This window comes from Argopecten irradians, chromosome 13 (genome assembly GCF_041381155.1).
Source record: "Argopecten irradians isolate NY chromosome 13, Ai_NY, whole genome shotgun sequence".
In the NCBI taxonomy this organism is placed as follows: domain Eukaryota; kingdom Metazoa; phylum Mollusca; class Bivalvia; order Pectinida; family Pectinidae; genus Argopecten; species Argopecten irradians.
Genome location: NC_091146.1, coordinates 22,575,009 through 22,635,777, shown reverse-complemented (window position 1 = coordinate 22,635,777; position 60,769 = coordinate 22,575,009). Strand labels below are relative to the sequence as shown.

Sequence of the window (60,769 nt, the reverse complement as noted above, 5' to 3'; positions counted from 1 at the left end):
TAATGTCATGTTTATTTATTTTGTTTTAAAATAAGGAGACATTAACATGCCAATTAAACTTTACGGAAAAATGAAGTATCCCCTGAACATCTATACTTACAAGTGTTTGGTTTATTAAGCTTAATATATTCTTATAACAGGCACGTTCATTGTGCAATGTGTTGTGTGTGGAAATATTTTTGTTTTGGAATGCTGCAGTATATTCGGTCTCATAGCGGAACTCTGGTCCAGGTTATAAAGTTACACATGTATCTCACTGAACATGTGAAGCCGTTGGCTGTTACTCATTCTCGATACTCCAGGGGTTACTATAACTGACGTTATATCCATTCCTGGACTGTCTTATAGTAAGACTGAGGCAGTTTAAGACAAAAAATGACCAATCACAGGTCTGCAAAGACTTCCCTTTGCAGACTATATAAAGAGAGAGAGAGACAGAGACAGAGAGAGACAGACAGACAGACAGAGAGAGAGAGACAGACAGAGACAGAGAGAGAGAGACAGACAGACAGAGAGAGAGAGACAGACAGAGAGAGAGAGAGAGAGAGAGAGAGAGAGAGAGACAGAGAGAGAGACAGACAGAGAGTCAAATTTCAAAGCCACACAGTCAATCACAGTGTACCGTTATACTATTCTTTTGATGTATATCAAAGGACTAAATAACATGTTCTGTTGCCTCCAGTTTTTCTTTTTTTACTATGAGATAATCCGGGGTGGATATAACGACAGTAATACTCACCCTGGAGTATCGAGGATGGTTGTTATTAAGACATTAAACCTAGTGAACAAACCCTCTCTGTCGCGTTATACTGACATCGGGCAACCCATGATAATATTTCTTTTTTTAGTTTTTAAGGCACATGTAAATGGTGTAATTTTATCATAAACCTCTTTTATTCAGCTGTTGTTAACGTCATAAATATACACGATAGTTATTTTCCGCTGACCATATTGTAAAATATTCTACTCCTTTTTTTACAAACGATGTAAACACGAGAGTCATTTAGAATGAAATCTGTATCATTAACTCATTCATTCTTTGGGACACATTGAGACTATAGAACAGTTCATTGTCAAATCTCAGAGGTGAATGAGTTAAGCCGGGACATTTATTAAGAACATTAAAAAGTAAAAAAAATAATCCTAGTCACTGATCTCACCAATCATGTAAACACTTCAAATTAAGAAATATGTATAAATTGTAAGTTAAAATTAATACGTTTTTTTAGAGTAAAGTGTTATTCAAAGGATACATCAGGTAGAAATTCGTGTTCAATTGCTTATAATCAATATTCTTAACCATGGTGCATTGAATTAATCGTGGGCCTGTTTTTTTCTTTTTATTTTATTTTTTTTAACAATTTTGTGCATAAAGTTATAAAACATTAAATTAATCTTCGTTTTTAACCTGAAATGTACACTATGTAAGTTGATCATGAATAGCCTGATAAGCCAATCAAATTACCCAGTGTATTGATATGATAATTAAATGGATTTGATATACATGTCATTAAAGACTCAATCAGGAAGTAAATTACATTGGTAGATTATTAATAGATATTAATAATGTGTGTATCAAATCATACTCCATGTCTTTTCTTAACAAAGATACGAGATATGTGTATTAGATTTCCAGACTGTACAACGAAGTAAATCAGGTAGTCCAAATTACTCTGCCGTTTTATCGTTAGGAGTTCATTGGCTCATACACTTAACAATAGGTCGTTAGAACGCTAAATAACAAACACATAAAACTTCAGCCCACTTCTTTATAGTTCTTGATATTAAACATGTCATCTTCCCTCATGTTAACTAGAATTCTCGGTCAGAACTACGGAGGGTCCGCTAAATGACTGACCCACCAATTGCCAGGTATCAGACTCGACCGCAAAGCTGCTCCCATATGTATTGGTCAGCTATAGGTACAAAATATTTTTGTTGTTGTTAAAATCTCTGATGACTATTAAGCAGTCATATAACAGTCATATTGAATCTGGTTTGCCCAAAAAAGGCAGATTTAGATAGCATGGGGTATCATGCTACAAAATTTTAGAACAATACCTCACTTCCTTCCATTGTAATTTTGCCCAAAAAACTATGAACAAGCTGATTACGGTAAGATCGTCCTCAATAATCCAGCGGTTAGTATCACTGCTTTTGTATCTACCCCAGGAATATCTCCGTCACTCAATTCCTTTAAATAGTGTACATCAAAATATAAAATTTACCTTACGATAAGTTTCCTCAACCACAGGAATCAGAGAATCAGTTAGTTTTATGCAATTATGCACTCTCCAGAGTGCCCTAAAACAATTTAAGACGTTTTAGAGGTCTGGATAAAAAACGGTAAAAATCATACTCAAGGTTGTACTATATACGTAATGGTGATAGAGCACTTTGGTCGATCCACAATTATACAAGAGGCCCATGGAACTAAACGGTTATCTGACTTAGCACAATACAACACCTCGAGGAATATAATAGTGGCAAATAATTAAAGCAATACAAAGGACCTCTTTTAATATAAGAAGTTCAGGTTATGATATATTCGATGAATAAGACCTTGAATCAATTCAAGGTCATTCATTTTAATAAACATGGTGTCCTTTGATCCCCACCATGCTGCAAGTCCAATATCAGGTCTCTAGGTATCTTAGTTATTTACAAGAAGTTGTTCAAAGATTTCAGCCTATTTGATCCTTGTGACCTTGAATTAAAGTCAAGGTCAATCATTTGAACAAGCTTGGTAGCCCTCATCCCAGGATGTCACATATCAAATATATCTGGTTTCTAGGCCTCTTAGCTATTCACAAGAAATCATTTACAGGTTTTAGCCTATTTGACCAATGTGACCTTGAATGAAGATCCAGGTCATTCATTTAAATAAACTTGGTAGCCATTTATCCCAGCATGCCACAGGGCCAGCCAATATCTGATCTCTAGACATCTTGGTTATTTACAAGAAGGTGTTTAAAGATTTCAGCCTATTTGACCCCTGTGACCTTGAATGAATATAAAGGTCAATTATTTAAACAAATTTGGTAGTCCTTCATTCCAGCATGCCGTAGGCTTAAATTGAGTACCCTGGGCATTTCAGTTCTTGAGAAGAATTCGGCTTAATGAAAAGTTTATGGCAATGCATAGCAGACGACGACAGACACAAAATGACGATTATAGGTCATCCTGACCCTTTGGGTCAGATGACCTAAAAATAGGATTGTCCTTCCCCAATGATGTGTCACACCAAATATGGTTGAAATCCACTAAAGAGTTAAGGAGGATTAGGATTTTAAAGCTGAAATTAAAAACGAATCCCCTTTTGGACCCCTGCCCTTTCACAACAATGTTTCAAACGAAATTTGGTTGCCATCCATCGAAGGGTTAAAGTGGAATAGGATTTTAAAGCAAAAATTCTGAAAATTTCCCCTTGTGGGCTCCGGCCCCTCAGTCCTTAGGGGTCAGACTAGGCTCATATATGCAAATATGATTTTCCTTTGCCAATGATGTTTCAACCAACTATGGCTAAAATCCGCATTTCTGTTAAAGAGGAGTAGCGTTTTAAATGCAAAAGTTTACGCGTGACCGAGAGCGTACGACGACGGAGGAAGTATGATGACTATAGGTCATCCTGACCCTTTGGGCCAGATGACCTAAATATTAAATATTTGTAATTCATGGCTTAAGTTATTTATAACAACAATCGTTTCAGAATGAGCCAGTGAATTCACTCTAGATCAAAAGGCATGCATGATTATGTATATTATAGGAATGTCACCCTTTATCTAATGTAAGCAAAAAGAAAATACAGGTAGCAAGCAGTAATATATCTTATTTTATTTGACAAAAACTTCAAATAATTATAGTTTTGATTCACAGGTTCGTTTTCTTATGGTTTTGGAAGAGGTTACAGCAATGTCAAATTTACAATGCCTATATTGTCACATTGTAATGTCTATACCGTTACATTGTAATATCTTTAACATTACATTGTAAACATTCAATGCTTATCAGCAAAGTTTGTACTGTAATAATAATACACTGGAAATCTTAACCATATACCAAGTTTACAGTTAAACTCACTATGTGATCGATAAACAGAACTAACTACACCTTTGTAGACTAACTCTAACCTGGTAAATTACTTATAAAACATGGTTACCATGACTAACTAGTTTAAAACTGTGGTCAACATACTCTAACCATGTGAACACTACTTTCACTATAGTTACCTTGTAAATAGTGACATACCTAACAACTGTGTGAAGTATTCAGACTTTACTCTGGGTAACAGTTTTAATTTAACTAAAATACCCTATCTTTAACTTGTGATGTATTCAGACTTTACTCTGGGTAACAGTTTAAATTTAACTAATCTTAAAATACCCTATCTTTAACTTCAAACTTATAACATAGATAAGCGGAATTCACATTTACATTAAAACGGTACCCGAACTATGCATATTTTATATCTTTCATACTTATCTTTTAACCCAGCTTAACAGCTTCTATATTGTTACTTCAGATACAGGTTGGAAAATGAAAAGATGACATTTTGTCAAGAGCCATAGAAATATATCCTATGTCTGGAAAATTTTGTTTCATTTTTCTGTTGACAAACAAAATAATATTTCACATAATTTATTTACTAATTTAAAAATTGCCCATTTATTTATATGTTGTAATCATGCCTCACGCCCTTACATTATTATTGATTTTTTTTTTTCAATTCTAAAAATATTTTGATTAAAACTGGAACACATGGAGCAGAAAGGCAGTGAATTATTTTTGATGTATTTGTCACCGGCAGACATATTAATGTACCATTGCACAAAGTTACAAGCATTCATACTAACCTGATGAAGAAATAAACACAGAAAATAACAATGCCTTATAAATGTATCATTCATGACAAAAAACTGTGCCTGTGTTTGATACAGTGTTTAATGAATGCATTCTTCCTTTTACCACAAATCTTATGTACACTATGTAGGTACATGACATTATTTTATGAGAAGTAATTCTCACTGAGCTTCACTCATTAGGTGATGATATAAAAATGACATGGTGATAATGTAAATATATAACGATAAATAGTAAACATGAATAATGCTAAAAATTTCATATACAACATATTTAGGAATTTGCATATCTTAAACAAGTACATAAAATGTACTCAGTTTGCTAGGATTATGCAAATTCCTCAATAAATATGCATGCTTATTAGGTATGAAATGGGGTAAATTTCAATGAAATACTATGATATCAACAGGCCAAAGAAAAGTAATCTTCAGTTTCACAGGAATCACATGCAATCATTTTTTTTTTAAATTTTTGATATGTCATCGCAATGAAATAAAATTTGAAATTCATAAATTACAGGTTCAAAATGTTTGATCAATTTTAGGTAACAAAGTACATCACAAAACATATGTATTATTTTTTCTGGACTTTTTTTAATGTATCCAAAAGAGTCAATGAGACAATAAACTTTGTTTGTTAATTAATAATCATAACAGATATGAAGATAATTAAGGTGGTCAAATAACTGTCATACAGGTACAGTAGTAATTTTCTAAATTTGCAATTGACATATACTCCTTTATCATTCCTATCCAATTTTATTAATCGGTAACTGAAAAACTGAAGATTTTGGCCATAGTATAAATACATGAGTACGATTTGACGGCTTGAAAATTGACAAATACAAAATAAAAAACAAGTTAATCCTCAATGAAACAAGCGAGACTTTTCCTTGAGCCAAAGAATTAACTACTTGATAAATATTTACACCATATATCACCTCTAAAAACGATGTCTTAAAGAATCTGTGCTTAGTTAAGTTTGAACAATTATCATTCACACTTATCTGTACAGCCATTAAAGGGAGATAATTTGCAATAAATATTGGTTTTTTTTCTATAATCTTTTTTTTTGTCACATCAAATGACTTCACAAAATGGTTCTTCATACTCTTCAAATAATCTTTCTGCATTCAATTTCAAAAGATCAGGTCCCTGAAAAGTCACACTAATTTTTATCTCTTTACAAAACTTATAATTAGATTCCACAAGTTTTTTTTTATTAAAATGCACATAAAACTGTCAATCACCAACCACTTGACCAATCTTTTTATAATTTTACATCAAGTTCTTGACAGAAACGTCTTAATAATTGAATGAATACATGGTATGCTACAGATGGTGTCATTACAATACATCACTGTCGCTTCAAAGAGTTAATTTGATTTACATAATTCTTATGAGCTCGAATTGGTTCTTTAATACATGATTTTTATATGAGAAAATTACATGTACATCATTTCCATGCCCAATGGTGACAATGTTTACAATCAAACGCTTTAACGATGTAATAGTCAACACCAATAACAAGAGCAGATAACTCAGTATTACCAAAGGCTGTCTCACTTGAAATCTTCCAGGATTATACTTACAGATGATTTCATGCGTATGAATATATAAATATTAAGTAGATCTAAAAATTACAGACTTCACAACATGACTGACATGTAAAAGACAATGGAAAAGGTTATAGATCAATAAACATTCTTTTCTTAAATCAACAGGTTTGAATTCCCACAGGGACAAAACACAAACAATAACAAAACAATGCTCATGGAAACAATAGATTTGGTTGGATGAAATTAATGAAATTTATGATTTTTTGTGATAATTTAACAAATATTTCATCAAAGGTGGTTTTAATAAAGTTATTTTAAATTGTTCTGTATATTTTCAATATTTTCAGGTCAAAGTTAATTTCCAGGCCACCAATAGAGTTTAAATCATGATAATTGTACATCAGTATTAACCTAATGTATTTTTTTTCCTTTGGAAGATATGCATTAACTCATAAACATGTATATATATATAAACCTTTAAAATCTACACTCTGCACTTACTACATTGTATTTCTACTCCTTTTATTATCATAATAAAAATTCTTAAAAATTTACTATAAAATTTCATTTTCCTTTAGACTCTAAGTTCACCTGTACTTGAGTAATACACATTCATGCTTTGTTCATGATTATTGCATGTGTTCATTTAAAAAGATCAATTTAATTCGCCTACATATTTTGTACCAATTGCCATGCTTAAACAGCACAAAACTTGATATCTATCCTGCAACCATCATATGCACTGTTGGAATACACCTTCCACTTACAATTTTGCTGTATTTGGCACTGATGGAAAACAGCTGTACTTTTTCATGTGTGCTGATTCCATCAACCTCCTATTGGTTGATCCATTGTTTGAAAGTCGGACATGTTTGTTGAACATTGTAATACGAATATGTTAATAAATGTAGCACTGCTAAATATGAAAATCATTTGCATTTTAATGATGTTGCAGGATAAAAAGAATACATGGTCAGTGTCCTAAAAATATAAGCTGTATTTTGACTCAGGACAGAAAGACAAGACAAAAGCGGCTCACCATTTTTGTCTTTCTTAACCCTCACCAAAATACAACTGATATTTACAGAAAGACACAGACCATGTGCTCTCTATATAGCCAGTACTTTTTGCAGAGTTTTTGACAGAACATTCGTGAGGTTGCAAAAATTTAACAGCAAATATATAATATATCAATAAATTTTGCATATGACTACCCATATCATAAAATTTTAATTCAAACGAAACATTTGAAAGTGAAAATTTTACGGCCACGAACAAAGATTAGAAGATTAGCTACTTTTTAATGAATTGCCATGGTAACAATGGATGAATAGTCACTATCATGATACATGAATTTGATGGACACTATAAAATATTTTAACTACAACAACTATAAATGAGTCGTTACTATGGTAACCAAGGATGATTACTGAGTTAGAAGTCATGGCGACGATACAGTGATGGTATATACACTATAGTCACCGGTTTGCACACTGAACAAAAGTGTATTCTTTTGTTTTTCGAAAACCTTAACAACAAAACAAGATATACATATGCACCAAGAGTAAACATCGGAATCTTACAAAACTTCACACAGTCCCAACTCAACTGTAGACTGCAGTAAAATCATTTTGATAAGAATGTTTTCCCCATAACAATATTAACCATACAGTTGCTTTAGTCATGTTGTCCTACAAACATGTTTTAATATCTTTGTCACAATCGTGGAATATAATCTTTCTAAGTCCAATGTTCCTGATGTTGGAAATAGTCTGCTGGAACCATTTAAACACTATGCCATTGAATTAATTTTGGAAATGTCATTCCATTAATGCCATTTAAGCATTTATGGGAGAAGTTGTTGACTCCATACAAACTCAGCAGCACTGCAAGAGTTGACAGTTAACAGATCAACTCAACAACGAGTCTAGAGTGTACACATATAGACCATATTTAGCCTCTGCTTCTGCCGATAGTCAGGCCATTTTGAGAATATTCCTTATCAGTAACTCTAAGATATGAACTTAAAATTCATAATTCATTCTTTGTCACAAAATGAAATTGATGAACTGGAAAGCTTCACATGAGAGAATTTTCTTTCATTCGCAAACACCTGTCTTCATGCAATGCATTTGACTATGCAATAACACCTATCTTTAATAATCTTTCAACTTCAGAAAAAACTTCCATAATGCTGTAGTTATTCTGTGATTTTCTTATCAGGCATGCTTTTGCACAACAATCTCTTGCTAGAAACACATTTGTTTACTGGTATCTTTCTATAAGTCTAAGGAGAAATCTCCCGATCTCCAGAAAACCTTTTGCTTCAACATACACATCTTTACCATCAATATATACTATACCAAATCCTTATGTTTGATATTCTTTGGGAAATGTCACATTCTGATGCTTCAGTTGAACACTTAAGCTAGGCTATATTACTCTCCCAGCGAGTTATGGCAGTGAGTTTTGTTCAAATTAATGCTCAACTCTCATTAAAGAGTCTACATCCATTATGGCAATGTGGCCATCCAAATTTTTAGCCTAAAAAGAAGCCGCGTGGTCGCACTTCACTGCTCAGTGGCATGGTCTGTAGGACCTCGTCTAGGAGCTGAAGTGGTCGGTGAAGCTGAACTTCTATCCAGCACGGTGTCTCTTTAATACTGTGGCGAGGATAGTCAGGTCCCCAACCCTTTACAAAACTTAGACGTAGAATACACAGCCGTCGTAAGTCATCCACTCCAATACCAGCCGCAGCACTCAGACCTATAAATATAAGAACATAGGTAAAGAAAATCTTTTAATGCTTTTTCTTTTTAAAAGTTTCTCTTAAACACTTGTTGAATTTTATTTTCAATGAAGTTTATATGCAGTCATCGGCCAATGTGAGATGGTATTGAGGAATTTATATATTTGTAAAAGTAATTGAAGTAATTAAAAAGCATCACAATTTTCTCAAGTAAGCTATTGAGTTTGTCAGTCTTTGGTGGCATTTTGAGAAGGAAAGTTAACTATTATATGTTGATGTGCAATTTCTCGAAAAGAATCCCAATTCTTGCTTGAGAATACGTTTGATGCAATGAGATCCACAAACTTACCCACAGCAGGAGCTATACCTCCAACAGAGGCTGGTCCAGGGACATTCCCAGCCACAGCGGCAGCTTGAGCGGCCGCCGCAGCTTGTGCTGTTGCCGCTTGTTGCTGCATCTGTCGATGACATTGTCTGATGTCAAATACCTGTAAATGCCAGAGAATAAGTCAATTTTGATATGGGCCAAGATTAGACTAATCACAGTTTAACAACAATTCTCATATCAAGATAAAATAATTTCTTGAAAAACTAACTTGACAAAAGTTTATGAAACCCTGAAATAATCTACCCTTTACCTACTTACTAATTTTAGAGAAGACATAATCAGAGAATTTGCAGCAAATGATAATTTAAAAAGTTAAGCTAATCATGTTTTGAACAACTTGACCCTAGCATATCATTAGCTCACTTTGGTATGTTGCATTTGAAGAACCATTACAACTTAATTTTAACAATACAGTACAGAGGATTCCGCTTATTTGAATAAGTCATTTTCCAGAAGAAAATATTCAAATAACTGGAGTATTCAATAAGGCGGAGATGACATTTTGCGCCTTCGTTTGACCTCACACATACATGTGAAGAGGCAAATAGATATTGTTTCGTTTACTTGATAAATACGTAAATTATTTACACTTAAAACGAACAACAAGTAATTATTTTCAAAGTTGTAAATCGATTTTAATTGTTTAATAACAAAAAATATTCCAATATTAGATTCTTGTTTACGTTAGATTGACACGTGAATCTTTGAGAAACAGCTGAACGATCGATATCAAATGCAATAACTAAACAGGATTGAATTTGTGTCTGCAATTCTGAACCTAAATGATAAACAAATTTATGTACATTCGCTTGATACGCACATGTCTGGCGTAGTCAACAAGACTCAGGTTGAATGAGACTACTCATGAATGGCGATTGTTGTAAGGAAGCATGGTTTCTCCAACCGATCGCGAACTACTACTGGTAATGATCTACCACTGCTGATGTAAATCGTAACAGCGTAGAATACCTTTGCAGATTCGTGCATAAAATAACAAGCCATACGATAACATTAATCTGTCACCATGATGACTTCTAGCAAAAGCGAAGTATCTTGAAACATATATCGGCGAATTTCGCTAAAAATGTATTGCAAAATTGAAAAATATTCAATTTTATTTTTAGAATTTCTTAAATATTTTATTCGAATAACCGAAGGTCATGGAAAAGTCTATTAAAATACACAGAGTTGAAAAACAAAGATAAAGAAGGAAAAAATCAGGACCGCACAATTTTATACAAATAACCGAAATATTCAAATAACCGTTATTCGATTATGTGGAGCCCTCTGTACTATACTTGTATCACCTACCTTTATGTAAGCGCTGGGGTATATTTTGTGTACAGCGTCCCCTGGAGCTCGTCCAGCCTCACGATCGAGGTAATAACTTTGGACGAAGACGCTATGGTCACTGACGCAGCGTATCCAAACATCGCCTTCTCCACGGTAGTCTAGCTGTACTCCTTTACCGATATGTAATCTGTAATAGAAGTAATTAGGATATTTGTGTTCCAAAATAAAGAGACAAATTTTCTCATAAAATATTTCAATTGGTGCTAAATAAGGAATTCCAGCCTCACATCCAAGTGGAACAGTAACACTATATGAAGGGAGCATAAAAATTTCAACTTGAATCATTTACATAGTATTTTAGAAACTCCTGATGATAGGTGAAAAGATTATACCCGCAGTTTAATATGCTCTTTATCTATCTATGTTTTTCTTTATATCTTGTTATTTTTAAATGTAGATTTGGTAACTCACCTAGCTCGTTCACTGGCCTCTGTTCGGTGTACGTTTGATAACTGACCAAGACAGAAGCGGTCAAGACTGGAAGGGTCAGTGTAGCCATCAACAGTCACTGTAGAGCAGCTGTAAGGAACCTTAAAAGTCTCACCGACTTGTTGGTCAAGCTCAAAATATGTAATGGTGCACCAGAATTCAGGAGCTGGAACAAGGATAAGAGGTAGATTCATAGCAGATAATATGGAAAATTAATTGCAGGTTATCTTTGTTACATAACTTCAAATACAAATCTATTGATTCATTTGTGAGGGTGGAGGCACAACTTCCTAGAATTTGAAATCATAGACATTCTCAATAGAACCGGTCATGGATCCAGGCGAATACAGAGGCATCACCAAGAATCCATGTATAAAATGTACAGGAGTGAGTCCAACACGACGGCTCTTTTCAAAAGTCTCTTGTTTTCTATATTCCTACAGCGAAATGAATGATTACACACAAACAAATTCCTTTTGGCATAATTTTTATTTACCAATATTTACAGTCAGTGGTGAATTGGTAGTATAAACTCCGTTGATTTCAACCAAAGGCTACTCAACTTTATTTCTCGATAGATTGAGTATGTCACGCGCAATTTGGAGCCACGCGGATGAATTTATGATGGTCCAAATCCGAAACTTGGTGTTTTCAGTACCGGTTTGAACACATATACATGTACGTGTGTAAATACAAATGTAGACAAGAGCTGTTGGAGAACAGCAAAGCTCGCCTATTCAGAAGAAGTTGATGTTCAAGTATTTACTATTTAAACATGGAAATATGACAAATTAACAGACTCAAAAACCCCTAAAGGGCCCCAAATTGGTTGTATTATCACGTTCAGCATCCATACACATTAGGAAAAAAAATCATAAACATTTATGATGACTTATGCTTAAACAATTGACAAAATAGAAACTTGCTCAAAAACTTTAACATGGAAATATGACAAATTAACAGACTCAAAAAAAACCTAAAGGGCCCCAAATTGGTTGTATTATCACGTTCAGCATCCATACACATTAGGAAAATAAAATCATAAACATTTATGATGACTTAAGCTTAAACAATAGACAAAATAGAAACTTGCTCAAAAACTTTAACATGGAAATATGACAAATTAACAGACTCAAAAACCCCCTAAAGGGCCCCAAATTGGTTGTATTATCACGTTCAGTATCCATACACATTAGGAAAATAAAATCATAAACATTTATGATGACTTAAGCTTAAACAATTGACGAAACAGAAACTTGCTCAAAAACTTTAACGTGAAATGGGACGCCAACGCTGACGCCGACGTGACAACATTAGCTCCCCCTATTCTTCGAATAGGCGAGCTAAAAAGCTACATTGTTCATGTTACTACCATACCTCTTTGAGCAATGCTTCCGTGCATATGGTAAATAAACAATGTTGTACAATGTACAGTTTTGCACATTCTGATGACGTCGCAATGTTTACATGTTGTGTGTCGGTGAGTCTGTGTTGTTCGCTACAACATGTAGATCTACATCCTATTTGTATTTTTTATAACTTTGGTTGTACGGAAATGGATAAGATATGTCAGGACAACATCAGTCTGAGTTGCATAAGTTTAACCAAAACGACCTAGCACGATAATGCATTTTTGTTCGCCTCGGGGGACAGATAAGTCCTGTACGTTATCTACTGTGAATCGGCGATAGTAGGCCCTCCTTACTTATACCTACACAATGTACGTTTGGGTGTTTCAAAATACTGTATCAATGAAACGGAGTCCTACAATTGTAGCTTTACAATACTTGTAATAGATATCTCTAACATTTATTGAAGTGTTTGAAACAACAATATAAATATAGCTAACATTTTGAGAGCTGTAAACGTTTATAGTAGTGGGCCTACCTGTGTTTGTACATGTTCCTCGAAACGACGCCCGATACATTTGAAAATCTCCAAAATCCGGAAATAATGAGATTGAACTATCTAAACATCTGTGTATTCAAGTCATTTCAAACGTGAACTGTTAAGTAAAACTCACATGATCTCAAAATTGAAGAAACTCTCTGTTTGTCCCACCTCCTTGACACAGGCGGTTTGAATCGGACGCCGCTTAACAACTACTTAAATATCCTGCCATGTTATGAATTGTGTAAGCGTGTGTAAATATACGAAGTAATAGATTAAAACCAAACGGCTTTGCACCATGGTGTTTTTAACAACAGATAAATAAAACGATTTATAGTTCCATACCGGGAAAACCTCAGATATATGCTTCATCAGACGGAACTCATTTTATTTGTATGTTCATTGATAAATTGGCGGGAATTTCCACCACTTCGAGTGGCTGTTCCAAATGCCTGTCGGAACCAAATGATATAATTCAAGTTTAGTCTTATAAATGCCATAAACACTATTAAGGGTAAATTTTGAGCTATGAAAATAATAGTTAAGACTGTAAATTTAAGGATTAAAGTCTCTTTCTGGTGGTTCTATCGAAGGATAAAGTTGAGTAGGGTATCAATATTTGTTTCATGGACCGCTTTGCGGTCCATTCTAAATTTCGATATTTTGGTTTGTTTAGTTTTATGTCCTATTAACAGCCAGGGTCATGTAAGGACGTGCCAGGTTTGTTGGTGGAGGAAAGCCGGAGTACCCGGAGAAAAACCACCGGCCAGCGGTCAGTACCTGGCAACTGCCCCACATAGGATTCGAACCCGCATCCCAGAGGTGGAGGGCTTGTGGTAATATGTCGGGACATCTTAACCACTCGGCCACCGCGGCCCCAAATTTCGATACCCTACTCAACTTTATCCTTCGATAGAACCACCAGAAAGAGACTTTAATCCTTAAATAACAAGAAACGGTATGATTATTGATGCAAAAACCTCAAAGTTCTTGTTGCATGACCAGATACATCAAACTTTAAGAGCAAAATTAGATGTATTTATGAAAATTGAAAATTTATTTCTATTAATGGATAAGTCTGTTGATTAAGTGCGATATTTGCTGAGGCATGACTGGTATTGGTCTAGAACATCTGAAGAATTTTTTCATTAATAAAGGCAGTCTTACTAAAGTTACACCATTTTGATTAATTTCGTTGTTGATTGCTTAAGACTTCTTACTTACGTTGTTGATTGGTTAAGGGAGGAAGAGGTATGTTGTCAGACGTCTGTAAATGGTTGTTGTTCCCTGAAAAATAGAAAGTGTGGATGATTGTTAATCGTAAATACATTAATTCACTGTCAGTGATAATTGTTTGAGAAAATAAGTTTTAAATGAAATTGAATTATGCAGTAAATTACCGGTAATACAATGAGCAAATGAATGCAACATATGATGTGGGGCACTGATTAGGAAAAATTCAGTATGCATAAATTGCATAAAACATGAGGAATTTCTGATTGAAGGAAGAAAATCTAAAGAACATGGTATATTGTGCTTTTTATGATGCTCTGCTGGTTGGCCAATGAAATCTTAACACATCATGAAAGTTTACTTTACATTCTTAATTAGAGTAAACCCCTGATGTTTTTTAAATTCAATTTTCAGTGTTTTATTCAGTGTTTTACATTATTTTACTGTACCAGCATTTTAATTGTGATTAAATTTCGTGCTTTATAAACAAATCTAATCACAAATTTAAACAAGTTAGTTTACAGTCATCTTTTTTTCTACTTTTCCACAAAATATTTATATCTCTCTTACAGAACTGTGGGTCCTGTGTCTGTGTATAGGTAGCTGTACTACTGCCAGCCCAAGTCGCACTGGAAGAGTCTGAAATCACAATGAAGAAGATTTTTGCTATTTTGTCAATGTGGACCATGGAAATCTCTCAATACTTACAAAAGAAATTGGGTTCAAGAATTTTTCATAGTGTCTCATTTGCTATGTAGAAAGGATTCAGAAAATTTGTGAAAACAATTTGAATCATGTACTGTGTAAACTAGAACTGTTGCCAGAGTGGCCGGCTAATACACCCCTCCCCTAATGGTATTAACAGGGGATGTTGCAGACCCCTATATAATTTACTGAACTCCCTTATGTCAGGATTCTGTGTACCAAATTTTATCAAAATCTGTTAGGTAGCTTAGGAGGAGTTCGTGGGACAAAGTTGTGTCTACAGACGGATGGACAGACAGACAAACCAATTTCAGTATACCCCCCCTCCTTAACTTCATTGAAGGAAGGGTATATTTTACAATATATAGCATATTTTACAAGACATTTCTTAGTAACTTTACACAAAGTAAGTCTGAAATTAACCTCTGCAGGGTACAATATATTTCTGATAGATAAGAGTGGCAGAGATGACAGATTTATGTGCCTTTGTATATCATAGCAGTTATCCAATTTCTTTGTTATTATAATTTTATTGTTTATAGTTTGGTTTGGTTTCATTAGGACATGCTAGGATTATTGTGTGGAAAAAAGCCAGAATACGCAGAGAAAACCACCAACCAGCGGTCAGTACCTGGCAGCTATCACAACCCAGTGGTGAAAAGCTTGTGATGATATGTCAAGACATCCATCATTACCTTTCTGCCACAACAGTCCCACAGATTGCTAGCTATTGTATTATTTGTTTGAGATTCTGCCATGATCTTTACCTGCCCACAAGACCATATATCTCTATATCAAGAGAGGGTAACTTGTATCAAGAGTGGATAACTCTGTTTCAAGAGCAAACAACTCTGTACAATGAGATACACACAGAGAGGAAAAGGAAACACTTACTTCTTGGAAACGGGCTTAGATTGGCCTGGCTAGAATGAGGTATTTGTGGGTAGTTTTCAGTAAGTGGAGATGACAATCCAATGCTACTGGAAGCTGAAATGTTGTAAAAAAAATCAACATGTTAGACAAATTAACCAGAAAATATCAGTAGCTATATGAGATCAAATAGTTTCCTATAAATAACTACTCTCTGGACAAGCTATCATAATTTGCTCCAATAAAGTACTTTTTTTCAATCAGGATAAAAAATAGCAAAAAAAAGAAAGATTGATGTTTTAATAAGACAACTGTTTAAAAAATATAAATTGCAACTTTATTTCTTTTTGTTCTATTACGTATTTTTTTTAATATAGAAATTATCATTTAAATCTCAATCTTACCAACGGAAACACAAAAGAAAATAATACTTAGTATCAATGTCTTCAATACTGATGCTGTAAATAGATTGCTTAGAGTAGCTAGTCAAGCTGTTAGAAGCCCGAGATTAGTCAGTCTAGATAAGCAGACAGTCAAACACTCCATTAGTTATTCTAGTTTATCACTAAGGAAATGATCCACAAACGCAATTTAAAACTTCCATGATAAACAGAAATAAATATGAGGGAAAAATAGAAACTGAAGGGAAGTTTGATGAGAAATGATGCAGTTGAGAACCCCTTAAAGCACTGTAATTGAGGATTTGTTCCGAATAGCTTATAACAACTATACATATATATATATAGCACCAGGAATCTAGCAGTCAATAAGAACTACATATCATTCAGATGAGTAAAAACTCTAAGTTTAGCATACAAAGTATCTTTGACATAGACATTTCCTTTAAACTGAAGTCTGGTTGTTGATTCTGTCAGTCATAATATATCATCATTTTTATTATATATCATCATTTTTATTATATTTTTTTTTTTTTCAAAATGATTTTTTTTTTCCTATCTAGTTTAAGGTTATTTATCAAAATACTGAAAGGTTATTGGTTTTTTGTAAAGCAAATATAAATGTAGAGGTTTTTTCATCTGGAAACGAGGCAATCATGGGAAAAATAAAAGTTTGGAATGCAACAGTTTTCAGGTCAGCAACTCAATTCCATCGATCCCAGCAGATTTGATGTAAAGGCTGTCAATAAAACTAGACATTATAGATATTCAAGAAGCAATAAAGATTAGGGCAGCCCCTTTGAATCTGAAGTCAATCTGAATAAAAATAAATTGAGGGGCGGGGTATTGTCCAATAATACAAAGTTCAACCAACTGAGGATTAGAAGCAGACCACTGCAGTAAAATATTAAAGCTGAAAGCAAAAGTCTTTGATCAAGTGCAGCTAGCATGGAAGCGTGTCAGTAAATAACTACACGAAATGCCACACACAAGTACAGGTGAGATTACACAAACACCAAAAGCTTCGGGACACAATGTTCTATGAGTTTGTTGAGTTATCTGCCTTTGTGTATGAAGGTATGAATTTGCTAGTACACAATTTCTATGTCAAAATAAATGGTGTTTATTAGTCACAAAATGTGTGAAGTTCCCTTCACAAACTAATGACCTAATAAAGCTTGGTCAAGGGCAGATAACTGCTTACTACAGGATATATGGACCACTAGGCTAGCTAGTACACATCTCCCAGAACATTACCTAGGTAGTATACAGTGAAGGGGTCTTAAATATGCATCTATCATCATCATTTACAGGGATAAGAGGAATATGGTATACCCGGTTATTTCAGCAGGTCAACATTTTGTGGTTAACAAATAAAACATTTTTTTTTTAATATGATTTTCGTGATTAACTATAAAACATTTTTTAAACAAAATTTGAAATTCATAATCTTGCATTATTAATTTGTATTGTTAACCTATTACTATCTTTTGCAATTAAAAATAATCTGGAAATCATGAAAAATGCCAAAAAATTACCTGGTATACACCTACTTTTCAATCTCTATTAATAAAACATTCATCTCCCAAGTCATATCACTAGAGGTATATGTATACAACATTTAGAGGATGGGCCTTCTATCAATAAAACATTTATCTTCAAAGTCATATCACTAGAGGTACATGTATACAACATTTAGAGGATGCCCCCTTCTATTAATAAAACATTCATCTCCCAAGTCATATCACTAGAGGTATATGTATACAACATTTAGAGGATGGGCCTTCTATCAATAAAACATTCATCTTCAAAGTCATATCACTAGAGGTACATGTATACAACATTTAGAGGATGGGCTTCTATCAATAAAACATTTATCTTCAAAGTCATATCACTAGAGGTACATGTATACAACATTTAGAGGATGGGGCTTCTATCAATAAAACATTCATCTTCAAAGTCATATCACTAGAGGTACATGTATACAACATTTAGAGGATGGGGCCTATAAAAAAACCATTCATCCCCTAAGTCATATCACTAGCAGTAGGTACATGTATACAACATTATAGTGGATGGATCTTAAGTAATAATTCCATTAATACATATCTATTGGCAGGTATATTTGGTTTATCAAAAGATTTTCATCAGCACTCAACAGAAAATAATATCCAATTTTGTTCATAAATTAGTTATGTACAGTAGTGATATACAGCATCAATTTTGAGTAAGGAATATATGCCTATCATTTATACCAACTATGATTGAAAGAAATTTGTGAAACCTGAAGTTTCAGAAATAATGGAGCTTTTAAAATTGCTTTCCCTTTTTTCCATTAACTTTGTTCAGACACTGTATATTTTTCTACAAATGGAATAGACAATATCTAATAGAGGTTTGGGTTTATTCAATGCCCAAACAACAAATAGCAAACTCATTTCAGAGAAAACCAGTTAAACTTATAAAAAAATCAAACAATATTTATTTTTCCCCTAAATATTATGACATGGGTTGGTAACATTCCATTAAACCATATCTATTTGAGGATGACATGGGTTGGTAACATTCCATTAAACCATATCTATTTGAGGAAAATATCTGTTTGTTTGTTTTGATTGTTTGTCATATAAACAGCCAGGGTCATTTCAGGCTGTGCAAGGCTGAGTGTTGGAGGAAAGCTATAGTACCAAGAGACAAACCATCGACCTACAGTTTGAGTCAGTGCATGGTAGTAGTTTTAGCTTGCTACAAACATGTACTCTAGAAGTGAATCGAGGGCTAAAGTTAAAATTATTGAAACATCATTACCACTGATCAGCCACTGCCTAGAAATATATATACAGGTAATATACCGTAATTTAATGGCATAAACAGATGAGGATATTACCATAGGCTAAATAATTGTTTATATACATGTACCATAGGTTAATTAACCATACCAGTTAGCCTAGTAAGCATGCAATATTGAAAGTTTCTTTTCTACTAATTGCAGTCCAGTGAACATACATAAAGATATTGCTTATTCAGTGCAAGCATAATCTTTTTTTCTTTTTAATTTCATGTAAAATATATTTCATCGTAATTTCTTTTCTCTCTCTAAACGTCAATGCTGCTTTCAGATCATTTACAAATATTCTATATATATATTTTACTAAAGCGTCAAAATGGATTTTACATTGCTGATTTTTGATTCCATGTACCTGAGGATGGCTAATAGGTCAGAGATTTAAAAAAGAAGAGACCTTTGCACTGGCTATATTAAAATCCTATAGTCTTTTGCACAAACATACAGAAACAAATCTCAATATATACATAACTTGGAAGATATCTTTATAATTTGAAAATTAGAGTGTTTGAATATAAACATTCAGCTTTTCCTTTCACAAATAATTTCTGTATACTTGTGTAAGTAATCTTTCAAATTTTCAAACTTAACATGTTTACTAACTAAAGCCAATAAGAAAAAAAAAAAAGATACAGAAATTTCCTGAATATATTGATTAATTTGCTTGAAATTTTACTGGGGAATCCTATGAAATTGATAGAAGAGGAACTTAGTAGATGATTTAGTACAGTTTGTACATAGCTTAGTTAGCTTAGGTCCTGTACCCCGACTGGCAGAGATAGGGCAACAAAGCAGGCAGCACAAAACAGCAACAAAGCTACACAAACAGAAAACACCGACACAAAAAATAAAACCTGAGGGTTGAGGCGATAGGGCCTGAGGGGACAAAGGAGTGTGCTGGATTGGGACAGAGACCGAGCCCGTGGGCCCCTGGGAGGGCCCGCCTCGCCCCCCTATGGTGTTAGAGTGCTGAGGAACGGTCTGATGGTGTGGCTGGTGCTGCCCACTGGACTGTGGGCTCGGTGAACCCTGACCTAGATATAAATAACCAATCAAATTAACACATGGCCACTTTGTGCAGTACTGTACAACATCCGACCAATCAAATAGAAGCAAATAAATTGCTGCAGAGATTAGAAAAAAACGAAGTTATGCTAAATATAATTTCTGAAAAATGAATTATATATATATATATCACAAAAGTGATAATGAATTATAATTGGATAAGAAAATTTTACAAAACTTCATATGTAACAAAATTGTATAAGCTCAATATAAACAAATATATATTTTATATTGTGCAAAACATTTAATATTCATAGCATCAACATATAGCAAAAAGTAAAAAACATTGACAGCATTTCAAACAATCCTCTGCTCAAATTGTCACAATGCAATAATATAGGATAAAACTTCATATGTAAGAAAATATGTAGAAAATGTGAACAACAATTACATCGCAAAGCCTCCCTTTGAAATTAAAATCAATAAGGAAAGAAAATGGGAAAGCAAAGTGCCACATATAACACATCGGTTGCTTAAACGAAACAAAAATCATTATTCGAAAAGAAACAAAATCATTATTCGAAAAGTTTAAAAGGAAATATTGTTTGTGCCCAAAATTAGATGATGACATGCTGGAACTGAAAAAAAAAAAAACTTGATTAGCCCTTTGCAACAACACAAGTTGATTGCAAACAGGGCCAATTCAGAAAATTGTAGTCCTACATTATTATGTATATTGGATTAAGGATAATGAAATAAACCGCCAGCACCCTAAAAAATTGTCACCAAGGTTAAAAGTTATAGGTGATGTGACATTTGCCTAAAGCTTACAAAGACTTATCACACCAGATGGTCAGAGGAAAGTTATTTTGAAACAACTGAAAGATTCTTTAGCAAGATCATATCGAGACATATATATAGGAGAGATATTTGCTCAGAGTCCACAAATTTAAATAAACCAAAATCATTTTTAGAAGATTTCTTAGAAATCTATATATAGAATAAGACATCTACATGTTTTTGACATGGCGTTTAAGAAATGCTATTAACTATCGAGGAAATCGTTATAGATATTTCATCAGTTAGGTGTAGTAATTATATATGTATAATAAACAAATTGAAATTCAATGCTGAAGTCTGTAGCCAACAATTTAAGTGAAAGTACCCCACCAACAGTGAGAGAAGAAGGGTTATCATACCGAGCGCTGAAGATGGAAGTCCTCGACTACTGAAGCTGTCCGAAGGAGGGTGTTGAATAGTCTGACAGTTGTCGCCCGCCTCGATGGCCGGGTGTTGATTACCTCCCTGGTATTCATCCTTCACTAGTCTGCTAGGGGGCGCTGTAATAATCGGCACTGTGGCATTGTTAATAGCAACAAGTGTATGCACCGGCATCTTTTATTTATTTGACTTTAAATTAAACTTAAAATGCTATTACTGGACACATGTCTTCACATGTTAAAATTTACTATGAACACATTCCGCCTCAGGCACATATACCTGCACATGTCACAAAACAGGCCATTCATAGTAGCACTCTAATGATATTTGATTTATTTCAAAAGAATTGGAACAATCTACAATATCATACTGTTTTTATCTTTCTATAGTACATTTCCTTTTCCATAGGAAATATTTTGTATTACCGGTACTGAATGTAAAGCTCATTATTTTTCTATTCAGCACAATTGTTTTAGTGACCATGTACCTGTTCATATCATAGAGAAAAGGTATCATTTTAAGTTCAAAATAATGATATGTAATGAAATTAATTTTAGCTTTTTTTTTTTTTTTGAAGAAAAGAATACAATAAGCAGCCTTTGATTTCTTTCTCCAATGGACTTGTTCAAAAAAATGGGGGATAATAATCTGACACTGGATTATCCTACAATTGAACTCAATTCTAATTGTGAAATAAAGATTGAGTTGAAAACTGAAATTAATATCATTTCCGGCTTATTGTCAAGTCTCAGAATGAAAATGAAATGAAATATAACAAAATTCATTATTATTACAAAGACATTCTTTACACCCAAACGTTCAATACATCATTATCACTGACAACATGATTACTGAAAGATATGTTCTTTTTTATTAAATGGGGAAAAATATTACCACTGCATCTACTTGGTTGACAACAGCAAAATTTAAATCAACATATTAATTATCACTTATAAAGATATTCTTATAAATAAGTCAATTCAAAAACACTTAAAGCTCAAACTCTTGCAAACTATATCAACCACAACAATCATTACATAGTACTGCTGTATGCAAACAAAAAGTGCAGGAAAGTGCAAAAAATAAAATCCAATGTTTCCCAGGAAAATAGTACATCAGATTATCATTCAAATTTTGTCTCTGAATTGGGAGTGAACTTTTGAATTTAACGCAACAAATTGCATGGATTTGAAAAACAAAAATATCTTTATCAGCGTCATTTCATTTGTTATCCTACTAATTTAGAAATTAACTTAATTACTTACGCACTTCAGGATATGCTACTATTATTTTTTCAGCAGAGAAGATGATACATGAAGAAATACATTGTTTGATCAAAACCAGTGAAAATCTAATAATGAAATTGCAGTTGGAAAACTTGGAACATTCCCTATATACTCATCATCTCCCCAAAAAACTGTAAAAAAAAAATCCCTTCAATTAACATATTGGAAGCACTGTCATTGCATATGTTTACACCTGATTTATACTTACGTGCATGCTGTATTGTCAGTCCTGATAAATCTACAAAAGAATCAACACTTCATTTTTAAACCTTTCGTTATAATAAGAACTATTCCAGAGTTATGTTTGGGAAATAAAATGCAGATGACGGTCGCACAGTGTTTAAGATGAGTCCCACAAGCCCTCCGCATTTGGGTCACAAGTTCGAATTCCATTAACCAACTTGCCAGGTAATGACTGCTGGTCTGACTTTCTTTCTCTCTCTCTGGGTTCCTGTAACTGCCTTAAATGACCTGAACCATTCATAGCATATTAAACTAATCAGACCAAAATTAAACAAGAATACATGAAATGGATAAAATAGTCTTGAAGAAAACCTTCATGCAAGTACTAGCCATCTCTGACATTCTAAAGATGTTGTGGATTGTGACAAATAAATATACTTTCAACCTCTTTTACATTAACACTGTCGACAACAGAGAATTTGAAGAGGGAGGGTAGATCCTGTCAGATCTGGTCAACAATAGTAGAGAAAGAGTCAGAGTATAATATATATTATGAAACATGTTTTATGGTGGGACAACTCTACTCTCTTAAATGTACCTATGCCAGGGGAGACAACTCTCTCATAATGGTAGGGGTTGACACAAACACTGTCCTGCTTCAGGTCAAATGCGTACTGGCAGAATTTAGCATGCTTCAACTCGTTCTTGTGTAGATCTGGCCATCTCCATATACGAGCGTAAATCACATGTGGAAACCCTTTCCTTCCAGCAACCTGAAACCGAATTTCAGATATAAGATACACAATCAAATTTTAAAGATGCTCCACCTTTAAATATGTACATATATACAACTATCCCATCCAGAATTATTGCTAACATACAATCTGATTTATATACAGATATTTATAACCACTCTGTTCAATAGAGGATCAGACAACATCCCAAAAGAGGTCTTGTTCGGAAGAACTTTATACCAAGTGCACTCCTGATCATGCATTTTTCTACACATTGCTACATCAATGGACAACACCATTTCACCCCAATATACATATACTATTTGCTTTGACGTGCTCTTTCGGCGCAATGACTATGTACACGAAAATAATTCTGACAGCATTTTCAAACAATTTCATCCCCTGAAATTTACTTTCAAAATTTTGCAGGCAACATTTGATTAGCCATTTCCAAAGGTCACCAGGACGTGACCCCTAATGGGATGTTGTCAGATCCTCTAATCCAACGTAGTGATAATAATGATCTGTATTTTAATCAGATTGTGCTAACATTGGGAGTATTTTAAGTAATCTTAAACAGAAAGAATTAAAAAGAAAAAAAATGAAGAGGTTTGATTTCCTCCAAACTATGATATTTGAAAAAGAATGTTCATCTGTTTTTATTAGATAAAATATTTTAGTTATCATAATTTACTTTAATCTGTCCTATGTAATGTAAAAAATAGTTAAGTGTTTCATTTTTCTATTCTCCTGCTACAGAAGATGTATTTTCTACCTGTAAACGTCCATCTAGTGTTCTTTGAATGGTAACACATTTAGTAGGATGAGCTCCATTCGTTGTAATGGCTGTAATCAAACTATCTAACTCATCCCTTTTTTCCTTCAGCTTTTTCACCAGACTCTCAATCGCTCGTTTTCCGAAACTCTCGCTCTCTCCTCCCTGTCTGTGACACATGAGACTGTGGACAATGCTCAGGCAGGCATCCGCCGACGTCGGGGCCTGAGACGACATGATCAAGCTCCTTGGTGACCCAGATCAAGAGATCTTTTGATGTCTACCAGAAAACTCTTAATCATAGAAACTGCAAGTAGATCAAGGCATAACAACAAACATAAACAGAAAATAATAAAATTTAATATATTATATATTTCATATTCTAACATATACATAGGACAGTTTCAAGGGACTATTTTCTTATTATTAATATACCCTGGATTTTGCATAACCTGTTTCACAGGTATATAGTAAACATATTATATGTAAAGATATTTTCAAATCTCAACAGAAAAGTTTCTTCACTGTCCATTCATGGATGTACTGACAATTCTTTATCTTATTAATGTAGATAGAAAATACCTGCCCGTTACCCTGATTAGGTGATTACTTATTAGTAAAGCTATAAAAGAAGCATGCTAGCTTAGCTGATAGACTGTACATGTAAAATTTTGTATCAACACTATTTACAACTAGGCTTCCATCAATGGACAGCATAGTATGATTTAGCATTGATCATAGTCTCTCACCGTCTGATGATTATGGCATCATGTTTAACTCTATTTTTTACGTCACTATCTAGCCCGAGATACTCTGGCCCAGACACCAGACATACACATGACATATATATGTCTGGTCTAGAGCCAGAGCATACTGCTACATGTATTTCATAACGCAGAATTCCATCGACACAACCCGTTTTGTATCAGGTCAGGTTATTTCCAATTCAGACTGCTTACAAAAATTGCCACTAAGAGAAGCACTATATATATATCCACATGTACAGCAATCCATTGTAATTTAATCACACATACATGTTATATTATATATTATGTCAATATAGTAGTTACTTTTCCGTAATTTCTCTCCTCGTTGTCAGCATTTTCTCATAGTATGCAAATTGTTTTTAATTGACGGATTGCTATATTTGAGTAGATAAATTATTAATTTGTTGGAAAGACCAAGCTAAGGTCAGTGTCGCTTTTTGGTGATCAGTCTGAATAGGAGATGACTCTGAATAAGAGATGACATGGCCCGATACCAAACGATGTCGGTGAATTCCACCCAGGTTTTGATATAGCAGTGCGCTCTGGTCCTACCCCAGACATCTATCTGTCATAATATCTAAGTCTGCATGGTGTAACGGAGAGAGTATCTTGAACTAGTATATCACTATCATCACATGATGGGACTTATCAACAATAAATCATACTTAATCTACGTTGTTTTGGTATGCAACATTGCATCCAAAAAAATATTTTGTAAAGTTGAACTTTTAACCAGGGTTGCCATCCTCCAGAGATGTCAAAGTGGGAGATCTCCCACCAAAGCATTGTTCAAAGTGGGAGATTTTGCACGGCGTCATTTTATCGACATTTATATGTTTGCACCACAATTAAAATATAACAAAACAACACTTGTTGTCTTCTGCTTATTTATCTTCCAAGCTGGTTTTGTAAGTATTTCAGTGCATTGAACAAATTCTTAAAAAAAAACTAGGATACCCTTTTAAAGTCATGGCTGACCATAACTTTCTTCTTTTAGCAAATTTCGGTACTTGTCATTCTTTCTTGGCCTTCTGAGTCAAATAATGACACCTCCCTTACAAAAAAATGCAAATACAGACCCCTCCCCAGAATCTAAGCATCCTTGTGACCATGATAGTTACTCTGTCTCTGAGAAAATGGCTGCAAAAGGTAGAAAAGTTACTGTTCCAGAGGTTGATTTTGAGGCTCTTTATCATAAATGTGGGTCTTGCCTACTATCTGTAATTGGTATCAGTTGATAAAGTGAGATTTTATGTATCCAAACATGTCCTTGGTGTTATGATTACGTTTTTATAAAGAGATATTACGAATTAAGAAATCCACTAATATGACTACTTTTTATAAAAAAGTTATGATTTACCATAACTTTTGGATTAGAAAAGTTATGGTTTTACATAACTTTTGTAAGTTGTGAATTTCCATAAACTTTTGCTATCAGGGAGCATTAATTGTAAGGTTCTTGTTACACAGAGAAATGTTTATTTTAAACCACTACTTGCTGACCATGGATCACTTGTATAGCTGTAAGGGGTGTAAGCCATTGCATGAATGAAGCATAGTTAGCATGCACAAAGATAATATGACGTACATCATTGCATCATTCTGACTTTGTTAATATCATAACATATTTTTTTCAAAGCAAGTAAGCTTTATTTATTTAGATTTTTTTTAAAAGGAGCAAGATTTTGGTGATAATACCGTATTTAATTTTCTATTCTGATTTAATTATATACATTGGAAGCATATGTAGGAAAATTGTTTTTCACTTTTATCAAACTCATGTAGTCAATACATATAGTAAGGTTATGATCAAAATTAGAATTGAAATGATTTATCAACAAGAGATCCCAGATGGATCTTGGCGCCCACCAAAGAATTATTTATGTCTGACAATGGAAAGAGAATCTTCTCTCTACTTTTCAAACTTTTACTACACATAACTACACACGAAATTTGAGAAAGATCCTTTGAGATATTTCACAATAACAATGAAAATTATCAAAATCCAAGAAGGCCATCTTGGTTGACCGATCGGTCCCAATATGCAATATGCACAACTAGGGCTCTAGGGGAAACTACAGATAAAATTTGAGAAGTATCCCTTCCGCCCGTTCTGAAAAATAGCGGTAACAAGGATGAAAAGCGATTTAAATAGCCCATCTGATGATGGTGGGCTAAAAAAGGAAATTATTTTACAAACACTCTCAAAATGTATTCAGATTTAATGCATCTCTTTTGTACATATACAATGTACCTTGCATCAACAGGCTGGAATGAATCCTTTTCAACGTCAATGGAAATTACAGAATTTATGCCACATAAGCAAAATGACTGTTCATATTGTCAACCTGATACCGAAAATTATCATGGCAAACATTCAAAGGTTTACTTAACCAACACCAGTTTGTGAACATATACAAAGAAAAAGTTATTTGGATTCATTGATGGAAATATCTGAAAACTTGTCTGAATATATTAGCTGTACTCGGTGATACCCCGACTCACAAAACAAAAGAAGATCCATATCACGGAAACAAAAACAAAAACGAACTTACGATATATACTAACATTCATAAAGACAATGAAAGGAATCAAAAGCAATTTTCAAACATTTTAGAACTTACACACTGTGATATTTCGAAGTACTTGCATGAACAAAATGAGCCACTTGTTACTTTAATTCATTCGCAAAATCTACAAATTAATTTGACATTTTTAGAGTGATATAACATTTCCGACAAGCGATACTACTGGAAAGTTTGTACCGACTGACGGAATTCTCATTTTGTAGGACTTGTAAGTTTACTCATGAATCTGACAATTCTTTCTTTGACAAACGGTAAGAATACTTTAGACATAATTGGAAGTTCAGATAAAAATCCTTCATCATCAGAAATGCCATTACCACCATCAGGGGATGTATTGTTTGTCTTTGACAATGCAAAAATGATCGGCAAAATCTGGAGTATCAAACCACTAGACAAAATCAAATCATATGTGATCACTGCTGTTGCAGCAATGGAGTTGGATGCAGAGATGAAGTTTGAATGTAAAATTTATCATCCAGCAGAATGGTTCACAACAGCAAAAGGTTCACAAACTGGTGGTGGGTTTGATTGAAGGTGAAGGAAGTATGAATGATGACTTAAAGACAATCCAATAGACCATATACGGTATATGTGACGGCAATCTTCGAACAGCTAACAGAGGAAAAAGATGGTACAATCAGATACAATTGACAAATTACTTGCCACAATTCAACAATCCAGAGATTTTAAGATCTGCTTGGACTGCAGTATTCTCCTTCCAAAATTTACTGTATTCACTGTAATTAGTGCCCAGGGCGCTTAAAAATTGTAACAAAGGGAGTGCTTATTAGTAAACCAAAATGTAAGTTGTGGACGAAAAATGTCAGCCATAAATTAACTCTCTCTGTATTAATGACTCATTATCTGTTACCGTTAATATACATATGCCTTTTTACCTTTGAGTTGCATTATTATGTCATTATTTACATGTAAACCGCTCGCAAGTTCCTGTGATATGGGATATAATTCTGATGTCAGAGGCATCACATGGTGTAAAACATAATTAAATCCATGGGATGGGGACGTTTATACAACTTCAACTCCTTCTCCAGAAAAGGGATGGACGCTTATAGGGGAGGGGCGCTAACTACGATGAATTCAGTAACTAAGACTAACATTGAAGATGGAAACAACGAGACCGTGAACAATAAATCTATTTCCTCATTCACACAAAAGAGACGGTCAACTTGGCTACTTTATCTACTAGATATGACCATGTGACAAACAATCATGAGGTGCAAGATATATGCATATGAAAATGATTTATGCTGTGCAGAGAACACTGATCCCAGATGACCTGAAAAGTTCATAAAAGTCATGAATCAATGAAGATAACAGACTAGAAAGGATAAGGCTTTGAGTTGATTTTGAAGAAGTCAACAAGACATCAAGTCTTGACTCTATTGTAGACCATTAGGATGTGGTGGGCACCAAGATCCCTCTGGAATCTCTTGTGATAATTGAAAGTACTGAAAGGATCTTTCTCAAATTTCATATGTAGTAATATGTAGTAAAGTTTGAAAAGAAGAGAAAAGATCTCTCTTTCCAATGTCAGACGTAGATCATTCTTTGGTGGGCGCCAAGATCCCTCTTGGATCTCTTGTTGAGAAATGATGGAGTCCATGATTTGTTTGTTTGATTACTTTAACGTCCTATTAACATCAAGGGTCATGTAAGGACGGCCTCCCATGTATGCAGTGTGTAGCTTGTGTGAAGTGCGTGTTTTGGGAGACTGCGGTATGTTTGTGTTGTGTCTTCTTGTATAGTGGAACTGTTGCCCTTTTTATAGTGCTACATCACTGAAGCATGCCGCCGAAGACACCAAGCAACACACCCCACCCGGTCACATTATACTGACAACGGGCGAACCAGTCGTCCCACTCCCTGTATGCTGAGCGCTAAGCAGGAACAGAAACTACCACTTTTTATAGACTTTGGTGTGTCTCGGCCAGGGGACAGAACCCAAAGCCTTCCTCACAGGGGCGAACACTCATCTCAAGGCCAAAAGTGAGGCGGTGCCAAGGGAGGCATTAGGAAAGATAAAGTCAGTTAGGAAGAAGAGAAAAGATAATATCCTAAATCTAGTCGCCTTTTACGATCATGCAATAGGGGCAGCAGGTACAATTATAACGCCCTACCTGCATGCAGGGCCATGGTCAGTCCATGAATGAAATATGTGATACACTTTGATAGTGCATTCAAATCAGATTTAAGAAACGATTCCAAATCATATATATAACCCAAACCACATTTTTTAAAATTCCAATCTCAACTGTAAAATCCAGCTATGATTATTTTCTTCCGTTTCTAATTTTCCTGATAATAGATCAAGTTAGAAGAAAAACACTACTAATGCTATGGTATATATTGAAGAAACTCTTCAAAATTAAATATATACCATAGTATTAGTAGTGTTTTCTCCACAACAAGTACTCTTAAGTTTTTTGTGAAGCTGATGTGTACCTTTTCAATTTCAGGAGCTTTATGAAATCCCTATATTTCACATCTATAACTCAAAACACTAATAACCTAAGAACATACTATTTCGATTAATTAATCACAACAACACTTAAATGTATCTCATATTAGGAAAACATGCACCATTATTGGGCAAACCGCCTAATTCCCCATGATAAAATAACATTGACAGTAATTAATGCAAACAACATCTAATTATTTTTATACGTACCAGTTCTATAGACGTGCTATCAAGCAATATCATACTCAACAGAAGACACCAAATCAAAATTGGAAATCATTAATTCTATTTGTTTTCTTTTCTAAATTGATCATTTTGTAAAAAAAGTAGAGATTTACCATCTTGAAATGAAGGTTCCGTTATTGATAATATAAAAAAAGTTTTAATGGAATTATTATATATATTCTATATTTTTACCTGAAAATGTAAGTTTTCAAGCTAAAACTTTCCTACACAAATCCATTTTAATCTTCAACTTATTTTTTTCATTAATATTTCCTATCATAGAAAGTAAGAACAGACTATAACTCACTCAGGTGTAAAACTTGACATGTTGGCCAGGTAATACAGGTAAATTTCAGAATGTTGGCTAAGTGAGAATGAATCTTATAGTGTACCTATAAAGTGGTCGTATCTGATAATCAATGATAACCGCACCATTGAACAAGGGTCAAGAGTTTCATTTTATATTGATTTTTATAACATATAGAGTACAGAGAATGATTGCATGTACATCACTCTTAACTATATTGATAATCAAGATGACTGGCTAAACTACCACAAATGTATAATGAATTCAACATATATGTATAGCAATATACATGCAACATGTGCAACACAAGACCAATATCCATCTAGGTTATAATATGCGTATCACAAATGATTTGAGAATTTTATCCTAAAAGTTTTTTAAAAACCACAATTTGTATGAAGGAATGAATAAGCATAACTTTCTAAAATAAAAGTTATGTAAAACCATAACTTCTGTATGAAGGTATGGAAAATCATAACTTTTTCTATAAAAAAAAGTTATGAAAAACCATAACTTAGTTGAAAGAATATAAATAATGACTGCTCCCCGATAGTGTGTTTGTTAAAAGATATGGATAATCATTACTTTTGTCAAAGTGACGATAAACCATAACTTTACCTATATGATAAAAGTTATTGTTAGCCGTATCTTTTATAAAGGTATGGTTTACCATAAAACCCCAGACTGTTGAACAAATTCTTAAAAAAAAACCTAGGATTATAATTAAATTAATTAAACATGTTTCACAATTATGGATAATAAAGCAATGCACTTAATTTTCATAACATAAGTACTAATTTCAAAAAATAGTTTCAGACCTGTTTACAGTAATAATAATCAAAATGTAACTTAAAAATCTAATCTGAGAGAAAAGAAAGGTAAAATTTTATTGAAATTTGATTTATTCAAATTTAGAATTTACTATTATTTTATTTCATTACTTGATCAATATTTCGTCTAAAATTTAACCAAATTTCTGGTAAAGTACTACCCTTCCTATTTTTTTTATAAACGTGATAATTAGTGAAATCCTGATAATTTGTACTATTCCGGATCTATAGCTATTACAATTATAATTACCCAAAATGGCGGCCATTACGATTGCAAAGTTATTTACATTGGATAGTAAGCCTTGGCCTATCAAACATTCAAATCGTGAGTAAATCATTTACAGTTATCAGCAGTGTTTGTTTTTGAAGTAATAATCATTATCTATAATACACAACATTCCTTGATAGGCTAAATGATTGTTTTTCAAGCAACTGGTTGACCTCCTACGTAACACGAGTGAATGTGACACCAAGACAAGCAGGCTGCTAATTAGGGTCGCTGAGGTGTTAGCCAGGGAGTGTTCTCACCTCTTTTGTTTACTTATCTATCAAGCCAGTGCCCCACTGCCTGGTGGTTTGTAGTTATGCCTAGGGCTGACGAATTCAAGATTTAAAAGTATGAAGAAAAATCAGGACTTGCTGATAGTTTTGGTTGGTGGGAGGAATTATCATAGAACGTGAGTTGGTGGGAAGGAATTATCGTAAAACGTGAGTTGTCGTCTCACGTCGCGTGGCATAAGTCTTCGTGGGAGAAATTGTTCAATATCGTAAGTCAATCTCCCACTGAAAACGTGAGAGGTGGCAACCCTGTTTTAACACTGAATTGTTTCGTCTTTTGTATAAAAATTCATGATCTAATCACCAGTAGATCCAAGTAAAACTGATATTCCATCTCTTACCATTAACAGGTGGAAAAATATTTGTGTCCAAGCATTCACTTGCTAAGTTCTGTGCTATAATTTTTTAAGTTATCACTGCATTGGTTGCAATTATAGAGTGGTGCTTTCTATTAAAGTACTTCACAACTATTAAGCCATGTTTCATGATAAATAAAAGCGTGTACGTCTAATGATTGGTGTAAGTTTATTTGAAACGCATGCTCAACATTAGTTGAATTAGCAAAACAAGTCATATCATATGTTTTCTTTGGGATACCGGCAGAGTGTACACATTTAACAAATATCTTCGGTGGCATACAAAACATAAATTATACGATTAAGTTCCTCAGAATATTTACGACCTATCTGTCGTGTAATTTATGATAATTCTTTTAAAATAAATCATGCACCATCTTCATGCCGCTTCACTGTAGTAAACGCCAGACTTTCTGGCACCAACCAAAACAAAACTTGCGACGTATGTATCGGAGCACTATCGCAAGTGTTTCCGACAGATCAACTTTCACCTTCACTCCAGATTAGACTTATATGACGCGATAAGCATGTTCTACACACCGTAGTAGGTGCGTGAACTTACCTGATCCAAATATATTGCACCATTTACAAGAAAATTGTACCGTCTTGTCACATTTTCATGGCGCGAGTGAAACCAAAATAACAAGTGCGCATGCGTCGAAGACAGAAATCTAATATAATTTGCACTTCCGGTTTATATTTTAGAGGCCAACGGAAGGGAATTCTTTAAACGATTAAAATAACTTTAAAATGATCAATAATAATAAACATTTTGAAGGCTCTTTTAGGGATTTCTGCATCGATATTTTAAATTACACATTTATCAAGCTATATAATTGTAAGTTGTAAAAACGCTTCATGGAAAAATGCTAAAGAAAAATATAATTAAAAAAATATAACACTAAATGATGCTGGTTTCCCCTGGGGCCACAATATAGGTAACTGACCGGTACGCATTGTTATGGGTTTGACGAACGGAAGTGATTCACTGGACATGAGACACTCCTCTTCGGAATATCAGTTTATATCGTTTGCATTTCAGCCACAAATATTCCTAAAGTCAGAGAATTACAGTACTAGTAGCTCTAGTTTCTATTCTCTATTTTAAGAAATTTAGTTTAACAAAATACGAATATTTCAAATTGCTTTACAGTATCAATTTTACCATAACGTTACAGTAGACTATTAATAATAAAAAAACGATAAAATTTCGCTTAGGGATTGAACATTTTTGCAAAATGTAAGAAAGAACATTTATTTTAACTATCTTATAATCAATGACTAGATTTTCAATTTCTTGTATGTTGTGGGAGAATGAAATGCAAAACCTAACTCAACATTATTCCGGATCAACGATGATCATGTTTCGACATTAGAATTTCCCTAAATTGAAGAGTTACTCCCCTTTGGATTCAGCCTATCACTAGGATAACCACATCAATCGATCGAAGAGGAAGATGAGGTATTCGAGACTATTTCGATTATAAATTGATAACGAGTGATTTGTATTATCTTCTGTAGTATAAGTACGAACAGTTTTGCTTGATTCTTGTAAACAATTGATCGATCAGCAACTGCACGTGCCCGTCCAAAATCACAGCAAATACGTATACAATGTACGTGCAATGGTTTACCTACATGTAGGTCTAGTAACATTACATTAATAGATATGGATTTGAAATTCTACTAAAAATAAAAATAGTGACATTGGCCTTAAGCTTGAAGACTATACCTGACATAAATGAAACATCAATGTATCCAAGATATTTGGATTAAAAAATGCAATTTGGGAAAAAATCCATCAAGTAATAAATAATGTGTAGTGTAGCCTACTACCCGAAGGGTGATTTGGGACTTGATAGCTCCGTGAGCGACGAGCGACACTCGAGCGAGCTCGCCCGGAACCCGCTGCGGATCTGCGTAAGGGAGATCGCTCCCGCGGCAGTTCCGCTCCACAAGCGTTTTAACGCTCCCTCCAGCAGTGATCCCGCTTCCACAGTGATATGATATGCTTCTGCAGTGATTTGATACACTTCCGCAATGATTTGTCTCCTGGTGATCTGTTGCTAGATATTGTCATCCTTTCGCAATGATTACTTAGCATGACACAATCTAAAACTAAATTTGGGACGAGTATTAGTTAGCTAACAAACTTATAATTACCTACTTAAACTTGCTCATCGGAAACTCTGAAGAAATTGCTTAATAGAATGATTCGTTAACACATGCTTTATGAATCATTCTGATTCAGTATTTAACAAAAATATACAATTGATATTATATACAGTATATGCGTCCACGTGTTGTCTTTCCAAAATTTGACATTAAGTCAATATTCAGTGTTCATATATACTGAGCCATTAGTAGATATGTATTTGTATAGTTTCGTCCTTTCTATCAAATGCCCTGTTACTGGCATACAACTGGTCGTTAAAACAAATAGATTATGAATATGAAAAACGAAAATGATATTATTTATGTTATAAGACATACCATGCCATCATTTTTCAAAACTGCTGAAAAGTTGTAACCCTCCCGCTCCGAGAGCAATAGGATCGGCGGGCGATTCCGCTCTGAGAGCGAGTGGTCTCACTCTGTGAGCAGGCGAATCCGCACTACGAACGAGTGGGTTTACGCTCTAGGAGCGGGCAAACCCACTCGACAAACGGGGGGGCAGGGCAGATCCGCCCTCTGAGCGAGGGTACATCATCCCGGCCTACCGCGATCCTGCTCCTACCCGTGGCTATCCTGCTCAAATTCCAAGCGAAAGCTCGAGCGATTTTCACTCGCAGAACGATTTAGTCCCAAATCACAGTGACCTTGGCATTGGCCCAACCATTCTCCTGAAACTCTTGTAAAACATTATCTATGCTTAACACAGGATTTATAAATGAGTCTCATATATGTATTTGATTTGACATTAACTGGGCTTCCTTAGAAGAAATTTAAAAATAGGTTCAACATCCTTGAAAGAAAATGCCTTCAAAGCTCTAGTAAGACCATCTTTAGAATTTGCCTGTTGTGATTTGACCCCTTAGCTTACACAAAGTCTGACATACATGGGATAGTGATGGTCTAACATTGGGCAGCTCGCTTTAAATTTGTCACTAACAGATACAGGAACATGTCCAGTGTCAGCTCAATGCTGAGCAGTCTGGGTTGGCCAGCCTTGGAAAGCAACGCAAGTATATTCACATTTGCACTTTATTCAAGATAGTGCATGATGAAATCGCCCTATCCAAGGACGCACTTGTATCTCCTACATGTCTCACCAGGCATTCCCATGCTCACTCCTTCCAGGTCACTTCATGTAAAACCCAAGTCAGAAAACAATCATTCTTCCCACGCACTATATCAGATTGGAGTTTACCTCCAGACATTTGTAAAATCACCAAACACAAGGCTTTCAAAACAGCCCTCACAACCCAACCATATATATATTTTGTTCAAATATCTTTTATAATCAATACTTGGTATTTAGCACACCACCATATGACATTATCTTCATCCTGTTGATGGTGGTCATTATGAAGTCGAAGTAAACAATTAGATTTTTTGAATTCAAATTAGTAGGTCTGTAACATAGCAATTTTTAGGTCACCTGACCTTAAAATTAAATTGTGAAAGCTGGGAATTATTCAATGCTTGTAATATACTTCATTTAATAATTATAAGTTCTTTTGCCAATATTACTGCAGTTTTTAAATTGGCACCTATGACGATCAACATTGCAATTTAAGCCTTGAATTAAAGAAAGAAAGGCATTAATGCCTGCATCCTGCCGTCTGACTTAAATTATGACAAATTTAGTCTTCACATCAGACATTCTAGCTTCTATATTTTTCATGATTTCCCATAGGTCAGTTAAAATAATTAGTAAGTGTAAGGCATTTAACCCCATATATTGGTCAACCGGTATGAGTAATACAGTAATTAGCAATCAGGGCGCTTAAATAATTGTTGTAAAACATTGCAACTCCATGGGATGGGGGCGTTCATACAACTTCAACTCTTCTCCTGAAAAGGCTAGGGGTGCTTACATGTATAGATGAAGGAAGGCTAATTATGGTGATTGTTATATATGGTATATACATATTTTGCCTTTAAATAGGTCTTAATTTACACCACAATTAAGGTGTTAAAGAAAGAAACAGCACTTTGAATGAAGTTTCAGCAAAATTTTATCAGTTTTTTATCAGAATTTACCGAAATAATGACACAACTGGCATTGATTTCTACAATGGTTTTGGATTATAATTTGTGTGTTGGGTATGGACAAATTAAAGGAACCAATTGCTGGATTTTTAGAAGTTCAAGAGGCCCAATGGGCCGAAATAGCAATGTTAAGGTTTTATTGCAGGTGTTGTAATACTGTTATATATTATCTGTCACAAATGATGTGGATTTTTGCACTGATTTTGAATTATAATTGTTGTGATGGGTATGGACAATCACTTAAAGGGGCCATATGGACAATTACTTAAAGTGGCCAAATGCTGAATTTTGGAATGAAAAATTAAGTTAAGTAACAACATGGCTATATTTTATAATCCTGGTAAGTTATAAGGAACCTGAATTAAATCAACAGAATTCCAGAGGTGAACCTTGCAGTTCTCAAACAGCTCTTGTTTCAAGAATCATTTCAAGAAAATAGCATGCATACGAAAAAGATTGTTTTAAGTTAATTAGATAATGTAGATATGTAATTATTTTACTCCACTAGTGCAAGTTTAAGTTTATAAGCAGACTACAATAAGACCTAGTTATTGCAATGAAATTTTCTATATGTGTGTACATGTACATATATTGATGTGAATGTTGCATTTATACTTATTCATAAAAACTTTAATGTAAGGGAATGGGGGCATACTTGAGGATGTAAACAGTGTACAGTGTATATAAATTCAGCACTTAAATTCTACAAGTATATTATGTGAATAGAATAATATACAGTTTTAAGCAGATTAATCAATTTACAATTGTAGACTTGCAGTAAAGTTATAGTAAATATGCTATGTTTTTAAGTACTATGTACATTTGAAAATTTGTCAAATTGTCAAGCATTTTGACATATTATTTGTTTATTTGTTCAGATTGGTCAGTTCTGGAGCAGTTGATTTCCCTGTCCACTGTATGCAGTGTCTATGCATGAGGAGACATGACCGGCCATGATATAAGGGTACCAGGACTCTGCGATGAAAACACGTACCATCAGAACATGTGTAATTTTATTTGTTCTCCTATTCAGCACAGTCTTGTATGTCTGGCTATCACTGACACACACAGTCCCATCATTATTTCATATACATTCAATACGCAAGATCTGGGATGACGGATACTCTAATTGTGTTAAATATCGTGAAAAAGAGGCACTCCTATCACATCATTCCCCTCTCTACATTACATTCTCTCTCCACGGTCGCCTTGGTAACTGGATGTTTGCCTATGCTTCTCTTATTGGTATCGCTAGGAAAAATAACCGTATACCGTTTATCAGTAAATATACCACCAGTCTTTCATCAATTTTCAAATTACAACATACAATGACATGGAAACCGGTGTGTATGGAGGAGTTTGTGGAGCGATATCCCTGTAAATATGACCGCCGCATAGAAAACTTCCCTAACACAAACCTTTCTCTACAGCAGTATTTTCAGTCATGGAAATATTTTGAAGGCTATGAATCAGAAATTCGAAAAGAATTCACATTCTGGCCAAACATATATGATGACGCAAGACAGATTTTCCTTAAATTCAAGGGTAGTAACTCTTACAATTCATCATTATTTATAAGTGTACATGTCCGAAGGACTGATATGATGATTCCTAGTTCTACAAAGCTTGGTTTTAAATCGGCACCTCTAGAGTACATAAACAATGCTATGGATTATATGCGGAACAAGTTCTCTGATAAAATTATAAAATTTCTAGTCGTATCGGACGATTATGTTTGGTGCTCAACTTATTTGACTAAAACTGATACTGTTGTCATACCGAGAAATCACCAGACCAGTTTGTAGATATGGCCATACTGAGCATGTGCAATCATTCCATTATCACTACGGGAACATATGGTTGGTGGGGAGCATGGCTGGCCGGGGGACATACAGTGTTTTATAAAAACTTCCCTGAACATGGTAGCCATCTTGATTGGGAGTTTGATCCAGTTGATTTCTACCCGCCGGCCTGGGTTGCTATGGATACAGGAACTCAGAATTTCTATAATATGGATCTTTTGATCTGCTTGTTGTTATTGACTGTGATAATGATATTGTAATATTATTCTACATGGTTGTTTACACATCGCAACTTCCAAGCAGTCAAGGTCACATACAAAATGTATACCTTAAGCTTTTATGTTAGTAACTGTGTAATACTTTGCATATTGAAGATTTATTTAAGGTGTGTATTACCCCAAAAGCTGTCATTGATAACAGTTTAGTATTTTATGATATTAATTTGATTACATAATTATTCATTGACATTTTTTTGTGATAGACATAGATCAATCTGCATTGGCAGCCCCAATATACATGTATATGATATGAAGTTTAAAGATGCTCCACTGCCGACAGAGCATATATGATATTCATCATTTGAACAATAATTGGTTTTTAATCGTGTATATATATGCCTAATTAACACAAAAAATACCATAAAATAATTTATTTTGCCTTTGGTGCATGCGCAAGCACTTGTTCATTCCATATAAGATATAGTGCCACGGAATTTTTTCGGGATGCAATTAATTATTTTTCATATTTTTAACTTGAAGTAAAATTAGAAGCTCAAACTTTATAATGGTGGTAATGGTGTAAAGTAAGTAACTTTTGTAACTGAAGAAAAATACTAATTTGTCTGCTCCTGTTTTTGATAGTGAGAAATTACCATTTGTCAGCGGTGGAGCATCTTTAACGAAGACTTACCAATGCTAATAGCAAATGAATACAAGAAATATGTGTTTATGATATTTTGAAAATAAACAGTCGTTTCTTAGTTTTACATTTCAGGGGTTTTTTACCATAAAATGTTAAATTGCATTTAAATTTGATTAAAACTTATAAAAGTTAATATAAATATTTTTAATAGAAAAAAAATTGTCATGATAACTGTATACGGGGGGATTATTTTTCTAGAATTTTGGTGTAAATTTTAGAAACAAATATTTGTATTTTTTCTTGCATAAATCAGAAGAAAATAAGTCCAGTCCAGTATGTATTATATAATATTAAAAAAAGTGAAAAAAAATAGACAAAATGTATATTTAAAAAAGATGATAAATAACATTGAAATAAAAGTATACAATATATTAATTGGCATTAAAAAAATGCAAAATGACCCACAAAGGCCTATGGTAATAATCAAAGTTAAAACATAATTTGTTAACAATATATGTTTTTGTAATGATTTTTCATATTATTGATATTTATATATTTATTTCTGACGCGCCGCGAAAAAATGCCGCGTGTAATGCTACCGCTTTTGAGTCAATAATCTACCTCTTTTTGGTCACCAAAGGTTCACATCTCTGGTATACGTTAATTGCTAGGCTTTGATATTGCTTATTTTATTATACTCTTATTATATTTAAAAAAAATACTAATGTAGTTGAAAAGTTATAAGCAATGATTGATGTTTCTGTATCTATCAATGATTTAACAAGAAAATGTTAGGAATATCCCCTGAAGATGGCCTGAAGGCGTTAGTACAGCAACGTACACGTACCTTTAAAATAGATTAATTGTTGGTTATTATATCTAATTTTACTAAGGATGCCCAAAGTATTTTTATTTTATGTATTTGACAGGATATGGACACATACATACAAACACTTTTATGTACAATGTTTATTGATCACATCTATTGCAGATTTGTTGTTGATGATGTTTACATTTGCTATTATTGGTTTGTAACTTTATATTGTTTGTTTTTACGTTATATATTACCTACGCATTATTTAACCAAGAGATGTATTTAAAGTTTGACCAGTAACCAGGATGACCTTTGATGAGGTACAATGTATTTACACTTTCTAAAATGGTGGCATTTGTATGTCTGCATGCTTTTTGTGCAGAGTAATTAAAAATAAGTTGTAAATGTGGATATTTAATTTTACATTATTCTCTTGGTTATTTAACCAAGAGATGTATCTAAAGTTTGACAAGTAACCAGGATGACTTTTGAGGTACAATATATTTGCACTTTCTAAAATGGTGGCATTTGTATGTCTGCATGCTTTTTGTGCATAGTAATTAAAATAAGTTGTAAATGTGGATATTTAATATTAACCGTACCTCTTCTTAGTAGTTAGCTGGTTAAAGCTAATTGTGGAGCATTTAGTTCGTTAACTAGATTTTTGTTATGCAGTTGTGCCATATAAGAACTGGGGTCAAACTTAGCTTGCATGGTACTGATTTCCAGTGAGTATTCAGTCGGTTTTTAAACGCGTTTAGAGTAGGGGCTTCTACCACAGAGTTTGTAGATATACATACCTATATATATATTGTAACAAACATTAAAAAGATTGTCCCAAAAATTTTAATTTTATTCTTATAATAAGATGCATGTAAGCTAAACTCATACTAACAAAGATATCTTGATTATCTTATGAAAGAAGCAGGCATTTTATTAATACATAATTTTATCATTTAGCAATTGAACAAAAAACATCATATAGGTTGTAACATTGTAAAAAAAATAAGAAAATTATCCCACTTATTTTTATTTTATTCTAAATGTACTATGCAAGCTAGACACAAAATATTGGTGAAAATCTCTTGATGATCTTATCATGATATAAGCAGGTATTTCATTTAGATATCTTTTATTATTAGAAATAGAACATCAGTTAGGTGATATGTATTTGTATTACAAAAGTACTCAAATTAATGCACTATTTGGACGGACATGTTGCCAGATATTTCCTGATTGGTTGGAATCCACCTTTAATTGTGTTCAAATGAAATAAATGATTTATATATCTATATAGATATAATGACTGATATTTTTTATTTGTGTTGAAATCGTTGCCAGTTACACAGACTTTGTATAATTATATAAATGTTCATGTACAATGTACCGTGTATCTATTGAAATAACATTTTGTCCGTGGTCATCGTCCGTCCTTCTGTCCATTAACAAATTTAATATGTACTGTATGTTCCCCTAGGACCTTAAGTGTGCATATTGCATTTCGGGACCGATCAGTCAACAAGCATCCTCGATACTCCAGGGGTTCCGATCACTTACGATCTCTACACCCCTGGACTATCTCATAGTGAAATTGAAGGCAGCTCAGCTGAAAACATTTGACCAATCACAGGCCAGCAAAGATTTCCTTTGAAGACTACAGAGAGAGCGACGCCTAACATCAAAGTGACACAGTCAACCACAGTGTACCGTTATACGGTTTCTTTTGATGTACATCAAATGACTAAATTACCTGTTCTTTCCAGTTGCCTCCAGTTTTACTATGAGATAGTCCAGGGGTGTAGAGATCGTAAGTGATCGGAACCCCTGGAATATCGAGGATGGTCAACAAGATGACCGACATGCAGTTATATCGAATTTGGATTGTTGAAGTTTGTTACCGCTGTTTCTCAGAAAATATTGAAGGGTCTTTCTCAAATTTAATTTATAGGTTCCCCTAGGACCCTTATTTTGTTAAATATTATTGCAGCTTGGTGTAGTTTGGAACCGATCAGTCAATAGGTTAGCCAACAGACAGCAACCTTACATTTTGATAATTGAAATGTGGAATTTGATAATACCGCTAACTCTCAGAAATTATTGAAGGGTTTTGTTTTTCAAATGTTATAAGTAGACTTCACATGGGCTTAAATCGTGCATACATGTATTGAATTGTGAGATCAATTGGTCAACAAAATGGCCGACAGGCCGCCATCTTGGATTTTGATAGTTGAAGTTTGTACAAGTAGGTTAAAGTTGTATTTCTGGTAATTTTCATTGTAACGATATGTCGCTTTAATATTTGATATTTAAACATGGACATGTAACTTAATGATTAAGCTCCCCAAAACCATATGTCAGCCTGTAAGAGATTTAGAGCCGAAATCTAGGAATCATATATTCCTGGTTTTGAATAAAGCGCCTTCAATCACCGCTATGTTCAGTACTTTCGGGTTTTGTCGGAATTCCTAATCGTATAACGTGACTGACGTCCACTCGCCCTGCACGTGGTGATCAAGGTAACTAGCATAAGCGCACATGTGTTTGTTTACGTTTTCCTTCTGGCTAATATGAGCAAATCGTGCTGGTACATGTATATATACAATGTATGTCCACAGAGCGAGTATTTGAACCATCCAATTCACGCATTGACGTAATTCAATATTGTGTGTATCAAATATTGTAATGAGCGAGAATTAATTTCTTTGTAAATCCAGTATGCTGAGGTCGACCACGTTTTGTTTATGAAAAAATTGTTGACATTTTCTCTTGGTTTTACAACTCTCGTGTTACTTCCAGATTGTCGCGACGACGTTCGGAAGAGATCGGAATGATTCGGCATCTTTCGAGCCTATTTTTCACGTGTACACGTTAAAAAGATTTTTTACATTTATAATTAAAAATACTTCCAGGGCTGTAACTTTATAAAAAGTGGTAAAATTAGAAAGTTTTAAACTCAGACAGACGGCGAAAAATATGTATAACACTTAAACAGTTTTCATTACGACAAAAAGAGCGAAAGTGATAGACCATACAACTTTAAGTTTGAAAAAACATAGAAAACGCTTCCTATTTCCATAGGCAGACATAGATTATTCTTTGATGGGTGTCAAGATCCCTGTGGGATCACTTGTCGAATGTGTTAAAGGAAGATGGAACGAAGGGCCAGGCCGAGGAAGAACTCTTTCATTACGCAGACAAACCATTAAAAGGCTGCCGACAAGATCCTTCATGAATAAAAACTGATCACATTCGAAGTCGATTCATTGTGATGTACTTATAATTACTCATGCCCAGTAAGTGGAGGTGTTACGCTTTCGAGACAGTCTCCTACTTTCATGTCAAAATTTTCAATTTTAATTTTCTTCTACGTCTAACAATTTTGCTGATGTATATGGAAGATAACTCATGCTGGCAAAAAATATTTGATCTACTGTGAAATTAAAAAATAACGTTAAACGAGCTTTATACCGATATAAAGACAATTATTTATTTGTCCTTTGAATGGAGTATATATGCAAGACTGCCTTAGATATATACAATAAATATTTTGGAGACACAGCTAATGATTATAAACATGTAAGCTATATATTCTGTTAGAAAACGGTGATACGGGTTACATTATATTTGTCACACTTTATAATCGTGTTTACTTGTTCTTATTTAATCTTCTGAAAAAAAAAAAAAAAAAAAAAAAAAACGCATTAAAATGAATATTTCCCTCAATTTTATTCTACATAAAATACAGTGAACCTTGGTGTATTCTAATTCGCCGAGAAAATGTTAGTCAGTATAAGAAAGAAGAGAAAAAACCCAAAGAAAACAACAGCAAACAATTGCTATACAAATGTCTATGTAACTATCGTCTAAAAGAAATAAAAAGCCATGATTTCTATTAGCCCGATATACTTTGGCCTTGACACCAGACATAGGCATAAATACAGATAGATGTCTGGTTTAGGGCCAGAGCGCATTGCTATATCAAAACGTGGAATAAGCCAACACCGTTTGGTATCGGGCCAATTCACCTCCGATTCAGTTAATGTCTAAGCCTGGTGTCAGGACCAGAGTATCTCGGGCTAGATTTCTATAAGGTGCAATACATTTCGAAATACATGTACAATGAAGAAATCGTAATAATTGACGAAACAAAAAAAAAAAAAAAAAAAAAAAAAAACCTCTGAAAAACCAAATATATTGGAAAATAATAAAAAAAAGTTAAGATAATTTTAAATTGCTGCATGGTATATTGTAAAATAATAAAAACAATGAAGTCACTTCTAAACGGGCAATGTCTACTGATATATCACTCCCTAGGAACACGTGTACAATCAAAATCACATCATAGCAAAATCAGACATCACACAAAGTGACACACTGTCATACCTTCATTGTTAAATACAGTGCTGTGCCAAAATTATTCGTAATTGTTCCTTCTTTGTTTTTTCTTTGAATTTTCCTTATCTCATCTATTGATGGATTTTAACCAAATTTGGCATACTTGTAGAAAATCTACAGTTTCAGTTCATAACATTTGTATAATTTTCCAATGTTTCAGGTTTTTTTTTCAAATACATTTTGTATCATTTGTTTTGTACACCATTTAAAGTTTATGACGTCGTTTTCTTGTTTCTTCTTACCAAAATGACAACAAAAGGTTTTGCTTGGTAATAAATCATAGCTTTCTCAAAAATGTACAAAGAAAAATTTTGTAAATATTATGACCTGAAAGTGTAGACAATTCTCTATATACGTACACCAAATTTGGTTGAAATCCGTGAAAAGATGAGGTAAGAAAATTCCAAAGAAAAAAAGTAAAACTATATATAATATATAGGGAAAAAGTAACAATTACGAATGCTTTTGGCACGGTTCTGGAATTAGGTAACTTAAGTTTCCATTTGAACATATTGTATCAAAGTAGAATTTCAGTGATCAATTGCTGTGGCTGTAAACAATGTTATCACCCCGCCCGGGTGTTTCACATGAGGCAGCGTCATCAGTAATCTAGGTGTAATAATCTGGATGGATTCCAACACAACAACATAATTACATAATTGTTTTTAACACAAATGACAATGCAAACAGTGTTACAAATGTATTACCTTGAGTGTTCAAACGAGTCAGCTCTCTGTCTTTTAGCAACGGCATCAGTAATCTAGGTAAAATCTGGACTGGATTACATTATCAAATAGGAATCGGGAGGCCATGACAATGAAAAGACGAAATGAAAAGTCTGAACTGTCCATGCTTATATGCTTTGCTGAAAATGGAAAGTTCGATATCAAATATAACCCTTATACCAACTGGACCCTAGTTTGAATTACAAATGTGTTAGTATTCTACCATTCCATCGTCCAATTATGTAAACATTAATAGGCAATAAACTTCAGCTTAGGATGACATCATAAAACAAACGATAGAAAGACCAAATAATTCAGACTAGCATGTTTACTGCTAATTATGATAAATTATGGAAATTAAGTACTCGTATCTGCTCCCCTGCCTTTGAGATAATATCGCATTTCGAAAGGTACACAATTGTACATATAAAGAAACATGCAATCTCACTACATTAGAATCATATTGTCGCTTAAGAAATTATAATGGAAGGAATAATAACACAGGGACCACAATACCATTGTTACGGTAATGTAACATGGTGTTTCGTTACGTGTTTACTGTGTGTTTAACATACGATCTACCGGGTGATGTGTATCTGATCTGAATATTTTCAGTGCAGCTTTACTTACTGTTGTGCAGGTGTCAAAATACCAACAAATGGGTTGAATACATTAATCTTGTTCTTTCTATAAAGACAATGTGACCTAGTTGATGAACAAAGACAACATATGGCTCACTTATAGTAAATATTAATTTCAAACACAGTGATATCATTTGAGTACGATATTTACCTACATAATGAGAGGCATGAAGATTTGCACTTTGTCATGGCTGTGTTATAAATCTTATATCGATAACAACAATAACATCAGAACATATTTTTGCATGACATAAAAGGAAGTTAAAACACTAAACAAATTGGCTATTTTGCCGCGTGGTGTAGTGATGCTCCACCGCCGACAGAGCATACGATACTCATAATTTGAACAATAATTGGTGTTTAATCGTATATATATATATATGTCTGCTTTACACAGAAAATAATATAGACTAATTTAGTGTGCTATCGGTGCATGAGCAACCATTACTTTATTCTATATAAGATATAGTGTCACGGATTTTTTTCGGGATGCAATTAATTATTTTAAATATTTGTATCTTGAAGTAAAATTAGATGCTCAAACTTTTCAATGGTGGTACTTGTGTAAGTAAGTAACTTTTGTAACCGAAGAAAAATACTTATTCGTCTGCTCATGTTTTCGATAGAGAAAAAAATACAATTTGTCAGCGGTGAAGCATCTTTAACAGTAAGTTATTCATAAAATCATTATACAGTTACATTTTGAAAATCAGTTACATCAACCAACTGCATGTCCGCACACTATAACAAATACATAAGAATAACAGAGAGTCAGTTCAAACAAAATGCGCCAGGAATGAATGTGACCTTTTAAGTGTATTTTGCATGGCACATGTGCACCAGCTATTGAACACTTAGTTCCGGTTTGCAGCTGTGAAATTGGTATAAATATACTTGTATGATTCTATAATTACCTTGAAATATAACTTTTTATTTCTGTTTGAAGCATTGCACGACTAATCTCCATATACTGTCTGTCTTTGTGAAGGTTGCGGAGCATACAGACGTGAACTTTTGCCAGGTTTATCAAGCCATCGGTCGACAAATATACACTAAACCCGTGTGATTTTAAACCAGACGTGTTTGCTATGATGGATAGTTTGACATAGGGTGTTAAGCACTGACCGATTTCTATACATTAATGCTAAATACTAAGTATACTAACCCAATCCCTATGTTCGATAATTAAGTATTGACCCTACAATTCCAGAGCTAGAACAATTTACATGGTGGAAATTAAAGTTATCTACTACTCACGGCAAAGAAGAATCCTTGAAAATCGATGCTACCAATAAATCAGTCATTTTTACCCTTCAACATTTTTCTAGGTAACAGACCAATGATGGGCCCTTGGACATTGGAGTTACACAATGCCCATTTGAAACTTAACATTGATGCTATTTATGTTCCATTAATGCTACATACCAGACCAATTCGCACATTGACACTTGACGTTGTGCACAAGACCGAACTCTCAAATATTGGTGTTACGTACCAGACCTATTCCCATGAAGAAGAGCTGTATCACGTCGGTGTAGGCTACAGCGTAGAGGCCACCAAAGAAAGTGTACACGACTGCTACACATGCGGACACAATAACGGACATGGTCATATTCAGGCCGAGTACTATGGAAAGGGTGGTACCTATTTATACAGAAGAAAAAAAACCTTACTGACGGACAATGCATATTCAGGCTGGAAGTAAAATGGAAAGTGGTGAGGTACCCTATAAATACAGAAAAAAAACTTTCCTGACGAAAATGGTCATATTCAATCCAGGCCAAGTACTATGGAAAGTGTGTTACCATATAAATAGAGAGAAAAACCTTACTGACGGACATGGTCATATCCAGGCTAAGTACTATGGAAAGTATGGGTAGCTATAAATAGAGAGGAAACCCTTACGTACGGGACATGGTCATATCGCAAGTGCCAAGTACTCAGAGGAAAGGGTGGGGTACCTATAAATACAGAGAGGAACCCCTTACTTGACGGATACACATGTCCATGAATCCAGGCTAAGTAACATAATGGAAAGTAATGGTAGCTATAAATAATAGAGGAAAACCCTGTACTGAACGGACATGGGTCCATAATCCCGGCTAAAGTACTATGAGAAAGTATGGGTAGCTATAAAAAGAGAGGAAACCCTTTACTGACGTGACAAAGGTCATATCCAGGCTAAGTACTATGGAAAGTATGGTAGGCCCTTACTGACGGACATGGTCATATCCAGGCTAAGTACTATGGAAAGTATGAGTAGCTGATAAATAGAGAGGAAACCCTTACTGACGGAACATGGTCATATCCACTATGCTAAGTACCTAATGGAAAAGTAAATGGTAGCTATACATAAGAGAGGAAATTCCATTACTGAGACAGGACCATGGTCCTACTTATCCAGTGCTATAGTACTATGGAACAGTAGGGTAACTTATCTAATACTGAGAGAGGAAACGCCTTACTGAACATGGACATTGGTCATTATCCAGGCTCAAGTACAATGGGAAAGTATTGGTAGCTATAAATAGAAGAGGAAAAACCCTTACTGACGGACCATGTCCATATCCAGGCTAAGTAATATGGAAAGGGTGGTAGCCTTATAAATATGAGAGGACAACCCTTACTGACGGACAGTGGTCAGTATATCCAGTCTAAAGTACAATGGAAAGGGTGGTAGCTATATAATATAAGAGGAAACCCTTACTGACGGACATGGACATATGTTCAAGTTTCAAGTAACAAAGGAAAGTGTGTTACCTATAAATACTGAGAGTGAAACCCTTACTCGACGGACATGGTGTCATATCCAGGCTAAGTACTATGGAAAGGGTGGTACCTAATAAAGTAGAGAGCGAAACACCTTACTGACGGACATGTCATAATTCAGTTCAAGGTACAATGGAAAGTGTGGTAACCTATAAATAGATAAAAAAAAAAAAACCTTTGACTGCTGTGACGGCCAATGGTCATATCCAGTCTAAGTACTATGGAAAAAGGTGGTACCCAATAAAAAGAAGAGAAAAATCTTACTGACGGACAAATGAGTGACCAAAGATACCAGAGTCAAGTCCAAAGAAAGTGTGGTACCTAAAAATATAGAAAAAAACCCTTACTTTGACAGGACAATGGCATCACATCCAGGCCCTTAGAGTACTTCAATGGTGAAAGGGTTGGATACCTATAAATAATAGAGGAAATCCCTTACTGACGGACATTGGTCCATATTCACAGGTCCAAGTACAATGGAAAGGGTGTATACGGCAAATAAATAGAGAAAAAAGAACCTTACTGACGGACAGTGGTCAAATCCCCAGTACTAAGTACTATGGTAAAGGGTGTGTATCCTATAAATAGGAGAAGAAAAACCTATACTTGACGGACATGGTCAATATTCCAGGTTCAAATACAGACTGGAAAGGTGGGGTGGAACCTATAAACAGAGAAAAAAACCTTAACTGACGGACATGGTCATATCCAGGGCTAATGTACTACAATCAATGGAGAAGGAATGGCTACCTATAAATAAAAGAAAAAGAGGAAACCCCTTACTCGACGGACTATGGTCGAGTATTCGAAGGTCCAAGTACAAATGAGAAAGTGTGGTACCTATAAAATATAAAGAAAACCTTACGACTGAAATTGGTCATATCCAGCTAAGTACTAATGAGAGGGTGTACCTATAAATACGAGAGGAAACCCTGACTGACGGACAGTTGGACATATCCAGGCAAAGTACTGGATGGAAAGGGTGGTACCTATAAATAGAGAGGAAACCCTTTTACTGAGACCGGACATGGTCCTAATATATCAGGTCAAGTACAAGATCATGGAAAGTGTGTGTTACCGTAATAAATAGAGAACAAAAAAAACCTTACTGAACTGACATGGTCATATCCAAGGCTTAAGTACTTATGGAAAGGAGGTACCATCCTAATAAATAGAGAGGAAGAAACCGCCCTTACTTGACTGACATGGCCATATCCAGGCATAAGTACTCATGGAAAGTGTGGGTACCATTAAAAATAGAGAAGGAAACCCCTTACTCTGACCGGACATTGTAGCATTGCTGATGCCAGGCCTAAGTACTAATAAGGAAAGTGTGGTTACCTATAAAAATAGAGAGAAATAACCCTTACTGACGGACATTGTCATATCCAGCGGTCCCAGTATTAAGGAAGAGAGGTGTACCTATAATAAATACAGAAAAACAAAAGTGTAGCAAGAGGTATGTTGCCTACCAACAAACAAAATCAAACTTTAAAAATGACCTCAATACATAGGCAGGTCTATAAATTCATAGGTATAATATTAATGTGAAGGAATAAATGAGTATTGAAAGACGAACAAAGAATCCGAAACCGACGCGATGTCAACAGAATAATAAAGTATACAGTAAAAATCAATTAATAATCATAAAGAAGAGTGGAATAAGTTTTATTAGAATAAAAAACGAAAGCAAAAGCAAAAATAAATTTTTTAAAAAAAAGTGAGAAAAAGAAAGACAGACAAACCAACAAAATAAAAAATCTATACGTAACAATTGCATTAAGTCCCCAATACCGAATGTGTACCTAAAGCTCCAAGAAAAGTCGGCGGCCCTCACCATAAAAAAAAAAAGAATAAGGCTCGCCATAGCACACAAACTCCTGTTGAATGAAAGACAGATAAATCCTCCCATTTTGTTTCCGTAAATCACAGCTGGAACGGAATAAAGAACGTGGAGAACTCCATACGGCGAAACTTTTGGCTCGATCCGACAATTCCGGGCTAAAGATAACAAAAAAAAAATTAATATGGGGGGTCAAAGATTTCAATTGAAACATAATCTTCTAAAAGGGATGGTTATCAAACATATTATGATTAAAGTGCATAGCCTATAAATATAACACCTTCATATTATTAACGGGGTAGCCATGGTATTGGCAATCTGTTTTTTTAACATGAGACGATACGGACATGGTATGGCCAGCACATGGTCCGTATGGAATGCATTTGCTATAAGAAATAATGAAAAGGACATGTCAGAGAAGGGTAATCGGTACAGATACCATACACAAGACATAGTTCCAACATATCTCCTATGGATTACACAAAGGACAATATGGGAAATTGTTCTTTATAGCCAGCGTTGGTGTTCATACAACTTTGTTGACCATTTATAGGACCCCTGGCGAAAGTGGTCTTATTAAAAAAGGTGAACGATTATTCAGAGGTGGGTCGCTAAAGGGCACATGGTTAACTGATATTATGCCTTTGTGTGTCGTGTGTGTGTGTGTTGTGTGTGTGTGTGGGTTTTTTTTTTTTTTAGTTTTTTTTTGTGTTGGATTTTTTTGGGAGGGGGAGGAGCGGTTTAATGGGGGTATATGCAATGTTTAATCGTGTTCGAGAATGATAATTAAATACTCATGTTTGTAGTAATCAGTATCAAAAAAAAAAATCGACTTATTTATACTGAATTGTGATGTATTGACAATGAAAGTGGTCTGTGAATGCTTGTGTGTGTGAGATCAAATTTATAAAGATGCTTCCACCCGCCCCCCGTGACAGAGCATATAAATGATATTCATCATTTTAACAATAATATGGCGTTTAATTGTGGTATATATAGTGAACTAATTTAACACAACAAATAATATCAAAGATAAATTTTATTTTTGGGCCTTTGGTGCATGCTCAATCATTACTTTCATTCCATATATGGAATATAGTGCCTCTGCATTTTTTCGGGATGCAATTAATTATAATTTATACCCATATTTTAACTTGAAGTCAAATTAAAAAAAAAGCTCAAACCTTTTCAGAGATGGTAACGGTGTAAAGTAAGTAACATTTTGAAACTGAAGAAAAAAATACTTAATCGTCTTGCTCCTGTTTTAGTGATAGTGTAAAAAAATTGTGCTTTTTGTCAGCGGTGGAGCATCTTTAAAATGTTTTCATTTTGTGCAAGAAATAGCCTGGTACATGTATTAATGTCTGTGATGAATACGTAAGTAATGAACAAACTAAAAGATTGTTATAAGGAGCCACGAGACATATATCTCTCTTCTAGCTTTAGAAATAATAAGATAATGTTTTAGAAGCGGCAGAGATTAGCCACCTATAAAAAATTTTTTGTAACTCATAACTTCGAGTGAGTAATTTAATATTAGGTGGTCCCACGAAGAACACATTGATGAATCAGCGATGATATTTTATAATGATTAATTATTGACCTTATAGTTAAAGCTTAAAATTAACCAACATTTATAATAATATTTGAATATCCAACATAACATAATTTGTTTAAACATCGATCAGAGTCGTAGAGCAGGTTACTTTCGCGGGGGGGTGGGGGTGGGCTTTAAGCGCCGTTTCGCGTGATATTGCTATGATTGCAACTATTAAACTAAGCAAAATGAGAAATGTATGAATATAAACAATATTGCAAAATTTAAAAACTGTTAGTATTAAATTTTGTCTAGCAACACGATAAACTTTTATGATAATTTTAGTCAGGAAATGAAATCTGATAGATGTAATATTGACATTGCCTTATACTAAGATTGATAACCAAATTTATATTTACCAATTGCCATTCCAATATTGTAGCCGATGGGCCCGATAGCCCAAACCATACCGTCTCTCTCCCCATATAGCCTCGGCTGTACCGTTGATGTAGCCCCCCTCCGACCATGGTAAGATTGCTGTCAATATTGAAAGGAACAATATAACAGTAACTCTTCAACATTACATTTTACATTATCATCATATCATTATAATCAATTTCATCATCACCATCATCATAAAAATCACCATCATCTCTTAAAAGACCTATGAATCATCATTTTAATCAAATCTGTGAGGGAGACATGCACAATATATGAGGTAATTAATGTGAAGCCAGATGTAATGAAAATTGTGTAATAGAAATTGCGATTATCTGAAATTTAAAACAAATATACTTTGATGGATGACGATGTACAATGATCCTAAATTAACCAAATAACTTTTGCAAACCTGAGTTCGATCTTTAACTAATGCCTGAGCGGAAGATGATATATGTACTCTACAGTACAAACTCACGAGACTGAAATGATTCACTGACAACCACTGTTTCAACATAGAATCTCCATTGATGGCAATAACTACTACCAAAGTGTTTATTACAAAATGCATTACTGAAAAGAATGCTTACCAGCCGTTGTAAAACTGGCCACAAAGAGACCAAAACTCCTGTTGGCGACGAATAATTCCTCAGCATTGTTAGATTTGGTACTTTTACGCCCAGCCACAATTCCAATAATTAGAATGATGACATAAAATACTGCGATAGCAACCAACCCAAGAACGTTCACCGCCATGATTTAACACCAAAAAAAGCTCGCTATTGAGAAGCAAACATCCAGGTCTGTATGGGTGTGCTCTGTATATTGAGATAGACCTGAAACGTAATTTGATAGGGAAATATACGATGCGTATGTGTGTCACGAACTGTAACGACACAGCATCGTCGCGGAGACTGTGTTAATATTCGGTTAGATCGGCAAACATATTTATCTTATACATATGCAATACCTAACCGGTGAGTTGAAAAAATGTTGAAATTGATCATATCAATCAGTTTCTAAAAATGTTTACAAATTGGCATTATCATTTAAAAGATATATATAAATGTTTCATTTAATATTAATTAGTAGAATTTTAAATGTTAATTTATTAGAAAGGTGAACAAAGTCCTGTCCTATAGTTTACATATTAACGTCTAACCAGCAAAAAACATATAAGTATCTAAATGAAATGAAAAATCCGAAACCGGTCAAACAAGGCGCACAAAGTATGCATTGTGAAGTCGAACGATTCATGAATTAGTATTTCAAAAATTAAATATAGTTTATCATTTTCATACTTAATTATGAGTGAAGAAACATCAACAAAGTCCAGTGTATCACGAATGGAATAGAGTACATAAGATTTAAAAATAATCAATTTCGAGTAAAAACATATCAATACATGTCCTTATCAATGTCGAATCGAAAAAAGTGAACAGGAAACGTGGACATCATAATCCACCCACAGTATCTATTATTTATATGGAAGAAACATTCAGCCTCGGCGTGGTCGAGCCCTTGTGCCTCGGCGTGGTCGAGCCCTTGTGCCTCGGCGTGGTCGAGCCCTTGCATTTTATTTGTGAGTTATGTTGTTATTATTAGCGGTAAGCGCAGCGTTTTTGGAGAACTATTATTCATATGGAAGAAACATTTGTGCTTTCCAGGTTGCTTTAACTCTGTGTTCCATGCCGTGTTTCATATTCCATGAGTAATTGGCAGAGGTAAAATCTGCATATACCTAAATCCCAAATTGTTATTTCTAGATATAATTTATCACAAAATACCACATGAGTTTTACCAAGCTGTTTTTGACCTTGATGTGTTTATATCACATACCTGTCATTGGGCCGCGAACCCTTAAAAGTGGGATTCAAAATGTCAGCAGGATGTTTCAGTCGAGTTTGAATATCAAACTAATTAAATCATAAATGGGTCAAATTCATTCTCACGTCTGGCAGGATTACTATACTGACTGGATATACAGAGGTTGATACAGAGATTAATAGAAAATAATTTTATATGACCGCGACTGCTGATAAACCGACGACCGGTAAATCCTAATACCCCTGACCTTCACAGTTACAATGTAAATATATTTCTTCACCTCGCCGGCATCTTAATCGCATTCAAGTACCGATAACGCTTTTTTAATCTTTAAATCGTCCTAAGTTAACAAACGTTTCTTACCTTATATGTATCTGATTGAGATTACTATTAAAACTAGACATGAAATATACTATGTAATGATATAAAAGTATAACACACACCTGCACCCTAACACAACAAAATGTTTGACGTCCTCGTACCATGGTATACTACGTTATACCAGATATCCTGAATCATTTTTAACTCATAAAGATTTTACTTAAAAATTTGAGATTAAACGTTATCCCAAACATCATAAAAAAGAGCCACAGAAAAAACCCCCAACAAATCACTCGTCAAATCCATTCATCAGTTTTTCTTGTTCGTCAGTGAGGCATAGGACCAAAGTATTGATAATGGATGTCGAATTGTGCTTTTCATTTATTATCCTGTATTAGCATAGGCGTTGTCGGAATATACCTACCACGTGCTTATAAAACAGCTACTATTTTACAATTTTAGCAGACGCGTCGATCAGAGGCGGAACATTGTTTAATAGACGGATATTACCAACAATGTCAGCATCCTTTCTTCCAGCTTAAATGTTTTTAATGAATATTACAGGATGAAAATGTACTAAATCAGTGTCTTAACATATTGGCTGTAGTTTTTGGCTTTACTCAAAAAAAGTCTTTTTATCTTTTTAGTCATTGACAAATTACAGCTTATACTTTAGAAACTAGTCTACACGTTTTCTTGTCATATCCATACATAAAGCTTATATTTTAAAACACTGATCATGTGTGTTTTCTGTGAATTCATATATGTATGAACGTTCGGGGTTAATAACTATGGTGTTCAAATCTTTTAGAAATATTTATCCTACGGTGACATTAAGAAACCAGATACAAATTTTATGCAAGGATTGTGGGCTTTTGTATAAGATTGAATATTTATGAATCTAGATTTCACTTTGTAACAATAGACATATTATGTCCTTCAACCACAGTACAGGTTATAAGAATGTCAGTCTTGTGTTGATATAAGACGTTGTATCAAATGATAGTTGTCGGTATAGTATAGTTTTAAACAAGTGTTGTTTGAGAACAGCAAAGCTCGCCTATTCAGAAGAAGTTGATGTTCAAGTATTTACTATTTAAACATGGAAATATGACAAATTAACAGACTCAAAAACCCCCTAAAGGGCCCCAAATTGGTTGTATTATCACGTTCAGCATCCATACACATTAGGAAAATAAAATCATAAACATTTATGATGACTAAGCTTAAACAATAGACAAAATAGAAGCTTGCTCAAAAACTTTAACATGGAAATATGACAAATTAACAGACTCAAAAAAAACCCTAAAGGACCCCAAATTGGTTGTATTATCACGTTCAGCATCCATACACATTAGGAAAATAAAATCATAAACATTTATGATGACTTAAGCTTAAACAATTGACGAAACAGAAACTTGCTCATAACCTTTAACGTAAAATGGGACGCCAACGCTGACGCCGACGCCGACGTCGGGGGTGACAACATTAGCTCCCTCTATTCTTCGAATAGGCGAGCTAAAAAGATAAAAGGATGATTGTATTTGTAGGACTCGAATTCTATTAACCCTTTCTCCGGTACAAAGAATACACCAAACTGCTCGAAACTTTTATTTTAAACGAATTACCTCTCTTATATTCATTAAAGGGACAATTCATTCTTCTACGAGAACATTAAGATTTGTATATATATCGAAAACCCCCAGTTCTAATGGAAAATAGATCAGTCGGTTTTACTGTGATATGTCAGAAAATCCCATGGTGGTGAAATGCGTGTGAAATGTTCAAATATCTTATGTTATATGTTTCATAAGAAATGAAGAACAATACATTTATGCCATATTTTGCTTCTTGGTTATGTAAAAGAATTAGCGTGAGTGAATTGTCCCTTTAAAAGAAGTAAATATGTGTCACTATTGTTATAAATGTTTGGTCTTGTGGCATTTTATTTTTAAGCATTGATGTATCTATTTTTAACTTCATCGGGGTATGAAAGATTTTTTATCTGAATACTATGTGAATTGCGTAGCGGATTCTAACAAAAGTTTGCAAACATTTTTTATCTTATACCCAGGTGAAGTTAAAAATAGTTACATTAATACATCATGACATCAACTTTTGTGAATTTTGAATGTTACGGTTTATTATTCCACTAATCAATCTACTTGACTTACTTAGTTTTTAATTCATTACTTCCACATTTTTATTGCACAATCATCGATATTTCAGAAATATATTTAAAAACGATGGGAGGTAAACAAAATATTTCTATATAATTTACCTACGCTATCTTATTACAATTAGACTAGGATAGGAATTTATATAAGCTTCTAGCTGTATGTATTTGTATGTAAATCTTCATTGTTTATCTGAATAAAATAGTATTTAAACAAAGCTAAAATTAGTCTTGTAATTCCACTTCACTAAGACGCTTTACGATGCGCTCCAACTAGTATTAAAGCGTATTGCAGAGCATCGTGGTGGAGCGAAATTAAAAGTTTAATTTTAGTTATAATTTGTTATATAAGTTCCATTCGCTATTATATCATAATTTTCATTTTATATCACTTTTTTATTAATAATAAGAAAGGCAAAATATTTCATTCAATTATTTTATTTGAAAATACATTTGAAGCTTCTCTGTACATTTAAACTACAGCATTCCAATCAGAAAGTGATATGATCGTTTCGCTTGTTTTCTATTATTATTTCCTTTATTTCCTCCAATATTGAAGAGTTTACAGAGAAAATAATACATAAATAAAGAAAGAAACATTCTAACATACACACGTTACACACATATATACATATCTATCAATACAAGAAAATACTATTAGATATTAGACTACATTTCGCCATTATCTAATAGCGGAGAATGCTTATAATAATTAGCTACAAACATATGTAGACGAGACATCACAAATGATACATACAGTTTGTAATAACAGATATATACGTATCAAAAGTCTATATATAAGGCTAGCACAAAAACATACATAATACAAATACTCTAGAGTTCACAAGATTAAGCATAAATATAACTTCAGTTGAAGTTAATACAATCAAATAAAAAAAAAAAAAAAAAAAAAAAAAAAAAAAGGTCAGTTATGGATAGCACTTTGTACGAACATTTTGTTAACAATAATAATTGAATTTAGTCTGAAGTCTTCCATTTCATTTTGAGATAAATGGTAGTTAAATAGTCCACCAAGAAGAACATGCAGTAGATGATATTTTGACATTGAATTGAGATAAAAAACAAAATCTATATCTTTCACAGTACTGATAATACACCACAGTTGGTCTCGCAAGTTCTCAGTGTGGCTACATTCAAGTACACTGTGCAATATGAGATCATTATACATTAGACCACAAAAATGACACAAATATAAATTTTCATTATCGCGCATTTCTACGCCTATTTCAACAATTCGTTTAATGCATGAACTATACTGTGGAAAACGTAAAGCAAGTTTCCATATTGCATATGGTTCTATTCTTTCATGTAAAAGAGAAAAACGAGAAAAATCTTTATCAGCTTTCATCCTTTCACAAAGTTGAAACTGTTCATATTTTTTTAACATGGGTATTTACTAAATGTTTCCATTTGCATTTGTTTGGAAATGTACCACATTTTAAAAATCCATCCAGTACAAAATACAAATCATATTTTTTTCAAAATTTGGATAATGTCAGGGATAAATCCTTTGTTAAAACTGCACAATTTAAAATCGAAAAGACGTTTTATGAAAATTTCGCGAGTTAAAACTCCTATATCCATGGAACATATTCTACCAAGGAACAACAATTTTTAATACTAATATACACTTCAATAGAAAACCAACCAATCAATGATGTGGACATATCTGTCCTCGTTCTTATATTAAAACCTTGTATAGATTTGACAATGAAATTTTGTGCTTTTTCTAGCATGTATACTTCATTTTTCTTTAATTGCCACAACTCACATCCGTAGAGTGCAGATGGATAAACTTTGCATTTAATAATCTTAGCAGTGGTCAACGGATTCAGGGCACACTGGTGAGCACCAGAACGAATAAGAGACATTACACCACACTTTAATTTAGAACAAGCACGTTCTGTACGTTGAACATTGTTATTTTTACCATTCAATGTTATACCAACATGAACAATACTATCAACAATTGGTAGTTTATTTTCATAAACTGTAACATTACAAGAAACATTTGGCTTATTTTTGGAAGTAAATATGACAATTTTCGATTTAGAAGCGGAAAATGTAAACCTCCATTTTCTACTGTAGTTCTCACAGATAGAAAGTAAGTATTGAAGGTTAGCTACATTATTGCTTATAACACATATGTCGTCGGCTTGGGTTGGTATATTTACCCGTGATGAATTAATTACCGAACCTTTCCCGCTGAATTCTACTTCATTAAGCAAGTCATTGATGAAAACGAGGTACATTTTTGCAGATCAGGAACCACCCTGTAAGATTCCTCTTTCCATTATTCCATTATTACTTTTTCCGACATAAAACCATTAAAGACAACATTACTGGAGAAGCGGGAATACATCTGTTTTAGAATGATCCATACCTTTCCATTGATACCCATTTGATAAAGTTTATAGAATAAGCCTTCTTGCCATACAGAATCGAAAGCCTTATTACTATCTAAAAAAGCAACGAGTTCATCTGATCCATTATCTAGGTTATAATTTATACTTTCCTTTTCAGGGGCCGCGGTGGCCGAGTGGTTAAGATGTCCCGACATATTACCACAAGCCCTCCACCTCTGGGATGCGGGTTCGAATCCCATGTGGGGCAGTTGCCAGGTACTGACCGCTGGTCGGTGGTTTTTTCTCCGGGTACCCCGGCTTTCCCCCACCAACAAACCTGGCACGTCCTTATATGACCCTGGCTGTTAATAGGACGTAAAAATAAATAAACCAAATACTTTCCTGCAGGTTAAAAGAGGTGCATAAACTACACAGTTTTTTACGATATGCTGATTGATGTCTATTTGGTAATGACCGTGATTCTAAAACTGGACTCAAACGGGAAGACAAAAGTGACTCAAATATTTTGAAAAATATTGGAATTAATGTAATACCTCTATAACTGTTAGGGTCGTCTTTGGGTTTCTGTTTACCTTTATATAAAGTGACTATTGTACCAACTTTCCACGATTGTGGAATATATTCGTACTTTACAATAAGGTTGAATAAAAACGTGATATGTTTTAACATAAGATTGTTGCAGTATTTTACATGCTCATATACAAGGCCATCTGATCCACCAGACTTGTTTGTCTTAAGACACTTGCAAATATCAGAAACCTCTTTAATACCGAATTCTCTGTCTAGAAAAATATCTTTGTCGTGTTTCGCTTTTTCAGACATATCTTTTACATGATTAAGAATATGGTTTGAAAATTCCGTGTCGAACAATTCATTAGGTTTATTTTGGAAAAGTGTGCTGAAATGAGAACCCCATGCTTTTGCTATTGCTTTTGGATCACGAAAGACTTGTCCGTTGTACTTGAGTTCTGTTTGAACCAATTTGGGTTTACTTGATTTATTTTTGTATAATTGCCAAAACAGAGCTTGGTCGACTTCGCCTGATTGATCAATTTCTTCAAATTGACGTCTCATGTATTCGTTAAAGGCACATCTCAACTTATTTCTAAACACACTTTTACAAGATTTGTAATCTAAGAAATAAACATCGTTTCCTCTACGTTTACCATTAGCTTTCCAAAGTTGTCTTTTACGAAGCACAAGCTTGTGATCACTTGTCAAATCGTCACTCCAATAGGGTTTCAAATGGCTCTTGAATTTACGTTTCGAAATGCATTCTTTTGATGCTAGTAGGAGAACGGATTTCAAACTTTCGTAATAAATATCAATATCTGATGTTGAGCGTATGTTTTTGGGAAAATCTACTGAATTGAGATAAGAACTAATAAAATATTTATACTTTTGTATTTTATCATTCTTTGCTGCT

General features: G+C 34.0%; 2 protein-coding genes and 1 pseudogene across 4 annotated transcripts; 1 reads left to right on the top strand and 2 right to left on the bottom strand.

Annotated features, from left to right (window-relative positions):
* Positions 1 to 3,814: 3,814 nt before the first annotated feature.
* LOC138306214 (mothers against decapentaplegic homolog 4-like) lies at positions 3,815 to 33,295 on the bottom strand. Of its 3 annotated transcripts, none has more exons than XM_069246612.1 (13): positions 33,155 to 33,295; positions 24,483 to 24,789; positions 23,572 to 23,746; positions 22,999 to 23,028; positions 21,483 to 21,638; positions 20,133 to 20,312; positions 16,060 to 16,152; positions 15,031 to 15,099; positions 14,452 to 14,514; positions 11,320 to 11,503; positions 10,867 to 11,035; positions 9,517 to 9,655; positions 3,815 to 9,184 (listed from the first exon to the last, which is right to left on the bottom strand). In XM_069246612.1, exons 2-13 carry the CDS (start codon positions 24,717 to 24,719, stop codon positions 8,958 to 8,960), a joined length of 1,722 nt encoding a protein of 573 aa, XP_069102713.1. In that variant the 5' UTR covers positions 24,720 to 24,789; positions 33,155 to 33,295; the 3' UTR covers positions 3,815 to 8,957. The 3 variants fall into 3 exon arrangements, with proteins under 3 accessions (XP_069102713.1, XP_069102714.1, XP_069102715.1); XM_069246613.1 differs by having other exon boundaries at positions 21,483 to 21,623; XM_069246614.1 differs by lacking the exon at positions 20,133 to 20,312.
* Positions 33,296 to 33,541: 246 nt separating this feature from the next.
* LOC138305925 (galactoside 2-alpha-L-fucosyltransferase Sec1-like) lies at positions 33,542 to 40,874 on the top strand (annotated as a pseudogene).
* Positions 40,875 to 46,732: 5,858 nt separating this feature from the next.
* On the bottom strand, positions 46,733 to 53,388 carry LOC138305710 (high-affinity choline transporter 1-like). The gene is made up of 5 exons (XM_069245992.1): positions 53,223 to 53,388; positions 52,614 to 52,731; positions 49,083 to 49,135; positions 47,541 to 47,671; positions 46,733 to 46,786 (listed from the first exon to the last, which is right to left on the bottom strand). The coding sequence occupies exons 1-5, from the start codon at positions 53,386 to 53,388 to the stop codon at positions 46,733 to 46,735; spliced, it is 522 nt and encodes a 173-aa protein (XP_069102093.1).
* Between the last annotated feature and the right edge of the window lie 7,381 nt (positions 53,389 to 60,769).

Bases quoted from the DNA above. Each gene is read 5' to 3' on its own strand.
- LOC138306214 (XM_069246612.1), bottom strand. From the start codon at position 24,719: ATGTCGTCTCAGGCCCCGACGTCGGCGGATGCCTGCCTGAGCATTGTC. The intron at 21,639-22,998 runs GTAAGTATAAAT...ACAATGCCACAG, and splicing joins ACTGACAATACAGCATGCAC to TGCCGATTATTACAGCGCCC. The intron at 14,515-15,030 runs GTAAGAGAGATA...TCTATTTTTCAG, and splicing joins GACACAGGACCCACAGTTCT to GGAACAACAACCATTTACAG.
- LOC138305710 (XM_069245992.1), bottom strand. From the start codon at position 53,388: ATGGCGGTGAACGTTCTTGGGTTGGTTGCTATCGCAGTATTTTATGTC. The intron at 49,136-52,613 runs GTAAATATAAAT...CTATATTTTTAG, and splicing joins CAATATTGGAATGGCAATTG to GTACCACACTTTCTTTGGAC. The intron at 46,787-47,540 runs GTACGTAACACC...TATTTGTTATAG, and splicing joins TCTTCATGGGAATAGGTCTG to TGTGCGGACATGCAGTTGGT.